This window comes from Leuresthes tenuis, unplaced genomic scaffold (assembly GCF_036924035.1).
Source record: "Leuresthes tenuis unplaced genomic scaffold, fLeuTen1.0.hap1 SCAF_9, whole genome shotgun sequence".
NCBI lineage: Eukaryota > Metazoa > Chordata > Actinopteri > Atheriniformes > Atherinopsidae > Leuresthes > Leuresthes tenuis.
Genome location: NW_027325363.1, coordinates 2,107,721 through 2,162,599, shown reverse-complemented (window position 1 = coordinate 2,162,599; position 54,879 = coordinate 2,107,721). Strand labels below are relative to the sequence as shown.

Sequence of the window (54,879 nt, the reverse complement as noted above, 5' to 3'; positions counted from 1 at the left end):
TTCTTGTGAAACGCCATCAGTCGCAGCCCAACTTCTTCCAATTCAAAGTACGGACAAGGTAACCACTCTCGAAGTTCCCAGGTGAGTTCTTGCTCCGCCCATTTTACCCAGAATGCAACGAGGGGGGACTTTGGGCACTTGGGGCAGCTTAGTATCCCAGAATGACCTGTGCTCCAGACGAAGGAAAGATGAGGTACCTGAATGGTTTAAGGCGGTAATATAGATGTTTAAACTTCAAATATGAGTTGGTTTCTACTCCAAATTTGCTGCTTCCTCCGTCCGGTCCATTTTTAACATTGATTTCCTGTTTTTATCATCAAATCACTAAAAAAACACGACCACTGCTGCCTTCGGCATTATCTTCCAATCAATGTTCGCTTTATAAGCTCTCATATTTCCACAGGGAATATAGATAATAATATTAACTATTAATTGGATCGTTTCTAAAAGGAAAACACAACCAGTCCCATCAGTGTGGAGATGAAAGTGGAGCAACATGATAGCCGAGTTTAGAGTTGTCCCAAATGCAGGAGAACCACCCTGCGTCCTCAGGGGTCCCTGAACTCACCGAGTGTGTATTGTGACACATTCAGGAGCCAATCAGCAGCTGCAGAGCTTATCTTGGTGTGTCAGATTCTACTGATGTAACATCTGTGGGTTATACTCATCCTTTTCTGTGTAAAATTAGGCTCCGCCTTCGTTTTCCCACTGAGCTCAAACGAGACGCAGCATCGTCTCCGTCTGATTCTCACGCATCACACCCAGCGCTTCAGCCTCTTTGAACTGAACGCCCCACACATCTCTCAGCTCAGCCCCAGGGAGAAGCCCCCTCTCCATCGCTGCTGCGTGCTCACGCCGGCCTGCGGTCGCTTCTTATCGGGGAAACATGTCTGAAAGTGTCCGTTGGGTTTGTCAGGATCCCAGTCTGACCTCCTAAACTCTGAACCACCGTGAAACAGTCCAGCTGCAGAACAGGCAAAGCCAACCCGCTGCAGACGAGACATGTCAACAGCTGGAGTTGTTTGGTTTTCACCCCAGCGATGAAAATGTGTCCATGTAAAGCAGATATAACAGCTTTATAAAAAGCTAACAATAAGCTCCATAGAAGGAACCCAGGAGTCCGACTCTGTCAGAGGGGACAGAGTAGAGATAGGGTGCAGGCATAGAAGGAAGAGCAGAAAGATAAAGTGCAGAGATAGAGGGGGGAGGGAAGTACAAGGTAAGTGCTGGGATAGGAGATGCTCTCTGAAGAGCTGGGTTTTCAGGAGCTTCTTGAAGATAGACAGGGACGCCCCTGTTCTGGTAGCGCTCGGTAGGTCATTCCACCATCGTGGGACGACACATGAACAGAGTTTGGATTGTCTTAGGCGTGGTGTAGGAGCTGCTAGACGACAATCCTGGGACCAACGGAGGGACCCAGTTGGGACAGAAGCCTTTGCAAGAGCATTCAAGCAGATGGAGCCGTTCCATTAAGCTCTTTGTAGCTAACATCAGGGACTTGGATCTGATGCAGGCGGCTAAGGGCAGCCAGAGGAGCTCAATGAACAGAGGGGGGGCGTGTTCTTTTAGGCTGATCCAAGACCAGACGCACCGCCGCGTTCTGGACCATCTGCAGAGGTTTCACAGGCTGGAGACCAGTTAGGAGACCAGTTAGGAGACCAGTTAGGAGACCAGTTAGGAAACCAGTTAGGAGACCAGTTAGGAGACCAGTTAGGAAACCAGTTAGGAGACCAGTTAGGAGACCAGTTAGGAGACCAGTTAGGAAACCAGTTAGGAGACCAGTTAGGAGACCAGTTAGGAGACCAGTTAGGAGACCAGTTAGGAAATCAGTTAGGAGACCAGTTAGGAAACCAGTTAGGAGACCAGTTAGGAGACCAGTTAGGAGACCAGTTAGGAAACCAGTTAGGAGACCAGTTAGGAGACAAGTTAGGAGACCAGTTAGGAAACCAGTTAGGAGACCAGTTAGGAGACCAGTTAGGAGACCAGTTAGGAGAACAGTTAGGAGAACAGTTAGGAGACCAGTTAGGAGACCAGTTAGGAAACCAGTTAGGAGACCAGTTAGGAAACCAGTTAGGAGACCAGTTAGGAAACCAGTTAGGAGACCAGTTAGGAGACCAGTTAGGAAACCAGTTAGGAGACCAGTTAGGAAACCAGTTAGGAGACCAGTTAGGAGACCAGTTAGGAAACCAGTTAGGAGACCAGTTAGGAAACCAGTTAGGAGACCAGTTAGGAGACCAGTTAGGAGAACAGTTAGGAAACCAGTTAGGAGACCAGTTAGGAGACCAGTTAGGAGACCAGTTAGAAAACCAGTTAGGAGACCAGTTAGGAGACCAGTTAGGAGACCAGTTAGGAAGCCAGTTAGGAAACCAGTTAGGAGACCAGTTAGGAAACCAGTTAGGAAACCAGTTAGGAGACCAGTTAGGAAGCCAGTTAGGAGACCAGTTAGGAGACCAGTTAGGAAGCCAGTTAGAAAACCAGTTAGGAGACCAGTTAGGAAACCAGTTAGGAGACCAGTTAGGAGACCAGTTAGGAAGCCAGTTAGGAGACCAGTTAGGAGACCAGTTAGGAAGCCAGTTAGAAAACCAGTTAGGAGACCAGTTAGGAGACCAGTTAGGAGACCAGTTAGGAAACCAGTTAGGAGACCAGTTAGGAGACCAGTTAGGAGACCAGTTAGGAGAACAGTTAGGAGAACAGTTAGGAGACCAGTTAGGAAACCAGTTAGGAGAACAGTTAGGAGAACAGTTAGGAGACCAGTTAGGAGACCAGTTAGGAAACCAGTTAGGAGACCAGTTAGGAGACCAGTTAGGAGACCAGTTAGAAAACCAGTTAGGAGACCAGTTAGGAGACCAGTTAGGAGACCAGTTAGGAGACCAGTTAGGAAGCCAGTTAGGAAGCCAGTTAGGAAACCAGTTAGGAGACCAGTTAGGAAACCAGTTAGGAAACCAGTTAGGAGACCAGTTAGGAAGCCAGTTAGGAGACCAGTTAGGAGACCAGTTAGGAAGCCAGTTAGAAAACCAGTTAGGAGACCAGTTAGGAAACCAGTTAGGAGACCAGTTAGGAAACCAGTTAGGAGACCAGTTAGGAAACCAGTTAGGAAACCAGTTAGGAGACCAGTTAGGAAGCCAGTTAGGAGACCAGTTAGGAGACCAGTTAGGAAGCCAGTTAGAAAACCAGTTAGGAGACCAGTTAGGAAACCAGTTAGGAGACCAGTTAGGAGACCAGTTAGGAAGCCAGTTAGAAAACCAGTTAGGAGACCAGTTAGGAAACCAGTTAGGAGACCAGTTAGGAGACCAGTTAGGAAGCCAGTTAGAAAACCAGTTAGGAGACCAGTTAGGAAACCAGTTAGGAAACCAGTTAGGAGAGCGTTGCAGTAGTGAAGGTGGGAGATGACCACGGCCTGCACCAGGAGCTGGGGGGCATGTTGGGTCAGGTATGGTCTGATCTTTCTTATGTTCAGTAATGCAAAGCGGCTGAACGAGTAACCGAGGTAACGTGATCTTTGAAGGTTAGTTGGTCATCAATCATGACACCCAAGGTTCTAGCTACCTTTGATGGAGCCAGAGATTCAGTTTGGATGCAGATGCTGTGGTGTTTGGTTGGTTTGGCTGGGAAGACCAGCAGCTCAGTTTTTGGGAGGTTAAGTTGGAGGTGATGGGCTTTCATCCATGTTGATGTGTCAGAGAGACGGTCTGAGATTCCTGCTGAGACCGTGTGGGAATGACAGATGGGTCCATGTCCAAAATGTGTCGATGTGAAGCAGGATTTCAGCCAAAATTCATCACATGAAAATGTCTGCGAGCACAGACTGGTGTTTGTTTCAGAGGACTCTTTGATTAAGATGAGCAGAATTTCAGTTTGAAAGCTGAAGTTTGGATCTTTGTTTCAATGGTGGCTACAGAAGAGCACCCCCCCCCCCCCCCCCATACCGTCCAGCTCAGCTCGTAAACTAATCAAATGAATAAAGCTTTGGAAAATAAATGATTAGCTCTGTGTTTCTTGCTGGAATTAGTTCTAAATGAGACTTTGTTTGTCTGTTTTTCAGCTGGATTTTCAGCATGAAACACGCTCAGCTGCTCGTCCTCTGACTCCTCCGTGTTTTCTTTCTTCTGCTTGCATCATGTCAGCAGCGTGTCGGTTACAGCTGTAAAGAGATGGAAAAACTGCAGAAAAGCTCCTCATCTTCCAGGACCTCCAGGCACCACATGTCCACTCATCCATCCGCCCTTCAGCTGCCTTCCTCGGGCCACAAAGCGGCACCTTCTCCCTTCCCCCGAGAGCCAGGGTGATGACTATGGAGCCCAGCAATGGCCCCTGGTACGTGTCTGAGCTGCTTGAGCTGCACAAAACCTCCAGAAAACTGCAGGAAAAACAGGTTGCAAACCTGGAAACACTGTCCTCCATTCTTCTCTCCACATCATTCTTCTGCAACGACACGAGTCTGACATTTAAAATGTCTTCTGAATCTTCCTTTCAAACTTCTTAATAGCTTTTCTTTCCGGGCCTTGTTGGAAATGTTCTGTAATCTCATTCTAAAAGTGTGTGAGGGAGCAGCCATCAGTGTTTTAATGTTACCCCAAAGGACAAAAAACATCAATAAGACATTAAACTCCACCAGTTAGAAAATAAAGAAAGAATCTAAGCTGGATGCAGCAACACATTCAGGGGCAAAGAAGTTAATTCTGGAGCTTCTCCAAGCAGCAGGTTACCTGCTGACCGGTGAGGGTGTCAGGATTGGGTATAAAAGCAGCTTCCACCAAAGGTTCAGTCTCTCCAACAAGGATGGGTCGTGGCTCACCGCTTTGTGCCAAACTCCATCAGAGAATCATCAATAAGTTCAGGAAATATTCCTCAGAGTCAGACTGTAAAGAACTTTGGTCTTTCAGCATCTACAGAGCAGGATATTGGGAACAGAATCAGGGAGTCTGGGGAAGTCTCAGTGTGGAAAGTTGCTGTGAAACTCACCCACGGCTGCTCAGATGTGTGTTTTATTACTTTGGTTTCAAGCTTTAATTTGCTTTAAACGCCAACAACGAGATAAAAACCCTCAGAAACACAGTTAAAACAGTTAAAACAGTAAAAAACAATCAGAAACGAGCCCCAGAGTCAGACACAGCAGCAAGAAAAGTGTCACAGGAAGTGAAGAAGAAGAGAAGGAAGACAACAGGAAGTGAAGAAGAAGAGAAGGAAGACAACAGGAAGTGAAGAAGAAGAGAAGGAAGACAACAGGAAGTGAAGAAGAAGAGAAGGAAGACAACAGGAAGTGAAGAAGAAGAGAAGGAAGACAACAGGAAGTGAAGAAGAAGAGAAGGAAGACAAGAATAAACATCAGATGCTGGAGAGATCAGAGGAAAAGACAGAAGCAGAGAGAAAGAATTCTTTCTTCTAACATAAGCTGGAACCTTATCGTCTGTTAGCTCCAGTTTTATCTCATTTCACTCAGAAATCTGGTTTTCAGCCTTTCAAAATGTTCTTTCCAATCTCACACTGACACATATCGAATGAGAGAAAAACATTTTATCCTCCTGTTTTGTCTTTTCTGAGCAGGTTTAAGCTGCTTCACTGACCAATTTTTATGAATTTGGAAAATCAAAAGAAATCTAGTTTAATGCAGCAAAACACTCTAAAAGCTGCTGTAGAGTCAAAGAAAGACAGAAAGTTTATAGAAGCTACAGCAACAGCTTCTGGAGCTTCTCCAAGCAGCAGGTTACCTGCTGACAGGTGAGGGTGTCAGGATTGGGTATAAAAGCAGCTTCCACCAAAGGTTCAGCCTCTCCAACAAGGATGGGTCGTGGCTCACCGCTTTGTGCCAAACTCCATCAGAGAATCATCAATAAGTTCAGGAAATATTCCTCAGAGTCAGACTGTAAAGAACTTTGGTCTTTCAGCATCTACAGAGCAGAATATTGGGAACAGATTCAGGGAGTCTGGGGAAGTCTCAGTGTGGAAAGTTGCTGTGAAACTCACCCACGGCTGCTCAGATGTGTGTTTTATTACTTTGGTTTCAATCTTTAATTTGCTTTAAACGCCAACAACGAGATAAAAAACCCTCAGAAACACAGTTAAAACAGTTAAAACAGTAAAAAACAATCAGAAACGAGCCCCAGAGTCAGACACAGCAGCAAGAAAAGTGTCACAGGAAGTGAAGAAGAAGAGAAGGAAGACAACAGGAAGTGAAGAAGAAGAGAAGGAAGACAACAGGAAGTGAAGAAGAAGAGAAGGAAGACAACAGGAAGTGAAGAAGAAGAGAAGGAAGACAACAGGAAGTGAAGAAGAAGAGAAGGAAGACAACAGGAAGTGAAGAAGAAGAGAAGGAAGACAACAGGAAGTGAAGAAGAAGAGAAGGAAGACAACAGGAAGTGAAGAAGAAGAGAAGTAAGACAAGAATAAACATCAGAGGAAAAGACAGAAGCAGAGAGAAAGAATTCTTTCTTCTAACATAAGCTGGAACCTTATCGTCTGTTAGCTCCAGTTTTATCTCATTTCACTCAGAAATCTGGTTTTCAGCCTTTCAAAATGTTCTTTCCAATCTCACACTGACACATATCGAATGAGAGAAAAACATTTTATCCTCCTGTTTTGTCTTTTCTGAGCAGGTTTAAGCTGCTTCACTGACCAATTTTTATGAATTTGGAATATCAAAAGAAATCTAGTTTAATGCAGCAAAACACTCTAAAAGCTGCTGTAGAGTCAAAGAAAGACAGAATGATGTTTCCCTGCTTCACCTGATTCAGATTAAATGAATCTCTTCAAAAGATTGTTAAATTCTGCACAAACCAGCTAATGAGGCATTGATCTGAATCAGGTGTTTTGGAGCAGGAAACATCTAAAACCTGCAGGATATCGGCCCTCCAGGACCGGAGTTTGACATCCCTGCTTTAATCCAAACTCAGTAAATTTGTAATAGTTTCAGGAAGCTTCTGTTAAAGCTGAGCTTTGCTTCATTTAGGCGTTAAACTGCAGCTCCATGATGACAAAGTCCTGACGATGTTAACGGTTTTAACTCAGAAACGTGAGTCGGTGAACTTCTTTAAGCTGCCATAAAATGCAGTTTAACAGCCGGTTTGACCTCCTGACAGGAGCTGCCGACCTCCTGAGCTCCACTGAAGTAACTGAATGTCATCCCAGCGGCCCGGCTGCCCTCCTCATGTGGATTCTCCCTAACAGCTGGTGTCTGAGTGTTGTAATCCTGACATGTAATCCATCTGCTCCCATCGCGCCTCCCACCTGAACCGCACCAGCAGACGAATCTGAAGACGCCTTCAGCTCATCTCAGCCGCAGCTTCTCCATCTGCTGCTCGGAGCTCATGTGCTGGAGAAGCTGCTGGGTTCGTCAGAACCAACCAGAACACGACAAAGCATTGGTTTTCCTGCGTGCACGTACGTGCGCAGCCGCCGTTCACCAGCATTACGGCCGTAATAACATAATCCCAGAGATTTGGCCCGACAGTATGCTGCCGATTTCAACGGACAGTAGGGAATTATCGTCACCACACACTTTACAGACGATTAGGCATGTGTTATAGCTGCTGCTGTGTGGCTCAACATGTGGCCCGTGGACCCTCTGAGGGCTGCTGATGGTGGCGTTTTACAGAAAACTTAAGTTTACAGCGATTAAACTGCATGAATACGCCTCTATCTTTCCACTAAACGTGTTTTATTGTTCATATTGCAGATATAGAAGCGGTGTAAAGGCATTTCTCTCATGGACTGCAGAGGAAACGTTAGAAAATGCACTCAGTGAAGAAGAAAAGGCTTAAAAATCTCTTCTTGTTTACGCTCTGAGAAGGTGTGAGATGTCTTTCCCCCTCATAGAAATTCAATTCAATTCAATTCAATTTTATTTATAAAGCGCCAGATTACAACAATTGTCATCTCAAGGCACTTAAATAATAAAGTCCAATTCAAGCCAATTGGAATTCAATTCATTGTAATCTTAATCCAATTAATTCATATGGAGCCAATTCAAAAAATAATATCCGAGCTAAGGAAACCAACAGATTGGACCGAAACTGGTCTTCAGTCCAATTTCCCGTCCTGAGCCTGAGGGACTGTGGAAAGGAACGACTCCCTTTAACAGGAAGAAACCTCTGGCAGAACCAGAACCAGGAAGAAACCTCTGGCAGAACCAGGAAGAAACCTCTGGCAGAACCAGAACCAGGAAGGAACCTCTGGCAGAACCAGAACCAGGAAGAAACCTCTGGCAGAACCAGAACCAGGAAGGAACCTCTGGCAGAACCAGACTCAGGAAGAAACCTCTGGCAGAACCAGAACCAGGAAGGAACCTCTGGCAGAACCAGAACCAGGAAGAAACCTCTGGCAGAACCAGAACCAGGAAGAAACCTCTGGCAGAACCAGACTCAGGAAGAAACCTCTGGCAGAACCAGGAAGAAACCTCTGGCAGAACCAGAACCAGGAAGAAACCTCTGGCAGAACCAGAGTCAGGAAGAAACCTCTGGCAGAACCAGAACCAGGAAGGGTGGCCATCCGCCTCGACCAGCTGGGGTTTGAGAAGACAGAAAAGAGGGAAAAGAGGGGGGAAAAACACCATAACACCATTCAAAGGATACCTGCTGGAACAGGGAAACACAAGTTAATAACCACAATAATGTCACATGGACATAAAATCATTAGAGAAATTAAACAGGGGGAAAAAGAGAGCAAAGTGAGGAAAGGTGTGACAGATGAGGTCCCCCAGCAGGCTGGGCCTATAGCAGCAGAACTATGGGATGTTTGAGGAAATGCCCTGAAATGTGACCTCTGTGACCTCCCCACCGTCCTCCTGAAGCTTTGATTTAATGTCTGTTGTTGGTCTTCCTTTGTTCATTTCAGAGCTGTCAGCAGCTCACTCTCAGACCTGCTTGCACTGAGCGAGGAGGTTTCGTAGCTTGACTCAAGGACACTTTGACAGCAGGCTTCCCTGCTGAGGACCTGATTCCTGTAACAATGCTTCAGGGCTGAGGAGCTGGTATTTAGAGCAGGAGAGAGTTGCCTTTCATCTCGGCTGCAGCCTATTCCTCCTGGATGTAAGGTGTTGTAGTGTTACTGTGTTTCAACATGTTGAACATAAAAATGATTCCTGGTCTTTTTCCTGAAGGCTCAAACAAAGCCACAGATGTCTTTTACACATGGAAAAAGCTCAGTTTGCAACACGAGTTCACGGTTTCAGATCAGGAGCAGCCTTGCTGTTGCCTGTTTGAACGGTAAGGTGCATTAATTAGGGGCTGCTGTTTCAGCTCGGCCGACTGAAATCTGTTCCAGTCACACGATTTCATGCTTTTATATTGTTAACGCTGCAGTAGTGATAGCTGCACTGTTTGAGCATGCATTTTTCACCCTGAAAATGATTATTCTTACTGAAGATGGCTTTTTCTGAGCCCAGTCGGGAGCTAAAGGGGAGCGTTTCAGACAGGAGCTGAAGAGTTCCTGTAGGAAAACTACAGAAACTATAAGTTGAACTTTCAGCCATATAAACCTTCTCTAAATAGATCCCTAAATAAATTAACTTGACATAGCTCTTTTGCTAATAAGCGCTGGAGCCACTCTGGTGGTATATTTTCACCAAATCAAACAATCTGAGAAGTTTAAGTCTGACAAAATCCTAACTCTAACTCTTTAAAACTCAATTTGTTCCTCAATATTGTACATTTTAAAGTTTTTTCCATGAAAAACTTCACACCTTTCCTCTTTTTATGAATGGAGGGTTAAAAAATATGCTAACGTAGCCCCACAAACATCTCTGTCTGCCTTAAAAATGAGAAGCCAGTGCAAACAAAGAGGAAATGTTGGTTAGATGCTAGCAGCTAGCTAACTGCTCACTTTGCTCGGGGATCAGTACAGATTGCTCGTGGCTCGCAGACATTAACTCAACTGTGTGTTCTGGTTCCAACGGCTAATGGCTAGTAGCTCATTCCTCCTTGGGAGCGGCAGCTAGCCCCTGCTAGCCCCTGGCTAACTGCTCCTCATACTTTGTGCTAGCTTCTCATTGCTAATCGCTAATTAGCTGCATGGCCCAGCCTATGAAGCACCAGGATTGGTTCTTCCTATCTTCTACGTTAAATATTATTACTGTCTTTGCCTTTCTGAGACTGTCTGAGGCGCTCTGCAGATTTAAAGCACAAATCTGGCTCATTTAGCCCATTTCTTTTCACACAAAACTTACTAAATCTTACTATAAAGTTGTTTTCATATCTGAAAGAGTTTCATTTGGGCTTTTACAATCTTCAAAGATGGGGAACATTTGATTGAGAAAACTATTCCAATCAAAACGACAAACAGTCATTTATAGCTTATACCCTAAAATAGTTTTAACCGTGTGTGAAACTGCAGACAAATTTCTGAACTGAGAGAAATCCATTATAATCCAGAGGGCAGATTGTTGCTCATGATAATCAGGCATCATGTCTGTGTGACCAGTGTGGGATTAAAGGACAGTAATTCCATATGTTTGTCTATGATGACGTTACTGAACGTTTAAAACATCGGCTGCTAACAAATCCTGCTGAACTTGACTACTTTCCTATGTTTTACTTAAAAGTTGGGTAGAAACAGGCTAGTTGATGGTTATAACCCTTTCGATTTTACCCTGATATGCAGGTTATGAACCATCGTTTGCATTTAAAGGATAAAGGAATTTAGGCACAACTGGTTTTGCATACAGCTGCCTGCTCTCAGTCATTCATTTAGTTTTAGCAGCAGCTTTGATATAATAATAACTTTTAACTGATATAAAACAATAGAAGTTCAAAGGCCTTAGTGTCATTTCAGGGTTTTATACACTGGCTGGCATATGGACACCCGACAAGGTTCACCGACAGCCTGCTGCCTTATAATGCATGCAGATCTAGTTTTTATGAATCCACTGACCCTACCTTGTGTTTATCTTCACACTATGCTGTCCTGAGATAAAAAAAAACAGGATATTCTGAATTAAATCTGTTTCTGGGACCAGTTTCTGGAAGACTTGCCTGTGAGGACGTCAACATGTGCAAAAGCAGATGTAATCTTCCCATTTTTAATAATTTCCTCAACTAAATTAATAATGGATGGGCCTTTAGCATCATTTTCTAAAACTGCACACATAAAGAAAGGTTCAAAAGAAAACATGAGATCGTTTTTCTTTGTTGACTCCTTTTAGAAGTCGGACTTTTAGAAACAGGCTAGTTATGGTTATAACCCTTTCGATTTTACCCTGATATGCAGGTTATGAACCATCGTTTGCATTTAAAGGATAAAGGAATTTAGGCACAACTGGTTTTGCATACAGCTGCCTGCTCTCAGTCATTCATTTAGTTTTAGCAGCAGCTTTGATATAATAATAACTTTTAACTGTGATAAAACAATAGAAGTTCGAAGGCCTTAGTGTCATTTCAGGGTTTTATACACTGGCTGGCATATGGACACCCGACAAGGTTCACCGACAGCCTGCTGCCTTATAATGCATGCAGATCTAGTTTTTATGAATCCACTGACCCTACCTTGTGTTTATCTTCACACTATGCTGTCCTGAGATAAAAAAAACCAGGATATTCTGAATTAAATCTGTTTCTGGGACCAGTTTCTGGAAGACTTGCCTGCGAGGACGTCAACATGTGCAAAAGCAGATGTAATCTTCCCCTTTTTAATAATTTCCTCAACTAAATTAATAATGGATGGGCCTTTAGCATCATTTTCTAAAACTGCACACATAAAGAAAGGTTCAAAAGAAAACATGAGATCGTTTTTCTTTGTTGACTCCTTTTAGAAGTCGGACTTTTAGAAACAGGCTAGTTTTGGTTATAACCCTTTCGATTTTACCCCGATATGCAGGTTATGAACCATCGTCTGCATTTAAAGGATAAAGGAATTTAGGCACAACTGGTTTTGCATACAGCTGCCTGCTCTCAGTCATTCATTTAGTTTTAGCAGCAGCTTTGATATAATAATAACTTTTAACTGTGATAAAACAATAGAAGTTCGAAGGCCTTAGTGTCATTTCAGGGTTTTATACACTGGCTGGCATATGGACACCCGACAAGGTTCACCGACAGCCTGCTGCCTTATAATGCATGCAGATCTAGTTTAATACAAAGAAATCTGGTATTATTCCACCCATTACGTAAACGGATGAGATTATCAATACACAGATTAATGATCGCCCAATAGTATTCCTGCTCAGGCACTCTGTCTGCACACACTTCAATCATCCAGACAAAAATAGAAACCCCACAGTGACTTGCAGTTTAGTTGTTAGATTTTAGTCTTTATTGTACTATTTTTTTCTGGACAATTTGCTAGCGGACATGTGAAAACTTGGACCAACAAAACATCTTCATTATTATTATTATTATTATTATTATTATTATTTTAATTACAGCATATTGTCAGACTGCAGTAACAGTGAGAAGATGTGTTTTTAAAAAATTAAGAACAAAAAAAGAAGGAAAACAACAACAAAGAAAAAAAACATTTTGACTTTAATATTGAATGGTTGTTTTTTTTTTGTTTTTTTTTTCCTTTTTAATCCATGTACACAATAAAACAGTCTAAAAACATTAAACACACAGAGCTGAAGACATTGCAGTGTTGGTTGGGAAGTGGCAGTCCTCAGGGCAGTTTATATACTGTAGCAACATGGTCCTGCTGTACTGTCAAATATCTACTGGGGCGGGTGGGGGGGAATGGGGCAAAGAAAGGGGTAAAGAGGGAACTACAAACCAAAATGGCCGTCAATATAAAACTAACAGTCTTTTTTTTTTTTTTTTTGTTCTTTTAATCCACCAATCAGGAGTCGGTAGAGACGGAGCAGAGTAGCTCGACGGTGGGGGGGGAGGGTGGAGTAAGAAGGTAAGGTGGTGGAATGTCTCGATTTTCATTATTTCACATTTCTGCATTTTCTTTTCTCTTGTAGACGATAAAAAATCTCACAGACAAGCAAAGAAAAATGAAAAAAACCACTGGATGTACATGTTTTTATGGATGTATTGGACGGAGGGGGGTGGAAGGATGAAGGAATGGATGGATGAGGTGGGGGGGGTGAAAGAAAAGGCTTGAATTATTGCTTTCTGAGTATTATTTTTCACTTCTCATCTACATGAATTGCATCTCTTTCATTCTCTCCATCTCTTTCTCACCACGGTGACCTGTTTACACGTCATTACTCCGCTTATTCGGGAGGAAGGAGGAGGGATGAAGGGAGAGACGAGGAGGAGGAAGGGGGGAGGAGGAGGAAGAGGAGGAGTTGGGGGTGGGGTGGGGCTCAGAGCTCCTTGCTCAGCGAATCCCGGGCAGTTCTAATCCTCTTTGTGTGGCCTCACACGTTTCCCGCCTTTTTGTCTGGTAAATGATAACAGAAGAGATTGAAAAAATGTATTAAAAAATAGGATAATAATAAAAAACAGTCACATAAAAGGGTTATATGTGTGTTTAGTGGTTTAGTACAGATGCTGAGTTAGTTATTTTGGTGTTAAAGGATGCACACAAAGCAAAAAACAGTTCCATAAAATAAAAAAAAAGACAATTTCATGTTGTCCTGGGAATCTATTTGTGCCTTTTTGTCTTTTTGTTTTGACTGTCCTTTGTGCTCACAGCTCAGTCGCTTAACCTTGAGAGGAAGATCTTTCCCTGACATCTGATAAGTAATCTGTCAGTCTGGAAAACCAAAGGGAAACGACAGAGAAAAAGAAGTTAATCTGGCTTGTTGAAGAGGCTCTGTGACACTTTGATTTTGCCCACTAATCCGTTGATGGACTAAACTCGAGTGAAGTCAGCTAAACCAGCTTTTCTCTTCCACTACAAACACAGGGTTAACTATCTGAGCGAGTCGGAGCTAACATCCACCTGCCTGCTCAGGGCGGAGGCCAGAAGATGGAGGAGGAAGGTCAAGAGTTCGCAGAGGATTTCTAACCCTTCATTTATGAGCATGTTTGTGCTTTTTATGATGAATCCTGACCCTACTATGTGTTTATCTTCACACTATGCTGTCCTGAGATTAAAAAAACCCAGAATATTCTGAATTAAATCTGTTTCTGGGACCAGTTTCTGGAAGACTTGCCTGTGAGGACGTCAACATGTGCAGAAGCAGATGTAATCTTCCCCTTTTTAATAATTTCCTCAACTAAATTAATAATGGATGGGCCTTTAGCATCATTTTCTAAAACTGCACACATAAAGAAAGGTTCAAAAGAAAACATGAGATCGTTTTTCTTTGTTGATTCTTTTTAGAAGTGTCCTGATCAGCTTTCTGAAGCTCTTTCACAGTTTTTCTTTGGACATTTTCTGCTTTTTCCCTCATCTTCAGTCCTTGTTCCTGAGCATTTTCAGTGTTTTTTCTTTGTTCAGCCACTTAACTCTGACCTTTGACCCATTCAGGCAGGAAAAAGGCTCCTAACTCAAGGGATGAACCAGTGTTGTGTCGACACAGAACAGACAACTTAGCAAAGAAGCCATTTTAAACTGGATCTTTAGGCACTTTGTTACCAGCAGCCTGTCACAAAGACACATCATTTGTTCCCATTTCTTTAGCTGCATCTATGAAAAACAGCAAAGAAAACACAGTTTGACAGACAGAAAATAGGATTTCTGCAGCAACAAGGTGATTCCCAAAGAGCTATTAGCTGAAAACTTGGCATATCTCAGCATGGTGTGCAGTGTGTCCTTAAAACATTTGAGGAAACTGGAAAAGTGGAGGACAAAAGAAGGAGTGTCAGGCCTAAAAAACTATCTCCAGCAGATGAACAGGATCTGAAAGTGATGTCCTTAAGAAAGAGGAAAAAATCCAGCTGTGACCTGACAGGACCTGAGAGATGCATCTGGACCTTCAGCTGATCCATCTACTGTTGGCCCAAGCCTCATCAGAAATGGTCTCCATGGAAGGGTGGCTGTCAAGAAGCCGTTCTTAAGGAAGGGAAACAGGGAGAAAAGGCTGAGCTGTGCCAAATGACACAAGAAGTGGACTGAAAATCAGTGGCAACAGGTCTTATGGAGGGATGAATCCTCCCCAGAGCCCGGACCTCAACATTATTGAAGCAGTGTGGGATCATCTGACAGAGAACGGAACAAAAGGCAGCCCACATCCAAAGAAGAGCTTTGGGATGTCCTTCAAGAAGCCTGGAGAACTATTCCTGAAGACTCCTTAAAGAAATGACAGAAAGCTCGTCTCAGAGGGTTCAGGCTGTGTTGGAGAATAAAGGAGCTCAGACCAGAGATTCACTTTAAAGCTGCTCAGAACTGAACATCTAAATGTTTTTCAATAAGTCAATACATCAATTTTCTGTTTTCCTGGAAATATAAATGAATGAGAAGCAGCTCATGACTGTTGACTAAATTGATTTGTGACTTTCTTTGTTTCGGTTTTGTTTTGGGCTCGAACAGCCGCCAAAATAAAAGCACAATGTGACTAAAATCCCTCTTAAAATCCCTCTTTTATGCAGCAGGACTGAGATGCAGCACAGAGACGGAGCATTGAAGCTGCAGCGAAGAGGAGGAAGTGTTCCTCAGCCACACAAATCTGCAACGTGGCACCTTCCTACAGGGTCGTGCTGAGGTGTGTTTGTTTTTATTAATGCTGTGGGATGTAACTGCTGTTAAATAATAACAGTTTTACAAACTACGGTGAAGACAAAACATGATCATAAAAGGTCAAATAAGATGCTTCGAGCACTCGACCAGCTCTGCAATCCCCACCCAAAACGTACCAGTTCCTTTAAAACTAGACCAGTTCAGTGACTTTATTGTTAGGTTCACTAACTTATAGGACTCAGGCTTACACAAAATGAGGGAGGGGGGTACAAGTTTCACATTTACAAAGCTTTTCATTCTGTTCTCATGTGCTTCTGGACATAAAGTGGATAAAAGGTTAAAGTAGGTTTAAAAAGATTCCACACACACATCGCTGTTTGGTGTCTTTTAACCAAAATGGATCAAAACAGGGGAAAATAAGCTTGAAAATCTGTAGTTTAAAGTAAAATAATGAAACAATGTCAGTATTTATCCATCTATTCATTTCACAAACTAAGAATGAACTGAAAGTGTTTCCTTTCTGTCATAGAAAACTATCTAATGTGGGATTTTCAGCCTCTACCTAACATTTAAGGAGAAATCGGCGGCACAGTTTACGGCCAAATGCTTGGTTTTAGCCAGAGTTGAATTTTAGCAAAAGAGTTGGAACTTCAAAGAGACCTCGGGTAAATTGCACAGTGGCAGCAGGAGCTGCTCTGGTCTCCACTAGCGTCTGTCGGGCTGTATGAGATCAAAGCTTGTTGAACACCGAGCCTCGCAGAGCTCTTGAATGGAGAGGAGGCCGGGACTGATAAATAATTTAGGAGGTTCAGAGGCACTTCACCTCCTGGTGCTGAGTGCCGAGCGGCTCCAAGCGGCTCCCAGGCGGGAACACATGAAGCAGTTTGAACAAGAAGTGAAGCATCGGTGGGAAAACAGCAGCTGCACTCTGCAGACCACCTCAGACAAAGACAAGCTGACCCGGGTTATCGTTTCTGCTCGGTTTGGTTCTCACTGCATGCATGTGCTCTGAAATCCCAGCTGCTCTTAAACGACTGAACCTTTTCCCCTCGTATCTACATGCTGTGGTGCATGTAGATGCGACTTAAAGATGCAGCTGTGGCTAAAAGCTGCTTCTAAATCGACTTCATTGTTGTAAAAAATGTCCACCAGGTGCATGATGGGAAATAATCTTGCAAATAGTGACCCAGTAAGATGTAAGAGGGTGTTTTAAAAATCTTTTTCAGGCTTCTAGCTGCAGGAAGTATGGAAGACTTGTCCTGAAAGCATTCACTGCATCTTCCTGACCGCCTCTCATAGAGTCAAAGTTGTTCTATTGTTCTAAAACACATGAAAGATTAAAGATGCTTCCCTCCTTTTGATGAAACAGCTATCCTGTCTGATTAGTTTCTATCAGAGCTAACAGACTCTCTGGGATATTGAACCAAAGTTGGTTTTAAGGCCTTTAATGGGGAGATTTATCTTGGCCCTTCGACTGGTTGAGTCGGGCCCAAAGAAAGACGAAACCCTGACCAGTCGGGTGGAAAAATGTGATGAGTAATGAAAGCTTTGTGCTCTCTTTGGACTGGATGTTTGTGACTGGACATTTCTCCCTTTCTGCACACATTTAACAGACATGATTCCACTTCCCTCCAGCTTTCTTCCTTTTTGATCCTCATTTAAAATACAAGTAAAAGTGACTTCAGAAAGTAGACCTTTCATCACATGCGTTCTACTCGCTGTGTGACTTCACATTAGTGTGTATTTCTACCCTAGTGCTCAGTATCTAATATCTGAATCATAAGGACCATTTAAACCATTATCGACACACAGCTCCCTCTCTAATTGGTCGGTTGCTGCTGACATCACGTCTTGAACAATAGCCACCGCTGCTTCTCGAAGATCCCTCTTCCTCATCTCCTCCTCCTCTCTCTCTCCCTGGTCACATGACTCTGCAACATCTTGACAACCTCCATTTTGTGGAGCCCGTGCATGCCCCCCCCCCTCCTCCGCCTCCGCCTCCTCCTCCTCGCTAACGGTTAGTGCACAGCTGGTTTTACTCTGTTTACCGCTATCGGTTGTTAGTGCAGCTGCTTGTTGTTGTTGTCTGTTGTTAGTTTCTCCATCTTTGCTGCCGCAGCTCTTTTGAGGCTCGTCAGAGTCCCGGTCGGCGTGCTCTAACTCACCGCTGTTCACAGCTGCTGTGGCGTTGATGATCTTGGCGTTGGCCTCCTCTTTCACTCCTTCAGCCTCCTTGTTCTTCTTCATGGGGCTGCTCCCCGTCGTCTTCTTCTCCTCCTCCTCCTCCTCCTGGTGATTGTGTGTGGCGTCCTCAGCCATGCCGTTGGTGCAGCCGTTCTCCCCGTTGGTCACCGGAGCTTCGGCCGGTGTCTTCTCCGGCTCCTTCGCCTCCTTGGCACCGCTCTCCTCCGCCGGCGTCTTCTCGGCCGCCGACGCATCTTTGTCGTTGGTCTCCTCGGTTGCCGTGGCGACTTCAGCCTCAGCACCTCCCTCCTCCGCTGCTTCTCCCGCCTCCGCGGCCTCCTCTCCCTCCTTGGTGCCCTCGCCGTGGTCCACGCTGCTGGGTTTACCCTTCCGCATGATGAAGTTCTTCAGGGAAACTGCACGGCCAAAATGTGAGCGCTTGGCCTTGGCGGACTTTCCATCTTTTCCTTCCTCTGCAGCCGCCTCCTCACCTGGAGCGAAGGAGAAAGTCAAGGGTTACGTTTCTCCAGGAATAATGACATTTGGAATGATTTTCTTTGAAACTGACTCAAAACGACACTGAAGAGAAATAACTTGTGTACCGCAGGATGAATAAGACTGTGACACAGGATTAAAGCAATCAACCAGGAATTGATGGAATTAGCATGTATGATGCGCATATAATTGCATTCAAGCATGTTTTAAATTATTTTGGGGCCTTAATAGACTAAAAAACACAGGCAGATACACAGCCCACCACATCTCTGCTGTACTGAGTTCATATGATGCAAGATGAGTTAAATAACTTGTTCTGCATCTATGCTGGTTTGGTTCTGGAGGTTCTTCTGCAGACACGTAACCACGGCAACCGTATTAACATGGCTAAGAAGCTCCTCCTGGTTCTGATTATTGGTTTTAATTCTCTCACTATCAATGCTTTAGAAACACTGGGAGAAACTTGAAGAAGATGATCTGTTTTTGTCAGATTTTCGATGCATAAAAAGCACTTTAATCCAGCTCAGCGAGTTCTGCTTTAAAGTGGCAGCATATAACAGTTTCTGAGATGCATAATAAAGAAAAAATTATACTTTTTAATAGTATAACTGCTTTGTTAAAGAAGTTTTTACAATGCGATCTCCGTCAGTTTCGACCAACGTTCAGGCAGAAGTCACCACATGTGCATTACTATATATTACTATATATTACTATCACTATAAATAAAGAAAAGATAATACTTTTTAATAGTATAACTGCTTTGCAAAAGGTAAGGTTGAACTATCATTAAAAACATATTCACTGGTTATTACTATATATTACTTTCACTATATATAAACAACAGGCCACAGAAGATGTTATCATCTCACAATCTTTATACCTTTATTTTGGAAAACTGTTATATTTTGAACAGAAATACCTTTAAGACACCTGAGAAGGAGCCATTTATATCTGTGCAGCAGCTCCTTCAGCACAGGTGAGAAACCACCATTGAAACCCATAGAGGAAGGCCCAGTTCCTCCCCTTCACCCTGACCTTCAGTCTGACCTTCAGTCTGACCTTCAGCCTGACCTTCAGCCTGACCTTCAGCCTGACCTTCAGCCTGACCTTCAGCCTGACCTTCAGCCTGACCTTCACCCTGTTTTGCAGAGGCGAATTGCCCCTTTTCCTTTTGGTCATCAGGGCATCCAGCTGGCTGAGGGGCTGACTGATTAAAGAGAAATCAGAGAGGAGCCCACACAATCTGCTGGATTGGTGCTGTGAGGCGACAGCTCCGCTCTCAAAAATAATTCCCCTAATAATAGCTGTATTCTGTTAGCAGTTTTTCAAGTTTCTTCCAGTTTCTTTATGCAGCCGAGAGCCAAATGTAGTCTTTACTGTTGACTGAAGCTTCGGCGTAATTTGAATTTCACATCAAGTCTTTGAATATTTAATTTGGGAGAATGTTCAATTACACTTCCTCCCTGAGAGTTAGCAAGTCTTTAGGGTGATTCTCACGAAACAAAACAAATTTAAACAATCAAAAACAAATTTAGGTCAATTTTGCTATTTTTTTTCTCTTATTAGTATTAAGCAGGGTCTCAATTAACTGGCTCAATTAAAATTAGTGATCAATACACGTTCTTTAATACATTTTCGGAACGTTTTATTGAGTCGTTGACCCAATAAATTCATTACCGTAACACATTTTCAATCGATGAAAACTGAACATGTATGAAAGGTAGAGCTTTTATTTTTTCATGCATGTTCTGTTAATAGTTCAGAATAGTCACATAGTGTAAACATTCAGAAATGTTTTTATTGATACAGTAATTTTAGTTATTATGTTCATTACCGTAACAAAATCGCATTTTTTTTTTTTACACTAAATCTTTCCTGTAGTGTAAATTTCACAAATAATTAAAAAAATGTCAATTCAGTAATCTGAAAAGACTTGACAAATATTTCCTGGACAAAAATAAAATTTGAAGGTATCTCTCATTCCCATCCAAATATTTACATATACAGCAAGTGTTACGGTAATGAAAAGTTTTGTTACGGTAATGACATGCCAAACCGCTTTAGTAACGCTGTTTCTGGTTAGAGTGGCGTGTCAACGTCTTCTGCTCTTTAGATTTCTTAAATGTCCTGAATGAGCAGGACCAGAGCATTCAGAGCTCCTCAGTTTTAATGGAGCAGGTTGAAAAGCTCCTTTATGCAGCAGTCTACAGTCGGGGATAGGGTGTGTACAGCCATGGGAAAGAGAAACTAAACTAAGTGAACCCTGATCAAGCAGCTTCAGCAGCAGTGAGTGTAAAACTAAGTGAACCCCTGATCCAGCAGCTTCAGCAGCAGTGAGCTGCAGTGATGGTTTCCTGTGGGACGTTATCAGTCTCTCTCATGGTTCTGGAGGAATCTCGGCCCTCTTCTCTCCAGCGCTGCTTCAGCTCATTGAGGTTTGCAGCATTGGTTTCTGCACAGCTCTCTTAAGGTCCCACCACAGCATTTCAGTCAGGCTGAGGTCTGGACTCTGACTGGACCATTGCAACACCTTGATTCTGTTCTTTTTCCCACATTCTGCTGTAGATCTGCTGCTGTGTTTGGGATCTTTGTCCTGTTGATGAGCCAGTTTCAGCCCAGCTTTAGCTGTGGGACAGATGGCCTCACATCTGACTCTAGAATACTTTGGTATCCAGAGGAGTTCATGGTGGACTCAATGACTGCAAGGTGCCCAGGTCCTGTGGCTGCAGAACCAGCCCAGATCATCAGCCCTCCACCACCGTGCTTGACAGCTGGTATGAGGTGTTTGTGCTGATCTGCTGTGTTTGGTTTCCTCCAAACGTGCTGCTGTGCATTAGGACCAAACATCTCCACTTTGCTCTGGTCTGTCCAAAGGACATTGTTCCAGAAGTCTTGAGCTTTGTTCAGATGCAGCTTTGCAAACCTAAGCTGTGCTGCCATGTTCTTTTTAGAGAGAAGAGGCTTTCTCCTGCAGCCCTTCCAAACAAGCCATCCTTGTTCAGTCTTTTTCTAACTGTGCTGTCATGACCTTTAACCTTTAGCATGCTAACTGAGGCCTGTAGAGTCTGAGATGTAGCTCTGGGCTTCTTCACCTTGGGGTGACCTTTAACCTTTAACATGCTAACTGAGGCCTGTAGAGTCTGAGATGTAGCTCTGGGCTTTTTCACCTTGGGGTGACCTTTAACCTTTAACATGCTAACTGAGGCCCGTAGAGTCTGAGATGTAGCTCTGGGCTTCTTCACCTTGGGGTGACCTTTAACCTTTAACATGCTAACTGAGGCCTGTAGAGTCTGAGATGTAGCTCTGGGCTTTTTCACCTTGGGGTGACCTTTAACCTTTAACATGCTAACTGAGGCCTGTAGAGTCTGAGATGTAGCTCTGGGCTTTTTCACCTTGGGGTGACCTTTAACCTTTAACATGCTAACTGAGGCCTGTAGAGTCTGAGATGTAGCTCTGGGCTTTTTCACCTTGGGGTGACCTTTAACCTTTAGCATGCTAACTGAGGCCTGTAGAGTCTGAGATGTAGCTCTGGGCTTTTTCACCTTGGGGTGACCTTTAACCTTTAGCATGCTAACTGAGGCCTGTAGAGTCTGAGATGTAGCTCTGGGCTTCTTCACCTTGGGGTGAACTTGCTGGGACGTCCACTCCTGGGAAGATTGACAGCTGTCCTGAATGTTTTCCACTTGTGAATAATCTTTCTCTCTGTAGAATGATGGACTCCAGATAGTCTGGAAATGGCCTTATAACCCTTCCCAGACTGATGGGCAGCAGCAGCTGCTTCTCTGAGATCATTGCTGGTGTCTTTCCTCCTTGGCATCGTGTTAAACTGACAGAACTTCTGCTTTTATAGAGCTGCTCACACTGACTGAGGATCAGTTAATCAGAGCATTGATCAGCAGCTGCTGGCTGCTTCTTACCCTCTTAGTTCCTATGGAAGCAGTGAGGGTTCACTTAGTTTTTCACTCACTGCTTCGGTGTTTTCTTTCAGTTTTTTTGTGGATTTACTGAGTTTTAACACCTGGAGCAGATGTTTCTTCTTTTCTTTTCACCTTTAATTAACAACCAGCTGAACCTTAACTGGACAGAACAGTAAAATATGAACTTCTTCAGATGTCAGGTATGAAATCTGCTTCGTTTGCAGATGTCCCAACAACACAAAACTCAAACAATTCCACTTTGGATCGCAGCGTGTGACCAGCTGTTGGCTGACTCCTTCCATACATGAAGGGAATCTCAGAGGATGCTTTACACCATCCTTACTACTCTGAACCATAGAGCTGCTCTGCAGGATTAGAACAAGTCAACAGAAAGATGGCGCAGCGGGGCCCAACTTTAGAAAATACCAGAATTCTCCTTTAACTGAAACAAACCGAGAGATTCAGCTCAAAAAGGCGTTAAGCCTCCGAGTAAAAGGCCTTAAAGGGTTCTGTGTCGTCTCACCTGAGGCAGGAGCTGCAGTGGCGTCCTCCTCTCCACCGGGGGCGCACTCTGTGTTGGCCCGTTTGCTCTTCGGGATGACGCGCTTCTTGAAGGAGGTCCAGATCTCGTTGGCATGTTGTGTCACCGTCCCGCCTCCTGCCGCCGCTGCCTTCTCCTCCTCGCTTGCCTCTGCTTTCTCCTCCCCTCCCTCCGTCTTGGCTTCTTCTGCTGCCTCCTCGGTCTTGGCCTCCTCTCCTTCCTCAGCTCCACCCGCTGCCGCCGCCTCCTCCGTCTTCTCGCCATCTTTTTCCGAGCCTTTGGCCTTGCTGCTGATGCCGGACACAGACGGGTCCCTCTTCAGGCCCTGGAAGGTCCAGGAGCGTTTCAGCTTCCATCTCTTCTGTCCCGACTCCTTGGAGTCCAGCGTGGAGGAGTCTCCACCCCCTCCTTCGCCTTCTGCCCCCTCCTCATGTCCGGCCTCTGCTCCGCCACTCTTCTTGTGTGTCTTCTGAGCCATGAGTTTCTTAAAGGAGTGCCAGCGCTTCATGTGCTTGGTGGCTCCAGCGGAGGACGAGGCTTTCTGCTCCTCCTCTGCTCCTCCTGCTGCTCCTTCCTCCTCCACGGTGGAGTCTGCAGTGGTGTTAAGTGCTTCGGGATCTTCCAAGCGGTCCAGGGATCTGGACCTGACCTTTACTTGTTTCTGGGGCTCTGCGGCGGCGCCGTCTTTCTTCTCGGTGCTGCGATGGGAGAAGATTCTCGCCACTGGCTTCCTGATCAGATCTCGAACTGTAGACTTCCCCTCCGCAGATTTGCCCTTCTCCGCCTTCTTCTCCTCCTCCTTCTCTCCATTTTCTGCAGCTGTTGCAGCTTCTCCTTCTGCGCCTCCCTCTGCTCCTCCTTCAGCTGCAGCAGCTTCTTCTCCTTCCTTCTCACCTCCTTCAGCTGCACTCTCCTCTCCTCCCCCTGCAGCTGCGCTCTGCTCTTTCTTCTTCCTCCCCCCCATCACCTTCCCCAGGCCGCTCTTGTTGAGGAAGGAGTCCAGGAAGGAGGTCTTGTGTTCGGCAGAGGAGGCGTTTTCCGAGCTCTGAGGAGGTGCTGCTTCGCCACTTGCTGCTCCTCCCTCCTCGGCGCCCTCTGCCGCCGCCGCAGCTGTGTCGTTATTCACAGTCTCTTTGCTATCGACCACCTCGCTGTTTACGGCGGTGCCGTCTTTATCGACCACCTCGCTGTTGACAGTCTCTGAGTTTGCGCTTTTAGCCGGTTGCTCCACCTCTGCCGGCTTGTTTTCGGGGGTTTTTCCATCTTCCTGGACCACCGGCGCCGCACTGGCCTCCGTCGCCGCCATCTCAGAAAGGGAAAACAAATAATAACAACAAAAAAGTGTGTTCCTTCCTCTCTTCCTTCCTTCCTTCCTTCCTTCCCTCCTCTTCCTCTCTCTGACTCTCTCTGGTATTTGGTTCCTCCCGCTGTGGCGCTCTCAGGTCATGGAGAGCAGGTTGGAGAGCACTGGCGAGGAGGAAAGATACTCAGCATCCTACTAGTCCTCCAAACTCCTGCAGAGAAAACAGACAGAGGAGAGAAGGTGGTCGGGGTGAGGAGAGGGAGAAGGAGAAGGAGAAGGAGGGGGAGGCACAGATGGTTAATAGTCTGAATCAACACCACAGACACTCAATTAGTCTGGTCTCGATCGTGCATTGAATGGAGGATGAAGTGCAACATGATGGAAAATCTTGGCCGTAAATGCAAGGTAATTATGATGTTTCCTTATCGGGAAAGTTCCCATCCAGCGTGTGATGCGATGTGGGACATGAACACTTTGGAAACGCCACGCTTACACCAGACAGAAGCAGGGAAAAGAGTCTCTGCTGCTTCCTCCCTGGGATGGAACAGCTTCTTATAGTTTTTAAACCGTCAAAAATCAGGCAGCAGACGTGGAAATAACTCAGAAACATAATATTCCTCCTGAAGCGTCCGTTTTAAGGCTTATGGATCAATGTTAACCTCACAATTTATATAATAAATTACAATAATCAGCCTGTTTCGGGGACTTTTGGCCTGTTAAAGGAAACCCTTGAAAATGTGGAAACACTGAAATGAGTCACATTTCTGTCCAAAGAAGCTCTTCTGGGTCATATCTGATGGCATGAACTAATGACCACTTCTGTTATTTTGATTTGAAGACCGTGGTTATGATTTATGAGCCTGAAGAACCTTCGGATCCTCGAGTTCTTCTCTTTTAACGGTTCAACAAAACATCCGGTGATGCTGCTTTACGTCACTGAAAAATCTGACAATTATCTGGGAAAACTGCTTTATTTATTTGGTCTTTTATGAAGATTCTGAACATTTTAACTTTGCTTTTGCACGCTTCATTAAGTGGTTATTTTCCTGGAGATTTCAGTGAGATATAGAATCTTTTTTTAAAGGAAAGTGGGTAAAGACAGCAGCCGTGCAAACATGCTGTAAAGAAATCTAAAACATGCATTGAAAAGTCAAATCAACATGTTAAAAAGTGTACAAAATATCACATAAAATAGTCCTAATGACAGCATCTATAAGTTTAAAGGTTTCTAGTCTGACTGATTCTATCCAGCTTATGTCCATCCATCCATCATCCATCCATCCATCATCCATCCATCATCCATCCATCATCCATCATCCATCATCCATCCATCCATCCATCATCCATCCATCCATCCATCCATCCATCCATCATCCATCCATCCATCCATCATCCATCCATCCATCCATCATCCATCCATCATCCATCCATCCATCATCCATCCATCATCCATCCATCCATCCAACCCTCCATCCATCCATCATCCATCCATCCATCCATCCATCCATCCATCCATCCATCCATCTTCTACACTTCTATATATCGGGGACTGGAGCTTATCCCGGCTCTAATATGTGCATTATTAGTGAATAAGACATTTTGAACTGGTATTAATATCTGATATATCGCTCCAAATGTTAAATATTGGAACTTTACAGACTGTGAACCCCTTTTTCTTTTGGGATGAAGCCACTAATCTTCCTTAATTCTCCCTTCTGTGAACAGATAAATAATAAATAATACTTCTTTGTGCCTGTCTGTGGCTATAATTGATTATGCTGAAGATGTAAATGCATTCATTTTTAGTGGCTTCAGTTTCCTGTTTCTCAGGCAGGAATAAACTGTTTTTTGGAGGCGGATTCATTCAGTTTTGCTGTGATATTGAGGATCTGCAGGATGTGTGAGTTGCTGGTGATGCAGCAGTGAAGAGGACCCCGACAACACCTGTTAGTCAGACCAACCTGTGGTTTCTATCTGTGAAATATACAACCAGACGAGCCCTGTCAACATTCTGTGGCTGTGAAAGCCTGTTTGCACTTTAATGAATGAATCGGTAGATCGGGGGAGAGTCCAGACAGAGAGACGCAGCCTCGCTCTGATGCAGGGAGGTGAAACAGTGACTCAGCCTGCAGGAGGGCTGCAGACAGGGAGCTGAGCAGGAAACACATGCATCACATGTTTCACAGAGCCTCACACGGTGCTGCTGAGCAGCTGGATGGCTCACTGGCTGCCTGTTGTTTCTGCTGAGCTGACCGGATGATTGACTGACTTACTGACTGCCAGACTTTCCTTCAGTGGATGACGAGTGAGATTTACAGGCTGAAACGCAGGTAACATTGACTCGTTCTGTTATTTTCAGATAATCATGTCCTGGACTTACATCTTTACCTGTAGACAGGATACATCTTACTGAAAATGAGCGGAATACGTAGATTTAAAGGTGTAAAACGAATGCTTAGCAGCTGCGGGATGTAACAACACTGTCATAGAAACAAATCCCAGTGGGAACCCTGCACATTCACAGCTATATGCATGCATTTTCTGTCATGTTGGAGGCCCACAGCGATGCTGAGTGACTGAAAAGCAAAGCAATGTGGCGCCGAGCTGCAAACTAGCCGTAAACTGAGCCATAAAAAAGAGCCAAAATACTTTAAAAAAGAGTCACAAACACACAGTTTAAGTTTCACAAACTTCTCTAGTGTTGCTTTAAGTTCAATTTGCTGTTATCACCGAACTGCTGTCCTCGATTAGATGCCATAAAACAGATTTCAGAACGGCGTCAGACATCCTGAATCATCATTTTTCAAACTCAAATCTCAAAAAAGCAGCCCGAGATTCATGAAATAAGCATTAAAACTGTGTGTTGGTACCACAGAACATGCAACATCTGTTCTGCTACGTTTACACCAAGTTCTTTCATTCTAGGGTAACAAAAAACTTTCTTCTGCTCATTTTGAGGTGGTTTTGCCCCAAAATTGTCTCTTACTTGACTGGTCGTGACTGACTATCCTCTGAAAAACAGACCCATGGGTGTTTTGTTCATGCAGAAAAATACATTTACGTTGCAGGAAAGTGTGACCTGTCGTGGTCATGAGAGAATAGCGTCCAATAATGCAGTGGTGGCATTGTAAAAAGAATGTAATTTAGTTGTAATTAAGTTGTTCTAACCATAACCAAGCAGCTAACTCAACCAGGAAGTGACCAAAGAGTTAAAAAAGCAATTGTCTTGGTCTGGAACTGGAGTTCTTGTAAAATATAAAACACTTCAGAAATGCTCATATGAGTCAGAGTTCATAGAGGACAAATGTGCAATACCGCCTGCCACCTGTAGGGGGTGTTAGTTTAAATCCCTAAAGTGACAACAACCCCTCAACCGACACCAAAAGCAGATATTCTGGTGTTTCGTCTCTTATTCTTCCTCGGCTAAATAAGTGGATCATTGTGTCCACTGCAACCTCAGACCTAATGAGGCATCTTCACCACTTTAAATCCCTTCATAAAAGTCTCCTCTGTGACCCGATCACTGCTCCAAACAATGAAAAACAGTGGAAAAAAAGACCATGAAAGCAACCTATGAGAAGTGTTTGGAATTTAGCTCAAATGCTATCAGTTTTCTGCTTATGAAACCGAAAAAATAACAGTGAAAGTGCCAAATTACTACAGTATAATCTTGGTTGCGTTACTGCAGCAGCTTGAGGTCAGCAGCAAATCTGGGAATTATATTCCTCAAATATTGCAACATGACTCAATTCACTCTGATAAAAATATAACAGGCAGCTTTAATTCAACAGACCCTTGATCTAATATTCTACTAATCATTCATTCAGGCTTGAAGGCCAAATTATTAACATAGAAGTGAAGTCTTCCCCGTCTTCTTTGGTCTCATTTAGGATCTTTTTGTTGGTAAAAATACATTCAAACTATACAACCAGCGTCATTATTCTCTATTGCAGATCTATTCAGACCGTAACCGGGTCAGAACCCATCATTTTACGTCCCTCAACTGGTTCTGAAGCTTCTTATCTGCTCATTCATCCACTATAAGAGCTTTTGAGGCTGTTTCTTTTCTTTTTTTTATGGTGGATCATTTTTATATCAATAAATCATCATCAGGACTGATTTATGTTCAAAGACTTGATTGATTTCAGCACAATGAGTCACTCCCTCCTCTTTTAAAGCGATTTCCACCTGACCTTGCCAGAGCTGACCAATCACAAGCATTTACCTGATAGATGAGACTGTCCAGAAGGTGCTCAATCACATCAAGTTATTATTTCAATGGTAAAATTAACTTTGCACATTGGGCACAGGGCTACGAAACGCATGTCAGCAATGAACCGAGCAGTTTTATTGCCCTTGTTTTTAACCTAAAGGCAGAAAAAGCTGCTTATGGGAGTAAAATGTTTGCTAAATCAGTAACTTTTTGCTTTAAAAAAGGCAAAACCACCTCGAATGAGTTGAAAATGTTGGTGAAATTAAGGATTTTTTTGCCATTTCTATCTAAAACTCGAAAAGAATCCAGCTGTCTTCACCTGTTAAGGTCACCACAAATGTAGAAAACCGTTCAAGCATCAATTAAATCCCAATTTACACCCATTAAAATAAGCCCAGTGGCGGTGTGTTTACCCTCTTTAGCTTTAACAGCTCCAGCACACACAGAACTGGAGTTATGTGCAGCTACTACCTGTCAGGAAATGTGTTTTCATAAAGAAAAGGTGAGCTGTGCCCACTCAGGTAACCCATGAAAACCAATCAGGGCCAGAGCTGATAGATACCTGTGACTAAACACTGTCAGAAACCAGATCTCAGCCGATCTTAGAGTGGAACAGAGTATAAAAAGGTCTAAAGTCCTTTTTAAAGTCTGCAAACACTGTGAAGACTGAGCGTTTATCTCCAGGACGACACGTTGTTCCCAGTTTTAGGAGAATGCAGATCCAATCAGGGCCAGAGCTGATAGATACCTGTGACCACTTTAGACAGTTAAACGCTGTCAGAAACCAGATCTCAGCCCATCTTAGAGGGGAGCAGAGTATAAAAAGGTCTAAAGTCTGAGTCAGTGATCCTGCAAACGCTGTGAAGACTGAGCGTTTATCTCCAGGACGACATGTTGTTCCCAGTTTTAGGAGAATGCAGATTCAATCAGGGCCAGAGCTGATAGATACCTGTGACTACTTTAGACAGTTAAACGCTGTCAGAAACCAGATCTCAGCCGATCTTAGAGTGGAGCAGAGTATAAAAAGGTCTAAAGTCCTTTTTAAAGTCTGCAAACACTGTGAAGACTGAGCGTTTATCTCCAGGACGACACGTTGTTCCCAGTTTTAGGAGAATGCAGCTCACATGCAGATCATCACAGCTGCAGCACAGCACCTTCCATGCTCTCCCATGGGTAAACGTGAGGTTCTGCAGGGTTCTGCCGAGCTCTTCCAGGCACGTTCACCCACACGAGTCTTTGTTTCAGTTGCTTTTTATTTAGTTTTCCTCCTGCTTCCACTGCAGCAGCAGAGGAGCATCAGTGAGCTGGATGGGAGGCTGAAGCCCCCGAGGTGTTGGAACAGCATCAGACGGAGGACGACAAAATGGAGGGAGGGATGTGAGGAGGAAGAGGAGTGGTGCAGGAGTGGGCTGATAGTGGAGCGTCTCATTTTCCTTTCGGATTCACCTCCATCTGTCCGTCTGTCTGTGCACTGTCTGGTTTTTCCTCTCGACTGTCTGCTTTTCGCCTGCTTCCTCCCGTCTCTTCTTGCTTTCATTCATCCCGCCTCCTCTCTCCTGACAACCTTCTTTTTCCCTGTCCCTCTGAGCCTTTTTATCTGAGTTGTTTATCTCCGTTTCATTCAAACATCCACTCATCCAGCTGTGTCTCTGTCTTGTTTCCCATCTCCCCATCTTTGCCTTTTCGTCCTTTTGTGCTTTCAAACACTTCTGCATCACATCTCCACTCATTCACCTTCATCCTCTCTCTGTCTTTCCATCCCTGCCTCCCAGCCAGTCTGTCAGTCTCCATCTATCTGTCTGTTTCTCCTTTCTCTTTGTCTGCCAGAGAATATCAATTTAATTGATGTTTAAGAGTTTTTGAAGCATAATTATGACTCCAACAGGCATCACATGCAGGAGAAAACGTATCTCCAGCTTGAGCTGGAAGCTGAACTCTGAGAGAGTTCACTGGTTTCTTCTTGCAAGCAGCATGTATTGAATAAATAATTATTGCTGTAGTGACGCTGGAATCTTTAGGGGGTTCACACAAATCGAGCTGTATGCTTTAATGCTTTCCAGTCCTGCAGTTTGCCGTATTTAAGCAGCCTGATACCACCCCAAATGAACCCAGTTCTGATCTTCACGGGCAGGTACGTGCTCAGAAATGCTGGTTTTGTTCATATTGATGCAGAGAAATGTTCACGAATGGTTATTTGCAGAATCTGCAGCCCTCAGATCACACCTGCTACCACAGAAGAAGAAGAAAGAGCAAAGTGTCAAAGCTGCTTGTGCAGAAAGTTTAAACAAATTATCTGTAAAACATTGGTGTGAGAGAGCAGCTCTTGTTTTAATTTCCAGAGTCAGGAAAAGCCCAGCAGGTCAGGAGCATTTAGAGCCTGATATGTAAATAAATTGGTCACTCTGAGCAGAGGCTAACAGACCGCTAACCCCCACAGGATGATTCACCTTCTTACTAATGCTGGAGAGACACAATTTTCCTCTAATGTCAGGAACAGCAACAGCAACAGCTTGGGGAAAACTGAATGAAATGAAATGAGTAACATTTTAATCAACATAATGAAGAAAAAGAGTTGAATGAATGTAAAAAGCACTGCAAAGTTCACCAGAAACACACTGGCTTCATTTTTAAATATCTGAATGAGAAATCAGTGGATGGACAGACTTATGAGTGAGAATCGTCTCCAACAATCCAACTCCAGCCTCTGAGGATGCTCTGAATGAAAGTCGACCGCATGCCTTTGAATAAATGACACGCAACCATTTATTGACACAACTATGTATGCAGAGTGCGTTCAGTTCGTATCACAAGCTAATTCCAGGTCAAATTATTTCAGTAAATCTCAATTTGCTCCTCACAAATGTCCGATTACCAGCTGAGCCTTTCCCGCTGTGAGGATGGCATTCTGGGTAACACAAGGCTTGACTTTATGAAGCGCTGTGCTGGTCAGAAAAGTGAGCTGGTTGCAGTCTGCTGTGATTGGCTGAAAGCTTCACTGACTTGCATGGCGTGCTCCATTGGGCTCTACCTCTCCAGGGTAGAAACTGCCATTGGCTCCAGACCCAGGCTCCAGAGTTACTGGCTTTTAAATATCCTTCACTGTATTTAGTGTCTTAGATGTAAATATAAAGACCAGCTTCATGCAAAGTGTCTCTCTGCCCCTTTTCCTCACCATAGAATTGGTCTCCAGGCAACAACGAAATGAAAAATAAACCCACTGATCCAAAGCATTTCTCCCTGATTTCACACTTTGCATAATTGTGACCTCGGAAGACTGCTTTCCAGTACATCTGTCAACGCTTGTCCCATTTTCTGATTAAAACAACACTAATATCTGCTAACAATCAGCATTTGGTCGGGGTATTTATCGGCTCCGGCTCTGATCGGCATTGATCGGACCCTAATCGGCTTGTTTCAGACCTGTTTTTCACTCTCTGGTGAATAAAAGCTTAAAGCATTGGTGTGTTTCCCTGGCTTTCCTGCAGGTGGCGCAGCTTTGCACGACAGAGAGCGAACAGCTCCCCCTGCAGGAGAATCCGTCACCTGCAGCGATCTCTGTTTATATTGGGCAGTCCTGAACTTTTTCATCTCTTTATGCGAGGGCCTACAGTGCCTCTTGGGTGCAGTTTCACCTGCATGTGTTTCCACTCTGTTATGGCGGTCTAATCCCTCAAAACGCCCGTTAACGCAGCTGTAATGGAGGTCATTGGGGAGCGATAACAGCCCTCACTTTCATACCTTCTTCCTTCCATAAACACCCAGAACTCAACTGCTGCAAATCCACAGATCAGCCTCTTCACTTCCACCCTTTGTGCTGCAGATTGAACTCGTTTCAGACCTGATTGCAGACGCCTGCTGTCTGCCATTACAGCTCAAACCATCAGGGTGAGATGCACCCTGTGACAAATGGTTTTACTGCACAATAACCAGTCAGACTCTGCAAACAGTTATTGTGAAACATGAGGCGCTTTCTGTCACTTTAGATCAAAATCGTGAGGAAATTATACTTGGAGGCCGTCCCAAAAACACATAATTAGTCATTTGTCTCTTCATTTTACAAATTTAACCCATCAAATGACTTATTTACGCAGTTACTATTTCACTCCCTCGGCTTAGTGAATTATAAACACACTTTGTGATCATTTAGTTATGAACTGAACTGAATCGCTGCCACGAAGCAAAATGTCCGACAGGAACAGCAGAGAGTTTCATTCGTTCATTCTGAGCCGACCAAAGCCCAGTTTTTGTGCAGCAGGATTGCACACAGTGGTGTAAGTTTGCCTTTCTAAGCCGGTGTTTGTCCAGATATCGTTCAGACTCTTTCAGGTCACCACACTGCAGTCCAACATGTGGCAGATCGAGCTTTATCCTCACGCAACTGGAGCCACGAGCAAACAGACCGAGCACAGAGTTCAGAGCTTACCAAAAATACCTAAAGCAAACTTATACATCATTCAAACAGCATTTGCTGAAGGATTTTTGATTATCCCAAAGGTTTTACACGCTGTAGTAACAACACTGAGAGCCTAAATGAGTGAAAACACCAGTGAAGGTGACATTTCACTTGATGTATAGAGTTGTGCTTTTGAAATATCGAGCCGGAGCACCAGGACTCTGCAGCATTTTTATAATGAAAAACCATCAGTCATGGTTTATGAAATCAAGCCTGCAGGAGAACGGCTCCAGGTCCAGTCAGAGCGCTCGCACTTTAGCATTTCACTCGTGAAGCTGCTGGAGTTACAGTGATAAAGAGCTGCCATTTGGCTGCAGGAACTGAACCGATGACCTCACAGATTGAGGCTAAGCTGAGCGGAAACCGTGTCCAGACCGAGGCGAGGGCGAGTCGCCGTTATTTGGACTTTAATCAGCAACCCAGTGACCAGATGAAGGTTTATTTAAACCGTAACCATGAGATTATTAGGTCCAAAAAGCTAAAATCAGAACAAACTGAAACCAAAACCTTCACTTTCTCAGCTGAAGAGTCGGCCTCACAGACAAATAAGCGTAAAAAACTCCAATTGCTTGCTCCTTGATGCGAGGCCAGAAGGTTTTAGAGGAATCCTGCTCTCAGACGGACCCAACGATCCTTCCTCTGACGCAGTTCCCCTCGGTGGAGATTCTCCACCTGCTGCACAGCCTCACTGGGAGGACAGGATCTCTGGAAGCGTCGTTTAATATCGTCTGAAGCTGCTTCAGCAGCAAACTGCTCAGGGAAAACCGACAGCATTTTTTATTTGTCAGATTTAGAGAGAAAGATTCGGCTCTTTAGCTCTGAAAACGTCCCGATTTATGAGAAAAAGCCATAAAGTCAGTGCTAAAGGAGTTCATTTTGGTTTCAGAACTGTGGCTTCTTCTCAGCTGCTCATCCAACAGGTAAAATCAAAAGTTTCTTCATTTGAAAACAAACTGGAAGTTCAGCCAAAACTTCTTTAAATGAAGAAATCTCACAAACACTGATTGAAAAGTGTTCTTTGCTGGTTTGCTGTTGGGTTTGTCCCAATCCTCCCATCATACATCAGGTCCAATCAGACTGGTTTCAGATTAGCCGCTCTGCACAAACTGGGAGGTCCACACATGTGATGATATCTTCTCCTTTAGTCCAGTCAATGAAAGCCCAGATATATATATATATATATATATATATATATATATATATATATATATATATATATATATATATATTTAGTTTGCAGTCACATATCATCGCTTATTTGATATTTTTTCCTTTAGTCCAGTCAATGAAAGCCCATATATATATATATATATATATATATATATATATATATATATATTTAGTTTGCAGTCACATATCATCGCTTATTTGATATTTTTTCCTTTAGTCCAGTCAATGAAAGCCCATATATATATATATATATATATATATATATATATATATATATATATATATTTATATATTTAGTTTGCAGTCACATATCGTGGCTTATTTGATATTTTTTCCTTTAGTCCAGTCAATGAAAGCCCAGATATATGTATATATAATATATATATATATATATATATAATATATATATATATAATATATATTAGTTTGCAGTCACATATCTTCGCTTATTTGATATTCTTTCCTTTAGTCTAATCAATGAAAGCCCAGATATATGTATATATATATAGTTTGCAGTCACATATATATATATATATATTATATTATATTATATTCTTTCTCACAGAACAATGACTCTGTTTCCTGAAAGCTTGATCATTCACTCTGTCAGTGAACAGCTGGCACCAGCCTTCTTCATCCTGTCACAGAACATCATTTCACGGGCTGCTTCCTCATTGACCCAAACCAAGATGGCCACCACAAACAGAAACACTGACCCTTTCCCGGAGTCTTCTCACTTTAGCAGATATTTTCTGTGATCTGAGCCAGATAAACGGCTGTTGTTGTTGTGGATTAATGCCTGGTGCAGCAGATTGCCCTCTGAGAGAACCAGCAGCCTTTTAGTGTAAAGGTATTAAGCCCGGGTTTAATCCAGCGCAAGGAGAGCAGCCAATTTAAACTGGATTCAACCCAAAGGACGACACAGTCACACTTGGTTTATCTCTGCTGTCCTTTTGTTGCTATCTGAGATCTCATCTGTGTTTTTACAGCTTCATCACACTGTCCTGTCCTCCACTTCCTGTATTTTCACATATTACATTCAGGGACTTCCAGCAGGGGAACAATGAACTTCTGTGTTTTTATTGCTGCCAATAAATCCCATGAAAAGACACCGTTGTTTAAAAGGGATTAAAACACATCAGTGTCATGTTCCTCCGTTACTATGAACACACACACACTGTAAATTTGGATTCAGTCCTTCACACACACACATCCAACAGCTGAAATGCTGACACCAGCATCCCAACAGTCCCCAACGATCCAGTGTTTGGAGTCTTTGGTGCAGCATTTACACTCAACTTTTGGCCTTTGCTTTGGACGTATTCACAGAGAAAAGTAGAAAACACCAGACTGGTCCTTTAATTTAACCAGATGGACCCACAAACGCATGTGTTGCTGAGTCTGAAACGTTCTGTTTCCACCCGTTTGTCAGTTTTCATCCAGATTTTTCCACATGCTGGTAATTACAGGAACGTTTTGACACTCTGCAGAAGAAGAAAAGACCCGATCTCACAGCAGAACACGCTGCATGTTCACAACAAAGACTCAAACACTGTACAGTGACCCTGTTTTCTTCACTATCCCAACAGAAGCAACACTTAAGAGGAGGTAGGAGGGGTGGTGGGAGGTGTTTTAGCCCTGCAACGAAAACAGATTGGGACATTCAGGCCACCTTTTCTCTTTTTATTGCCAGTGCTTTTGTGGGCTCTGGTTGTTCTTTTAGCACAGGGCAGATGCATCTACTGGTAACATAAACCCTGCATACAAACCGGGAGCTTCTGGCCCGCCAACTACAAGCAAATCCGCCTCTTTTTCTGCGGACTCTGCACAGCACATATGTCCCATTCTGTTTGAACAGAGCATCAGCTGCCAATGAGCATGCTGGAGATCTGAGTCTGAGATCCATTCAACATTTTCAGCGGTTCTGTTCTACAAAGTTAGGGTTTTAACAGGCTCCATGGCGGTGGGTTCCACATCTAACCGTTCGTGCCACACGGACACAGCCCTACAAATACAACAGGCTACGAAGACGATCTGTTTCTGCTGATTCTGCCAAATGATAGAAGTTAACTGAGCCGGAGTCTTAAAGCTGAACAGATCTTTTAGCAGAACTCTTCCAAAGCTCATAGTTCAGTTTCCATTTCCAAAGCTTCTCCTTTGTGTACATTTTTAGTATCTTTGGACTTAAACTGCTGGATATTAATCTTTGGAGTTGGATCTAAACAATTTTTGACCTCAGAGTGTAAAACTAACAAAAATACATGAAAATAAGAGCCTTTCACTGCAGTTTTTGACATGAACCGGGTAATAAAATCGATAAATGATGGAAAACAGCATCTTAAAACCTCTTATCTTGGGTTTGTTTGTCTCTGTGAGCTTCTTTTAGCAGTTAAATAACGTCCTGTGTTGTTGTGATTCCATTACTGCAGATGTCATGGCCTTGCGGAGACTTAACTGTGTGTGTGTGATCTCTTTTTAATCCACTGAAGAAATGTTCTCTCGTCTCTCTGCCTTGAAGCCACTCGCCGTCTTTGCGGCTCTCCAGCAGATCGAGCTGCACTGAAGCTTTTTTATTCGCCGATGTGCCCTCATTACCATGCAGACCTATATTTTCAAAATACAATTCCCTAATTATCCCTGCTGTCGTAGTTTTGCATCAGGAGCGGGGTTGGGAGGGAGCGTACTGAAAAGCCTTTCATGTGCAACGCTGTTAGGGTCCATTTATTTTCAATTCTGCTCCTTCAAGAAGAAAAAAAAATGGTGAGCAAGATTTCTGGGTGTTTGCTCCTGATTATTCAGGGACAGGAAAGAGAAATGTCCCACAGAAAAGACCATCTGACTAATAACTCAACAGATAAAGGACCATTTAGTTTGTTTTTGCCTCCTAAGTCCGAAGCACCAGACATATTAAAGACTAAAGTTAAGCCTTTGCACCTCATCTGGAGCCAGTTATTTTCTTTCCAACAGCCAAAGCACCGAGTTTGAGCCAAAAAACATGACTTCAGATCAGCATCATCTATTTGTTTGACTACATCTAAGAACCAATTACACGAGGGAGTGGGGGTGGGTTTATGGAGGCCGACCAGACCAGCTAAAATTCATTTCTTCCTCTGTGTGTGGCATCAAGTCCGTCTAATCAAAGTGTCACAATAGGCTCTTTCCCACTGTAGGAACCTTTTGCAGTTCCTAGAACCTTTTCAGGAATAGGGTTTAGGGAATAGCGTTTTTTCCCCACATTCAGACTTACAGGAACTAGGGACCACGGCCCTCGGGAACTAGGGATCACGGCCCTCAGGAACTAGAAACCACGGCCCTCAGGAACTAGAGACCGGCCCTCAGGAACTAGGGACCACGGCCCTCAGGAACTAGAGACCGGCCCTGAGGAACTAGAGACCACGGCCCTGTGGAACTAGGGACCACGGCCATCAGGAACTAGAGACCACGGCCCTCAGGAACTAGGGACCACGGCCCTCAGGAACTAGGGACCACGGCCCTCAGGAACTAGGGACCACGACCCTCAGGAACTAGAGACCACGGCCCTCAGGAACTAGGGACCACGGCCCTCGGGAACTAGACCACGGCCCTCGGGAACTAGGGACCACGGCCCTCGGGAACTAGGGACCACGGCCCTCGGGAACTAGGGACCACGGCCCTCAGGAACTAGGGACCACGGCCCTCAGGAAATAGGGACCACGGCCCTCAGGAACTAGGGATCACGGCCCTGAGGAACTAGGGACCACGGCCCTCAGTTCCTGGAACCATTTCAGCTCCTTCAGGGTCTTTTCTGGGCTCCACAGGAACATGACGGAGGTGTTTGGTGGCTGGTAGCTCCGCCCCTTGTCTGAAATGTTTACTCGTACGACACGGACCCAACCGGCGCCTGTTTAATAAGTTAAACTTCGTCTCCTTTGTCTGCGGCGCTCTGCTCTCCTTCTTTCCTCCATGAAAGGAAGAAGTATCGCCCGCTGCTGGATTCTCCGTCTCCTGACTCTCGCTGTGCGCTCTTCCAGCCTCCATCTTAGACGCCTGATGTGATCGTCCATGATTAATATCACCGCCATGCAGACCGTGAACACGGTGGCCTCCTCGCTCTCCATGTTAGCTTCTTGGTGCTGTTGTTTTCTTCTCTCCTTACTTTTCCCAGGTTCTGTTCTGTTGCTGAGTGGCGCTAAAGTAGCACGTCTGTCGCAGACGGCGGCGTCACATCAGTCCCTGTCAAGGCCCCCGACTCATGTGGGAATGCAAAATGAAACAGTTCCCCTGGGGAAGGACAGTTCTGAGAACTAAATTCGAGGTGGACGGTTCTTAGAACGTCTCTGTCCGAATGCAACTATAGTGATGAAGTGATTTATCGGTGTGGGGAGGCAACAAAGCAGGTTGAATGACACAAACGACTTGTTCAAGCTTCTTAAAGGGAGTGAAAAGTTGTTTAGTTGGTGTTTGATCGGTGAGAATCTCAGTGATAACACGTGGACACAGGCAGGGAAAAACTGTGCAGAAAACTGGGTTGAAGGATGAGGACGAGTGCCACAGACCAAGATAACCAGGAGGGAAAAACACTGATAATCAGGAACTGGGACCTGGAGAAGCAAAGAAAGTGCTTCAAAATCAAACAGGAAGTAAGGCGAAAACTCAGAACCTCAAAGAAGAATAAAAGAGCAAAACAAATCCACTCAGACCACAATGGACTGACAGAATCTACCAGAATCTACCTGCTGTGACTAGGAACCTGCTTTATATGCTTTAATCATACTGAGCCGGTATAAACCAGCATTCATGGTATCCGGACAGAGTACCTTCCAGATTGTTTTCCAGCACCATCATTTAAACGAGTCCAACCCTTTTTCCTGGCCACATACCTGCAGAACCGACAGCGTCTCCCTTCAGAAGTCATTCCTGCTGCATTTCACAGCTTGAGCTAATATGCAGGGACATGACTTCCACGTGCTTTTTCTGCCTGGGAGTAAACGCTGGGAAGGCTTGACAGTGAAATAGAGCTCGAGGAAGCTAACTCTACACGATCAGAGGCAACCCAACCAGGCTTGGACTACCAGTCCCCACCAAGGAGTGCGTTAAAGCTGCTCCTTAGTTCTGTGTTGGTGCCGTTTAAATCACAGATTGTGCCTTTAAAACGCTCTCAGGCTGGATGACATAATGGTCAGACAGTTTGCCGTCACCCCCACCGACAGCAAACTGTCTGACCTTTGACCTCAGAGGCACACAGTTTTAGAGCAAAGACGCCTTCTCTGCAGGGAGCGGTAACGTTTCAGACGCCACGACACTTGGTTTAGGCGTGTTAAATCCATCAGGAGGATCAGGAGAAGCGGCACGCAACGCTCCCACAGGTTCACCCGAGAAGGAGGCAGCGTGGCGAGCAAACAGCTTCCCCTCATCTTCAGATCTCTACATTTCATCAGTCCTGACTGTAGCTGGAACCAGGTTTGATATCAAACTGCTTTGACATCATTTTCCTTTCCATGAAGTCTTCATCTGATCTGTTTGCACTGAATTTCCCCCCAAAAAGGAGCTTTTCTTTAGGCAAAAGCATGTTGACTTCTGAAGTTTTTGTGCAGATGCTGAACTCTAAATGGCTTTTGTATAATTTAATTCTGTTTTCTCCCAAAGTGGATCACATCTATCACATCTTCAGATATTTAAAACCCACTCAGTGTAATGTGCTGTGGACATGAACTCTGTGTCCTCAGTTATGAGCCTAGAAGCAGCAGAACAGCATGCTGGGATACAACGTGCACCTGGCGGTGTCACGGGTCTGATACCCTGCTTTATTTCTCAGTTTCTCTACGAATAGCTGCTTGGATTATCTTTGAATGAGGCTTTTGATGCAGAAAGTCATTTTTCCTTCATTTTAGACACCAAAACCACTCCAGATGACTGATTTTCTGTCTGTTTTTTTAACTTTTGAATCCACTTTTGTCAGCAGCAGCCAAATAGAAACCGTTTTTACAGGTTATTCAAAAAGAAACTGCAGATCTACAACAAGCAGAAGCAGAAAATGCCATAAATGGAAGAGCCAAGAAGTCCAAAGTCTAAAATTCAACCGAGACAACAATATGAGGCCAGTTTATCTTTATGGAAGGCAGAACAAGGAAATGTGACTGATTACAAGGATGATTAAAGTCCCCGAGGTCTTTAACCTCGTTAGCATGTCCATAAGATGTTTTCATCTGTCACAAGAAATATCATGAGAAGAATCATTGATCTGTGCCATTGGAGGAGCCAGTCTTAACAATGTTCTGTGAGGAGCTGATGAAGCTTCCAGGACAAGTTAGTCAGGGGCTGGCGGCCCTGGCTGAGCAACCGAGAGCAAGCCGCCAGGACTGGGCCCAGCTAGCCACTGGAACTCAGCCAGGCCTGAGGAAGTGGGGGGCAGGAGCCAATCCCAAGTGGACAAACAGCCGCTGGTCGCCGGGACCTGGCCCAGGGCTGCGTGAATGGCTGCTAGCCCCCGGCTAACTTATTTCACGGCAATCTGAGACAGAAACAGGAACAAAGTCAGTTAAAATCTGTTTTTATTTGAGTGTAGCTGTCTCTTACAAACTAAAGGCAGAATACCAACAGCTTTTCTTCTGTCTGTGCTGCTGAAGAACAAACTGAAAGATGCTTTATCTCAGACAGTTTCATAGTTTCATGCTTAATTTCTCCATGAACATTTGTGCCGCAGCTTTAGAGAACTTACAGACCCGACCAGCCCAAAAAAACCTCCTTTTTAAGGATGAAATAAATGGCTAAATAGCCGATATTCTGGAATTAATAATGTTTTGCATGTGGGAGCGACAGATATCTGAATCTATGGAAACCAATGACATGAAGCGACTATCTCTGCTGTTACGGTGCCTTTTTAGCTACATTTATGCTAAACCTGAGGATGATTCTGCTTCAAAGAAGAAGAAACTCTCCTCATGTTGGAGCCAAAAGACGGAGAAAGTACAGGGAAGGGGGGTGGGGGGGGGGTCCAGGAATGTTTGCTCAAGCACAATAAAAGTTAAACATTATGAAAAAAGGTGATGCATCAATAAAACTCCCAGCTGGATCCACAGTTATCCTCCAGTTGTACCAAACTTCCCAGAATAGGTCACTAAAATCTAAAACTGCTGCCATCTGCACCCATGAGCCATCTTCCTCTATTAAAACTGGAAAGAAGGACTCGAGAACAAACCCATAGCTGAGTGGGAACTGACATATTTCTTTGGTTTATAGCAGAAAAATCTTTTTCAGCTCAGCTTTGCAGAACTGCATCTTGCTGAAAGTCCTAATAACAGTTCATTATCCTCTAAAATCTCCAACTGTATTGTTTTCCTAGAAATTAAAGCACGAAAATGACCTCAACTATTTAGTAATTATAGGTTCGTGTTGCAGTTGAGTTACGAGTGAAGCTGCAGAAAATCTGACAACAGCTTAAACTGCAGTGGGAAAAACCTCTGGAGTTTTCTAACACTTCCATCCTACATTATCTCACTTTTAAACACACTGCAGGCAGCTTTCTTTGGTTAGATATGTTCATATGTTATTGAGGCAGATGCTCATTGTCTATCCTACAGGAAGATTCAAATACTAACAATGAATTTCATAAGATTTGAGAGGTAGAACACATAAAGTTGTTGTTTAGTTGAGGTCATTTTGACTGAAACTGTAAAAATAAGGCAAAAAACTCAGCCCCCCTTCCTATGTACGTATACACATTAAAGGGGAACTCCGGTATTTTTAAACCTTATTTCTGGCCTGAAATACGTTCATCTGCTCACTGAGAACAGTTTGGTGAAAGTCGGCGTCCTTCAGAAGATATTTAGATAACTGGAGATCCATATAACGGAGTGAACGGGGCTTAGAGGATGCAGCCTCTAAATAAGGCATCATCTGTCTTTATTTCACCAATACTTTAAGAAGAATGAATGAATGAACGTGTGCTATAGCTCTGTTAGCTCATAGCTCTGTTAGCTCGTAGCTCTGTTAGCTCATAGCTCTGTTAGCTCATAGCTGCTGTTATGTGGCTACTTGCAGCTACAGGAGAGCTAACGGAGGGATTTCTACACAGGCACTCTACTGGGCCCACTTCATCCACACGCCCCCCTGCAGCACAGCTCATTCACTCCGGTAAGAACGTCCATCTGACTCAAAGTCATCGTTCATGTTGTCAAAATCTGATAAATATCCTGCCATGTTGCACAAAACTATCAGCAGAAAACTCTGTGTGAAGTTAGCCGACTGTCACAGAGCACGGAGTGAATAAACTGTGCTGCAGGGGGGCGTGTGGATGAAGTGGTCCCAGTAGAGTGCCTGTGTAGAAATCCCTCCGTTAGCTCTCCTATAGCCACATAACAGCAGCTATGAGCTAACAGAGCTATAGCACACGTTCATTCATTCATTCTTCTTAAAGTATTGGTGAAATAAAGACAGATAATGCCTTATTTAGAGGCTGCATCCTCTAAGCCCCGTTCACTCCGTTATATGGATCTCCAGTTATCTAAATATCTTCCGAAGGACGCCGACTTTCACCAAACTTTAAGTTCTTGAGATCAAATGATGTACCATCCAATGTCAGGAAACAATCCTAACTGTAGACAGTAAATATTCATGTCAAACCAGTTGCAAATTCTGAAAATGATGCAGCTCACCTCTGAAGCTTCACAGTATTCCAAAAACAAACAAAAATGGTCCTTTTACGTTGGAGAGGGTCCAGTTGACAACAGGTCTTACATCCATAAAGACACACTGCTGCAAACTGTCAACATTCCCACTGGACCATGCCTCTACCCCAAATGGTTAATTTACTTTGGATGTGCCTTTTTCAGCCGTTTTAGGCAAAAACTGCAGAAATTTTAAGGAGGAAAGTTTTGAGAAATGAGTGCAAGCTTTATTTTTTTAGTTAAGTTCTCACTCTAAAGACATAATTTATGCTTTAATTAACCTTTTTTGCTGTCTTTAGTTTGGGGTAGAGGGTGTGCAATTGGTTGCAATTAGCAGTTTGTGCCACTAGGTGTCTCTACATCCTACCAAGTAAATCTTTAAAAAGCTGAATAATATTCCGGACGTGTTGAGATGCCAAACATTACAGAAGCTCCACGGCCCAAATCCAATTAGGACCAAGTTCTGGGGCCAAGGGGATTAATTGGGATCGGGTCATAGAACCTCTTTAATGTCAATTACATCACTTTTGCATTGTGTTTTCTATTCAAAAGTGTTGGAATCTAGGTTAAAATGTCAGATAATCCACCTTTTATCCAACAAAGCCTCGTTTATACACTGTACTAATTAGTCGGTTATTGAACAATCCATTTATATACTACTAAATATTAGATTATATTCATGCGTTTAATGCTATTAGCACATTAAATGGCCATAATCAGTTGTTATCACTCACATTATTGACCAATCCATTTATATACTACTAAATATTAGATTATATTCATCTGTTTAATGCTATTAGCACATTAAATGGCCATAATCAGTTGTTATCACTCACATTATTGACCAATCCATTTATATACTACTAAATATTAGATTATATTCATGCGTTTAATGCTATTAGCACCTTAAATGGCAATTATCAGTTGTTATCACTCACATTATTGACCAATCCATTTATATACTACTAAATATTAGATTATATTCATGCGTTTAATGCTATTAGCACATTAAATGGCAATTATGAGTTGTTATCACTCACATTATTGACCAATCCATTTATATACTACTAAATATTAGATTATATTCATCTGTTTAATGCTATTAGCACATTAAATGGCCATAATCAGTTGTTATCACTCACATTATTGACCAATCCATTTATATACTACTAAATATTAGATTATATTCATGCGTTTAATGCTATTAGCACCTTAAATGGCAATTATCAGTTGTTATCACTCACATTATTGACCAATCCATTTATATACTACTAAATATTAGATTATATTCATGCGTTTAATGCTATTAGCACATTAAATGGCAATTATCAGTTGTTATCACTCACATTATTGACCAATCCATTTATATACTACTAAATATTAGATTATATTCATGTGTTTAATGCTATTAGCACATTAAATGGCCATAATCAGTTGTTATCACTCACATTATTGACCAATCCATTTATATACTACTAAATATTAGATTATATTCATGCGTTTAATGCTATTAGCACATTAAATGGCCATAATCAGTTGTTATCACTCACATTATTGACCAATCCATTTATATACTACTAAATATTAGATTATATTCATGCGTTTAATGCTATTAGCACATTAAATGGCCATAATCAGTTGTTATCACTCACATTATTGACCAATCCATTTATATACTACTAAATATTAGATTATATTCATGCGTTTAATGCTATTAGCACATTAAATGGCAATTATCAGTTGTTATCACTCACATTATTGACCAATCCATTTATATACTACTAAATATTAGATTATATTCATGCGTTTAATGCTATTAGCACATTAAATGGCCATAATCAGTTGTTATCACTCACATTATTGACCAATCCATTTATATACTACTAAATATTAGATTATATTCATGCGTTTAATGCTATTAGCACCTTAAATGGCCATAATCAGTTGTTATCACTCACATTATTGACCAATCCATTTATATACTACTAAATATTAGATTATATTCATGCGTTTAATGCTATTAGCACCTTAAATGGCCATAATCAGTTGTTATCACTCACATTATTGACCAATCCATTTATATACTACTAAATATTAGATTATATTCATGCGTTTAATGCTATTAGCACCTTAAATGGCCATAATCAGTTGTTATCACTCACATTATTGACCAATCCATTTATATACTACTAAATATTAGATTATATTCATGCGTTTAATGCTATTAGCACATTAAATGGCCATAATCAGTTGTTATCACTCACATTATTGACCAATCCATTTATATACTACTAAATATTAGATTATATTCATGCGTTTAATGCTATTAGCACCTTAAATGGCCATAATCAGTTGTTATCACTCACATTATTGACCAATCCATTTATATACTACTAAATATTAGATTATATTCATGCGTTTAATGCTATTAGCACCTTAAATGGCCATAATCAGTTGTTATCACTCACATTATTGACCAATCCATTTATATACTACTAAATATTAGATTATATTCATGCGTTTAATGCTATTAGCACATTAAATGGCCATAATCAGTTGTTATCACTCACATTATTGACCAATCCATTTATATACTACTAAATATTAGATTATATTCATGCGTTTAATGCTATTAGCACCTTAAATGGCCATAATCAGTTGTTATCACTCACATTATTGACCAATCCATTTATATACTACTAAATATTAGATTATATTCATGTGTTTAATGCTATTAGCACCTTAAATGGCCATAATCAGTTGTTATCACTCACATTATTGACCAATCCATTTATATACTACTAAATATTAGATTATATTCATGCGTTTAATGCTATTAGCACCTTAAATGGCCATAATCAGTTGTTATCACTCACATTATTGACCAATCCATTTATATACTACTAAATATTAGATTATATTCATGCGTTTAATGCTATTAGCACATTAAATGGCCATAATCAGTTGTTATCACTCACATTATTGACCAATCCATTTATATACTACTAAATATTAGATTATATTCATGCGTTTAATGCTATTAGCACATTAAATGGCCATAATCAGTTGTTATCACTCACATTATTGACCAATCCATTTATATACTACTAAATATTAGATTATATTCATGCGTTTAATGCTATTAGCACCTTAAATGGCCATAATCAGTTGTTATCACTCACATTATTGACCCTCAATCAAAGAAAGTTACCCAGATTACATGTGAAATCGCTTCAAAGTGAAGGAGAAGCTGGTTACAGAAGGGAAGAGCGAGCCTCTTTTAATCCAAACCATGATCAATTCCCAAACCTAACCAAGCAGTTTTTGTCGCCTAAACCTAAACGAGTCCACTGGGTGAGAGTCCTTTGATTTGATCCACCCTCAGTTTGGACCGGTTCAGCCTTTCATATTAAGCTTCACGCCTGAACTCTCACCCCGACCAGCTTTTCCCTTGTTCCTCCCAATCATCCACCAGCTCCTCCGCCTCCTTCATACTTCTCCCACAAAAAGCCCCCAGTTTAAAGGGACATTTTCTTCTTTTCTCCGCCCCGTCCATACTGGCATCATTAGAAGAGCCTATTATGGCGTTACAGAGGCCAACTCACAGACTAAATGCCTTGTTTCTGCCCGCCATGGGAGCCTTCTATAGAGCCTCGACTCCCTTCTTCAACACAGAGGCCCCTTCATCGCGCTGCCCTCCTCCTCCTCCTCCTCTCATCCTCTCCCTCAGACACAGACAAGCCTTTATCTGCCCATCATGTGCTCGTTCTCGCTTTCTCTTTTTTCTCCAGCCTGACCCTGTTTTTCAGGCATGCCGGTTAGGATTTGAGGAGGAGACACACACACAAGGCCGAGCAATGGGGGAAAAGGCTGATTTGGAAAGCCGTCTAAATATTTTATCCTGTGTAGCTTAATACTGATTTGATGTTATCTCTTAAGTCTTTCCAGCAGAGTTTTTCTTTTTTTTTCGTTTTTAGATTCTGGGCGAATAATCTGCAGCGTTTAAACTCAAGGTTGAGCGGCGTGTTCGCGACCTTCCTGACTGTCACGTCCCGCCATCAACAGTCACGGCGCTCCTCAGTGAGCAAACATTTAGCTGCAGAGGTGCAGCACACCGTCACTTATCTGTTCATCTTTCGTTAAATCATTGCTCCTTTCAGGGAAGAATCAGGCGACTACTTCAAATATTCCATGTGAGACATGATTCTTTACCGTTAAGCCGCATTTTTCAGCGTCTCCACTTCATTTAAGAACCTATTGTCTTGCGTTTTAACTTTTACCTGCTATATTTTAACGCAAACAGCTCATTACTTTAGTTTATACATATATTTGGTGAAGATAACTGAGTATTTTCTGTCTTTTTTTGCCGTTTCAACATCAAATATGATTAAAAATGAGGTTTATAATGAAACAGACGGGAGACTCGAACAAGAAGAACCTGAACTTTGTGTCATGAAACAGGCTCATTGAGCTGTTGTCAGCTGTCAGGGTTTCAAAGTCCTGAAGCTCTGATATCATAGAAGTGTCCTTTAAAGTGCTATTTTTCACTTTTAAGTAGAGGTTAAATCGGTGCTTCAACTTTCATGAAGTCCTGACTCTTTTTACAAAGTTATACTTGAGTATAAATGGTTCATTCCTCTGACTTTCACCCCGGAGAGCTGCTGCTGTAACGTTTTGAGACTCTTTTCCAACTTTATTCTGTTTCGGTTTATTCACCTGGTTAGGTTTAGGCATTAAAATGACTTTGTTAGGTTTAGGTTTAGGTAACTGAGTCCTCTACAAAGAGCTTTTTTCTCTGAGATACATTTCTTTAAAGGTCAAACACAAATATCCGCACTAATTCAACAAATTTCAGTGATAAAAAATGTATTTTGGGCTCAGACAATTCGACCAAATTAAGCTAAATAGACTTCAGTTAGGACTCTGTATTATGGCACCTCTGTTTTAATGCAAATATCTACTGTTCCAAGGATCTTTTTATCAATAAAATATGTTTAAACTTTAATATATGACATCTATATGAGTGAAGGAACAAGGAAGAAAAGACAAATGCGTTTATTTTAACATTATGGCTAAGTTTACATCATGTATTTGAATGCACCATCAGCCGATTTTAGACCCTAAGGTCTTTAACAATCGGTCTTTCTTTGACTTCCAGCATCAAACCCATACAATAGATGCTCTTCGGCGCTGGCTAAGTGTTGGACAGATCAATCATTAGGTGGCTGCCTCTGAAAAGAACTCAGTAGCCTTAGATTTGGCCCTCCTCCTGCACCGTAATCTAACACATCTTCATCTTAAATGGCTCTATCTGTGCAACAACAGTGTGTCGCACAGCTCTGCAGATGCTCTTTGTTTCAGGCCAGTTTCCCGTCACATTAGGACTGGTTTCATCCGTTTGGCTGCAGTAAGAAATCCATCACAGGCTCTGTGCTTAACTGCTGCTTCGGTGTCATTAACCATCATTTTACTACAGAGCAAAGACTTAAATGTGATGAAATCACAGCTAAGGATCTCACGACTTCAGCTGATTTTCTGAAAATAAACCGTGAAGCGGCTGCTGTTTTTAGCCTTTAATAACTGGATAACTTCCATGGAGAAGTGAGAACTTCCCATTGCTGTGCACAGAAACGTGCACACAGAAACGTGCACACAGAAACGTGCACACAGAAACGTGCACACAGAAACGTGCACGGGGGGTGAGGTGGATCGCTTCAACACGCTGCTTTCTGCGTCTCGCTGAATTTAAACGACCCTCCTGACCCTCATGTGAGAGCAGAGAAAAGCCAGAACACTTTCCTCCTTTTGCTCCCACGGCGGACGCCATGTTCGCCGCCTCCACAACCATTTTCCTGCCTGCTTTTTGGCGCTTTGCTATCGAACACGTGGCGTCCTCCTCTGACGGCTCCCTCCTGTCTCCCATCTCTTACTTCTTTATTCTGTCATTTATCTTCTGAACATGTTAGCCCTCCGCTGTCTTCCCACCATCCTTCTTTGTCTCCGTTCTTCCTTTTCTTTTTCATCTCTTTTACACTAAACTTCCCTTTTCTCCTTTAAGTTCCTCCCTCCATCTTTTCTCTGCATCACGCTCTGCTTTCATTCCTTTTTCCTTAATTGATGCCGTTTCACTTCTTTTTCATCCCTCCATTCACATCTTCCTCCATTTTGTCTCCTTTCTTCTCTTTTTACATGTTCTCCTTCCTTCGTTCCTTCCTTCCTTCCTTCCTTCCTTCCTTCCTTCCTTCCTTCCTTCCTTCCTTCCTTCCTTCCTTCCTTCCTTCCTTCGTTCCTTCGTTCCTTCCTTCCTTCCTTCCTTCCTTCCTTCCTTCCTTCGTTCCTTCCTTCCTTCCTTCGTTCCTTCCTTCCTTCCTTCCTTCGTTCCTTCCTTCGTTCCTTCCTTCCTTCCTTCGTTCCTTCCTTCCTTCCTTCCTTCCTTCCTTCCTTCCTTCCTTCCTTCCTTCCTTCCTTCCTTCCTTCCTTCCTTCCTTCCTTCCTTCTTTTCCTTCTTTCTTTCTTTCCTTCCTTCCTTCCTTCGTTCCTTCCTTCCTTCCTTCCTTCCTTCCTTCTTTCTTTCTTTCCTTCCTTCCTTCCTTCTTTCTTTCTTTCTTTCCTTCCTTCGTTCCTTCGTTCCTTCGTTCCTTCTTTTCCTTCTTTCCTTCCTTCCTTCCTTCTTTCTTTCTTTCTTTCTTTCCTTCCTTCGTTCCTTCCTTCCTTCCTTCCTTCTTTTCCTTCTTTCTTTCTTTCCTTTGTTCCTTCCTTCCTTCCTTCTTTCTTTCTTTCTTTCTTTCTTTCTTTCCTTCCTTCCTTCCTTCCTTCCTTCCTTCCTTCCTTCCTTCCTTCCTTCCTTCCTTCCTTCCTTCCTTCCTTCCTTCCTTCCTTCCTTCCTTCCTTCCTTCCTTCCTTCCTTCCTCCCTTCCTTCCTTCCTTCCTCCCTTCCTTCCTTCCTTCCTTCCTTCCTTCCTTCCTTCCTTCCTTCCTTCCTTCCTTCCTTCCTTCCTTCCTTCCTTCCTTCCTTCCTCCCTTCCTTCCCCACCTTTAACTTCCATCTCTCCTGCAGTTAATCTCTTCTATCTTTGTTATTATCCACCCTCTCTCTCCTTTTCCTCATTCCTCTCCCATCGTGACCCTCTTTGAACTCTCCTCCTCCTCTCCTCTTCCTTTATTGTTTCAACATCACCATCTTTCCATCTTTGTCCACCTACGTGTTCCCGGGTTTCTGCTCATTTCCTCCCTTCATTTATCTTCATTTCCTCCATTAATTAACCTTGTGATATGAGCCAATTTGTGTTAACGACACAAACGGATTAAACATTCGGTGTCATTAGTCTCTGAATTTGAACAAACATTCAAATCTAAACAGAATCATTTATTAAGAGGAGATAAATTTACTGCATAACCATGTTTCTTCAGTGCAGGGTCACCAGGTCACTGCTTAGGCCATTAATATGTAAAACACCCTGAAATAAACATAGAAGAGCTAACGCTGCCTGTGCCGTAGCGACACTGAACGCAGCATCGTCTCCATAGCTGCAGCTTTCCTCACCACAGCTGCCTATAGATGCAGGTAAACTGGACCTGTGTGGACGATGAGGGGAAAACTAGCCGGGATTTGGGACCAGACCAGCGCTGGAGATGCCTTCACCTGCTGCAGCCTGTTACCTTCCAGCCCAAGAAGAGCAAAGGAACGGATCCGTGAAGCTTTTTAATGTACGAACACAGCAAAGTTAGCTCATTAACAGCAGGCTGGTGAGTTTGTTTCAACCAGCAGTCAAGCCTGAGCGTCCTTCAATGACAAATCTGCTTAGTTTTTCTAGATTTTCTGCAACTAAAAGTAACCTTTGAACCGACCCAACAGAAGGAAAGTGCCACAGAAGCCACTCACTGTCTCCCATTACCCATCAGTGAGGGAAACCAGCTCCTGGTGAGTTTTATTCATGCTACAAAAAGTATGTGCTGTGCAACTATCATCAAACCCTTTTATGTTGCAGTTTATACAGTTTGCTTCGTGTTAATTATCGCATGTTGAGTTTCCAGTTTCCAGTTTTGTTGTTTTCTGGACTTTAATGCAGTAAATGTGCTCCACTATAGCTCCACTTTAACTGGGCCGCTGTCCGTGTTCCAGGGAAATAGATTTACTGAATGAAACATGTCTGACTCTTGCTAATGGGAGCTAGCGACATGTCCGCTGTCAGCGGGTTAGTTTTGGGCCGTTTAAAGTTCACACAGTAAGTCACACAGCAGAAGCACTGAAAAGCACAAGCAGCGGTAGATTAGTTCCACATCCAGCCATGAACTGGACATCTTTACGGCTCTGAACATGTTGCACCTGCTGTGCACTTTAATGACACTCAGGCACAGTTTCCTTGTGGTTATTCTCTCTTGTTTCCAGCTTCTTCTGTTGCTTTCGGGTCAAAGCCCAGACCGGTTTGTAGCCTTCTGAACATATGTAGTAATTCAGCTTTGGGAGATATGATTTCAGCTGGACTAACATCAGATAAACTCTGGGATTGTCCTTGTTTTTTGGGGGTAATCAGTGGTTTGGAAGCAACAATGACTTTCAGTGGAGAGTGAAGCTAGAAACTGACCTTTAGCCCTAAAACCTGAACCCTTTTTTCACTTTTTGGGCGAATTACTCTCAGCATCTGGTAACAGATGCTTTACAGTTTAGTTCTTCTTTTTAGTTCTCCAGAACAAACTAAAGAGTTCCTGCAGACTTCTGTCATTCATGACCAAGTTGACTGGTTTTGTTTCTGGTTAGTGACGACTAACCTGCTCACCAGACCAGTTTCTTCACTCCGAACCTTCTCCTTCCTTCTTGCTTTTGTTTCAGCGTATCTTTTAGCTTTTTTATCAACTTAAGTGAGGTCACAAACACCGTGACACACTTTACTTTCACCCTACAATCTATCATTTATATAAACACTTCATAAATGTTTTATCCTCGCAGAGTTTTAACTCCTCCAGTCGGTGAGGCTGGAAGATAAGAAGTAAAAATGAAGATAAAGATAAATGTTGAGGAGTTGGTAACTTGTCTGCTTTTGACACTTTTGAAATATGATAATAACCTTTTACTAAATGTGATCTATTGTTTGAATGCTAAGCAGAGGAAAGACAAACGCTACCCCAGACCCATCCCTCATCTTTTGTTTCCTTACACCGTATTTCTCTCGTGCGATTCCTTCTGTCGCCCCTTTGTTCAACTAAAAAAATGCTTTATCTGTCCATTTATCTATCCCTAAAAGCTCCACATGCGTGAGCGCGCTGTTGAACTGGAACACAAGTCTCATCAGGAGGGAGCGCGAGAGGGAGGCGCGCTCACGGCCCAGAGTTGGGGCGGGGGAGCGGGGTCCAGGAGAAGGAGGGCAGGAGCCAAGCCAGTCATCCAGCTACCGCGCGCATGCTCGAGACAGCAGGTGCCCGAGCTCCCGTTGCAAAAAAAAAAAAAGCCAATTTGCATTGCTAATGAGCTGCCCAGAGCCACCTCCCCCTCCATTTTGGGGGGCAAAAAAAGCCTCTAATATGGCGACATGTTTTTATTCGTGGGCTCCTTTTCCTCTCTTAGCAAACACTCAAATAAAGGATGAGGAACAAGCTTCTGCTGCTGTTGTGGTCAGGCTGTAAAAGGAGATTTTCCCTCAAACTTGAAAGTGAAATAATCAGAAATCCCAGTGGAAATAAGAGAAATATCCAAAAACATCAGCAGGAGACTTAAATGAGACCTCTGCTGAGACACTTCAGGTCACTCCAAGAATAATTTACAAGACACAACAGCGGCTTTTCATCACCGAGACGTTTATGAGACGATTAATCTGGCTTAATGGACCGATTTATAGGAGTATTTCTTCATAACATTTACACCAGGAACAATAGACGTCTGAGCGTGACGCCATGGAGACACGCGCACATGGCCATCCCAAACACAGATGCATGATCAGGTAATCAGTCGATCCGGAGGGATAAAGAGCAGCAGTGATGGAGGACAACAACAACAGACTCAGTGAATTCCTCTTTGAGCAAAACAAGTGAAGCGCCAAATTCCCAACAAGCAGCTCATTGTGGGGGGAGCAGAAGAGGCTTGAACACTCCTCCCTGAAAACCTCCGACCTCCTTATTCATTAAAACACAAACACAGTAACAGAAATGACCGGAATAAAGCAACAATCTGAGAGGGAAACAACCGTTTCCCTGCTTTTCTCCGCGCTGACCTCATTTACATCTCACACGTGCACGCCCGGCTGTGATTATGGAGCGATTCTGTCTGTCTGTCGCCATGTGCGTGCGCGTCTACACGCGCTTTATTAAAAAAAATGGCACAGAGACCCCACTTACCCGCCCCTCTCTCATCCATTTCTGTTTTAGCGCGCGCGTTGTGTAATATTTTCGCTTTCATTGCACTGTGCGTGTTACCGCTGCCCCGGCGCATAAACAACTTCATGCGCCTCGGGATTTTGCTATTATTCTCCAGACACAAACACACACGCATGAACAGATGACACACGCGCGCACACACATGTCAGATGAGGCAGATTTAACCGTTGGACCAACAGAGCGACAGACGCCCCAATATGGAAATATAGAAATCTCACGAGCAGCTTTGCGTCCCTGCAGGAATATTCTAACAGCTCCATATGACACAAAATAACAGAAAACTCCCTGTTGAGCCGCACGTGACCGTTTAATTTGGGTAATGTGCGCCTCTGTTGCTCCATATCGTTAAGAAACGGCGCAAAAACGCACCATGCAGCCGCCCCGGCGCAGCCGGCCGGCCGGCGCGTCTGATCCGGGACGCGCGAGGCACCCGAGGTGTTTAATCACCAACCGGCCACATTTTGTTAAATGCTCCCCTGATGCCTCCGGAGGCTGGCGGATCAACGGCGACGCCAAACAACAGCCCCGCGTTCATTGTCCCCCTCCGCCGCCGCCGCGCTCGTACCGGAGACCCTCCAACCGAGACAAAAACAACCTCTCCATGCACGAGGACCCCCGGTCAACGTAAGCTCAGCTCTCCGTCTACTACTGCCACCAGGTTAATTTGACCCTTAACGGCTAATTACCCGCCAGCTAATCGCCATTAAACGCATTCGCGCGACCTGTAGCCTCCAACCGCAGCCGAGCGCGAGCCAAACGGAAATAAAACGCTGGGTTTGTGGGAGATGAGAGAAAAGAGACCGGGAGGATGAGTGCAAACAGCGGAGTGATGATGAGCGGAGACAGAAGATGAATAAAAGACAAAAACAAACCTCCTTTGGTGTGCGTAAATCCGTTTCCAAGCGCGTGGAGAGGAAGGTAATAAGCTTGTTGTGTTGGACGGGAAAAGACGCTGCCGGGGCTAAATCCTACCAGCCATCCTCTCTCTCTCTCTCCCCTCTGTCTGAGTGGAGGTCTCTTTCCCTCCCTCTCTCTCTCTCTTGCTCCTTTGCGCGCGTGCGTCTCTCCTCTATCCCTCTGTGCCTCTCAGCCAATCGTGTAAGATGAAATTGGCGCGAGAGGTCGCCCAGCGGGATGCTGGCAGGTCCCACAAGCACGCGCCTCAAACACATATGCATCCACGCGCACGCTCAAGACGCCCTCCACCTCGCCCTATGGTTGCCCCTGGCAACGATCAGGGCCACCACCCGCCCTCCTCCTCCTCCCCAAAATGCCACAATTCAGGGGGTTAAGAGGACATTTAGTGTCTTCTCAGGGGTTAATGTCCTCGCGCCGCTTAAGACGGTGACGGATGCGCGTGCGAGCTTCTCATAATTTTAATAATGGGAGAGAAAGATGGATGAGAGACAAAGACAAACAGAAGGAGCGAGAGAGTCGGCTCTACTCTGAGCGCCAACAGCTTACAACTCTCCCTGCGGTGGCTGCGCTCCATTCACGTTTCACACATTGTTTCGGACCTGTGTGTGTGCGCGCGCATGTGGGGGGTATGTGTGTGAAGGCCAGAGAACAATGGGGGCAAAGCATCAAGGCAAGAAAGAAAGAAAGAAAGAAAGAGGAGGGGGCAGCATGGGGAGGGGGAGGAGTGGCGGTAAGAAGCCTCTCTTCTTGGTTCACTTGGAACTGGAAGAAGATGAAAAACTTCATTCAAAGTCCCATTTTGCTCCTGTTCTCGCCCTCCTGCCCTCACACCTGCATGCTTTCTGCTTCGGCCTGTCGGCGGCAGACCACCTCCTCACACTCTGATCTCCAGCAGACGCTTCCCACGTCACTTAGAGATGGTATGATGTCACTTTGTGGAATCCATTTTGGATGACTCAGCACAGCCGTTCATTTCCAGGTCGGTTTAGCAGCTTTTTGCTGTCGTACAGAACGTGGTTTGAGTTGCTGAAATAAAATAAAGAATGGTGCCAGTCTGTTCCTGGCTTTGAACTGGTCCACAGGACAGTTCTCTGCAGTCCATCGTCTCTGAGCTCGGGCTTGAAAGGCCTCTGCTTCTTCTTCAGGTGATAAGTTTTAGCTTTAATTTGTGGCTGTA

The 54,879-nt window shown here is 43.5% G+C and overlaps 1 protein-coding gene across 1 annotated transcript; it reads right to left on the bottom strand.

The window, feature by feature from the left end:
* Positions 1–12,724: 12,724 nt before the first annotated feature.
* LOC140313898 (uncharacterized) lies at positions 12,725–53,865 on the bottom strand. The gene is made up of 4 exons (XM_072391883.1): positions 53,657–53,865; positions 22,615–24,146; positions 17,661–18,170; positions 12,725–13,311 (listed from the first exon to the last, which is right to left on the bottom strand). Exons 2-4 carry the CDS (start codon positions 23,936–23,938, stop codon positions 13,289–13,291), a joined length of 1,857 nt encoding a protein of 618 aa, XP_072247984.1. The 5' UTR covers positions 23,939–24,146; positions 53,657–53,865; the 3' UTR covers positions 12,725–13,288.
* Positions 53,866–54,879: the final 1,014 nt, after the last annotated feature.

Coding starts and splice junctions, on each gene's coding strand:
- LOC140313898 (XM_072391883.1), bottom strand. CDS start 23,938: ATGGCGGCGACGGAGGCCAGTGCGGCGCCGGTGGTCCAGGAAGATGGA. Junction 18,171..22,614: donor CACTGCAGCTCCTGCCTCAG/GTGAGACGACAC, acceptor CCTTCGCTCCAG/GTGAGGAGGCGGCTGCAGAG. Junction 13,312..17,660: donor CACAGCAGCTGTGAACAGCG/GTGAGTTAGAGC, acceptor ATCATTTACCAG/ACAAAAAGGCGGGAAACGTG.